The sequence below is a fragment of the Cryptomeria japonica genome, chromosome 4, assembly GCF_030272615.1.
Source record: "Cryptomeria japonica chromosome 4, Sugi_1.0, whole genome shotgun sequence".
Classification (NCBI taxonomy): domain Eukaryota; kingdom Viridiplantae; phylum Streptophyta; class Pinopsida; order Cupressales; family Cupressaceae; genus Cryptomeria; species Cryptomeria japonica.
In genome coordinates, this window is record NC_081408.1 from 758,500,580 (window position 1) to 758,572,668 (window position 72,089).

The 72,089-nt window shown below is 36.5% G+C and overlaps 1 protein-coding gene across 1 annotated transcript; it reads right to left on the reverse strand.

Moving 5' to 3' along the window:
- Positions 1 to 9,568: 9,568 nt before the first annotated feature.
- On the reverse strand, positions 9,569 to 21,269 carry LOC131037883 (U-box domain-containing protein 33-like). Its single transcript, XM_059219466.1, has 10 exons — positions 21,119 to 21,269; positions 20,921 to 21,039; positions 20,705 to 20,829; positions 16,299 to 16,423; positions 15,977 to 16,194; positions 15,603 to 15,833; positions 14,997 to 15,512; positions 14,169 to 14,912; positions 13,876 to 14,063; positions 9,569 to 9,923 (listed from the first exon to the last, which is right to left on the reverse strand). The coding sequence occupies exons 1-10, from the start codon at positions 21,267 to 21,269 to the stop codon at positions 9,569 to 9,571; spliced, it is 2,772 nt and encodes a 923-aa protein (XP_059075449.1).
- Between the last annotated feature and the right edge of the window lie 50,820 nt (positions 21,270 to 72,089).

Sequence of the window (72,089 nt, forward strand, 5' to 3'; positions counted from 1 at the left end):
TTGTCTACAGAGTCAGTCCACGCCCTGGGTTTCTCATGGCATCCTGATTTCTATAAGTAGTGGTGCAAGTCACTCAGGGAAACATCAAACTAGGTTGGCTCTCCACATTTGTTGTGCACAAAATCTCACCATCATTCCATCAAATCCTAAACTCAATATTCTCATGGAGTTCTCAATTGCCCCCATTTTCCTCCGCGGTCTCACATCTCTTATTCTTCTTTCCAAATACCTCACGACTACTTCATATATCTTCCTCATTTATCCCTTCCACCCTAATTTTTCTTCCTCAATTATTTTTTTTCCTCACATAATCAATTCTGATTCTAATCATGTCTTATACAGGATGAATCCTTCCTGAAACCAGATGTTGTGATCTGATCATGTCTTATACAGGATGAATCCTTCCTGAAACCAGACGTTGTGATCTGATCATGTCTTATACAAGATGAATCCTTCCTGAAACCAGACGAGCTGATCATGTCTTATACAGGATGAATCCTTCCAGAAACCAGACGCTCTGATCATGTCTTATACAAGATGAATCCTTCCTAAAACCAGACATTCGTTGTGATCGATCATGTCTTATACAGGATGAATCCTTCCTGAAACCAGACATTGTGATCGATCATGTCTTATATAGGATGAATCCTTCCTGAAACCAGACGCTCTTATCATGTCTTATACAGGATGAATCCTTTCTGAAACCAGACGTTGTGATCAATCATGTCTTATACAGGATGAATCCTTTCTGAAACCAGACGTTGTGATCAATCATGTCTTATACAGGATGAATCCTTCCTGAAACCAGACACTTTGATCATCTTTTTCTTATACAAGATGAATTCTTCTTGAAACCAAACTGAATCTAGATCTTATCAATCGAATCAAATCAAATCTATCAGGATATCAATTTCGCAAAACTCCAAAGATCAAATACCTCAATTGATCTCCCGAGGGGGCATCACCATACCGTAATTTATAAATCAAGAGCCGGGGCATCCTATCAAACCAATATCAACATCAAAACAAGATTATTCTTTGAATCAATGCGTCATCACACCTCGCTTCAAAGAGGGGCAAAATGTAGACACTTAAAAATAATTATTTTAATTATTTTTTAATTCCTCACATAATTAATTAATTAATTATGTTAATTAAAATTCTTCTCAATATTAATTAAATATAATTAATATTGTCACTATAGCATATGATTGATTTATTTAATAAATCAATCCCTTTCTTTATTCTTCTAAAAAATCAAATCCTCACAAATCTTCCTCTTAGCTAATTAATTTCAATTAATTAGTTAACCTACATGATTCCTACAAATCATCTTCTTAATTCATCATTAACCTAATAAATTCTTCTAGAAACTCCCTAAACTCACTTAACATTATTCTTTTAGTCAAATTCTCCTACAAATATAAATCCCACCTAACATTTCCTCTAATTCCCCTCCTAATGAGTCGTTAATGGCTAATCATCATGATTAGCCACAAAGTCAACTCTTTGTCCTTTCATCCAGCCACTAGCTTTAAATGCTCTTTTTCTAGATGAATGTAAGATTTTCGAAATCTTACATTCCTCTAGGCATTTCCCTCTCCCAAGGAGTTTTTAATTCCTTTTTATTCTTCTAATCCCCATAATATCCATTTTTGGAGAATTTTTAATTCCTCCAATGCATCTTGTAGAGTGTGGAGATACGAAATGCCTTTAAGGCATATTTCTTGGTCTCCACACCCTCTCTTGGACCTTGTGTGACCTCACAAGTAAATCTTAGCCCTTCATCTCGAATTTATCCTAGCCATCCATTTTCCTCTCCCCTTCCTATAAAATAGGGTTCCATCCCTTCATTCAAAACATCTTGAAATTTAGTAAGCTTATGCTGCCCTTTTGAGCCCAGGAAATCATCTTGGCAACTTGATCATCTCATCCTTATCATTCATCCTTATCATTTGTGCAAAATATTGGAGAGCCATCCACATCTAGCAATCAAAGGAGCACATTAAGTGGAGCATTATCAAGGGGCGCCTTCACTTCATCAAGCTCAATCCAAAGGAGAAGGTAAAATAGCCAGGTGAAATGGTATTTTTATGATATTTTAGCATTCTGCATGTTTATTTCGTTATGTTTTGATCAGTTTACCTTTTAAATCTATTTTTCCCTCTTCAAGTATTTCATTAAACCTTTTTTTACCTGCGTGCAATAGTGAGCCATGTTGCGTGCATATCTTCCCTCCTGGTTCGAAGCTTCTAATTTATCATTGGCAGGGAGGATGTTGGATAGCTATGAAAGTATCTTCAATGTATGCCACAAGACCACGTTTCTTTGAGGGATTTTGTGAAACAGTTTACACGCATTGTCTACGCATTCGCTATGTCATGAGATCATGTTTCTTTGAGGGATTATGGCAAACAGTTTTCATGTGCTATTTATACTCCCACGCTGCCTTCCAAATCTGCCAAATAATTTGGTCAAATAGTCCACATGCATTATCAATGTTCCATATTTGCAACGTTGAAGTGAATTGTTGTGCAATTAAATTCTACTTGCCTAAAGATCAATATATGGCTGGTAGTTGTGAAAATGTTTTCAAAAACTCCATTATGTGCATGAACTGCAATTTGACAGCCATAAGATGGCATCTCTATGAGGCACTATGTCAAATGGTTTGTAGCTTGTCTATGCCTTCCATATTTCACACACATATTTAGATTTCATGGCATGTGAATACTGCCTTAATCTGCAATTATGTCTTCCAGTGTAACAACAACTTTAACATCTGATGAACTCCCTCTCTTCTTCAATGTAACCTTGAATGCTCATAACCTTGTTTGCAGTCTTCCTTTACTTTTCTCTTTTTTTTTAAATTCTTTCTTTGATAAAATCTATAAGAGGTTAAGAATGCTCAAAATCTGAGCATTTCTAACCTTCTTGATAAAGTGGGGCCCATAAGGTTAAGAAATGAGGTTAGAAATACTCAAATTTTGAGCATTCCTACCCTTTTTTTCATGATAGGTTAGAAATGCTCAAAAAGTGAGCATTTCTAACCTTCTTGACAAAAGATTAAGAAATGAGGTTAAGAATGCTCACTTTTTGAGCATTTCTAACCTTCTGGTTCACCAACCTATCCTTTACACATTGGAAACCATTTTTCAGTGAGAATGAATCAAGGAAGAATGCCACCGATGACTGAAGATGATTTTCTTATCGCAAATGACCAAACATAATGAAATAATTTAAAATATTAAATTATCATTTGAGAAATAATTTAAATATTTTAAATGTAACGCTTTGGCTAGAGAAAAATGGCATAACTTTCAAATGGTAGGGAGCTAGGTCCTAAAATTTGAAACATGTGTCAATGGTAGTGAGATAGATCCACACAATTATTTATGCCTCATGAAAAATTCTTAAATGAGATATTTTAATCATTTGGGAGCAATAGACACCAAAAATTGAAAGTTTAAAATATGACAAAGTATGAACTGGGTTCAGGTGAAAGTTGGACATGTGATACAAAATGATATTTAGATCCTAACACACAACTGATTTCTCTCAATTTGTGGTAATTCTCAAAATTATTTCATTTTATGGATTTTGACTAGTAATGACCTTGGACAACGTGCTCATTACCTACACATAAACACTCATTAGACCTCCTTTCAACCTTGAGAACAATTTGAAATTCAAATAATAAGTATGCCAAATATGAGGGCAACAAGGTCAAATATAGGGGAAGAATTATTGGTTTCATTTACAATCAAATCAGGTGTAGGCTTAGCCAAATCAAACAAAGAAACATGAATTTCAACATCAAAAGACTCTGCATTAATAGAACATTAACTGTCAGGCTCATATTGGGGATCTTCACCTTTGATAAATTTTATTAATTTTTATAATTCCTTGGGATTCAATCTAAGATATACAACAGGAGAAATTTGAATTTTTGAAGATTTACAAAAATCCACAATATCAAATGAAGCTTCAGGATTTGGTCTTTTCAAAAACTGAACTTCTTGAACCTTTGAACTACTAGTTGGTGTACGAGTTTGAAGTTATTTACCTTTCGCTGATATTTCTGGAGAGGCAACATCATTTGTGGATCTGAAATTGCATTAATTTCTAGTTAGCACAACACATGAAGGATCTTCTAGAGTAACCAATATATCACCTTTTGTCTCTGAATTTGACTCATACTCAAGGAAGTGAATTTCATAGTTGTCAGGTTGCTTAGAATTTCCTCCATCATCCACTCTCTCTTCCATCGTTTCTCTCATATTAGCCATTTGCATATAATGTACCATCTCTGGACAAGAAAATCCATCATGATCATCGGTCAAATGAAAGATACACACATTGCTTTTATGAGGAGGAGCTTCAATAGCAAGCCTCTATTGCACATGTGGAAGTTGTAATGTCTTATTACCAACATTTGCTAGTTGATTATAAGTTCTCCTAGGAATATCTTGGTAAGGTTGTTGAAAAGAGGTACTAGCTTTTGGCAATTATCTCTTTAATGCAATAACATCATTGACCAACCTTTGTATCATTGGGTTAGAAGAAGTTGAAGGCTAGGCATTTTGTGTTTGAACCTCTTTCTTCCATTTACCAGCAGTGATTAAATCATCTTCTAACTCAATAGCTAGTGTTTGGGTTGCTACAAAAACAAATACTCTTTGTCTCCTAAGGTGAAAACCTATATCAAGGGGCATTGCGTTAAGAAAGAAACACTTTTGATTATCAAGAGAAGGCCTTTTATTTGCTGGAATTTTATTGAATATCTTGTTATACTTGGCTACAAATTCTGTCATAGGTTCATGGATCTCTTTTCTTAACTGAGCCACTTAAGCAAAAAGAGAATGCTCATCTTCTGCACTTTTGAACCTAGCTTCAAATATTGTTCTCATATCATCCCAAGTGGCAATTGAACAATTGGGTAAATGATAAAACCATTCTGCCACAACATTAGTTAAGGTTTGTACAAAAAGCCTCACTACCACATCCTCATGTTGAACCCCCAATACACCACATGCTACATTAAAAGAATTCAAATGCTCATCAATTGTAGTCTTCCCATATCCATTGAACTTAGGCAGATTATCTTTCATCCCTTTAGGCAGGGCATTTAAATTAGCTCCCAAGTTTAGGGAACCTATAACAGCTCCCCATGACCAAGCCATTGGAAAAGTAAAAGGTACAAGATTAATGGCAATAGGCAAGGTAGTTCTATGCAAGACTAGGGCTTGGAAAGTAGGGGATGTGAAAGGTCTTGGAGAGGGAGAAGGTGGTCAATTTCTAGCTCGTCTTATGTGAGGGGGAGTAGATGAAAAACTCAATTTTTGTAACTCTTGAAAAATTGTATCAACAACTCCTTCTCTCCTTAAGGACCTGGTATATCTTCTAGACTCTAGTGTATTATGATATTTAATTCAACTGTTATTTCCTTCTTGATTCAACATTTTATAAAAAAATCGCATAATAGGACAATTTATCACAAGAGACAATCATATTTTCTTAATATCTAGGCGATTGTTATTGACTCAATATTTCCCTAGTAGAGTCGCTAAAAATCTGTTGGTTAACAAATTTGTCCTTTTTGTGATTAAAATAACACCACTCTATTGCCCCTTAAAGAATAAAATATTAACCAAATAGTTGGGTAAATTTGTGAAAGTTTCCCTCTGAACTTTCCTGAGGTACAACTCCCTCTTTGGATTTTCAATGAATGAAAGAAAGAAAATAATTAAACATATACTTTTAACTAGAAAGTACGAAAGGCATTTTCACATCTACACATCACTATGTTGTAAATGCAAATTTGTTTATAAATCAATTTCTAAAAAGATAAAGTTCACAGACTTTGTTTTAATTTGTGCTTTTCATTCAATAAAAATTTCAGACTCAATTTCTTTTCAAGCACATGATATTCCATAAAAAATAATCGACTATCTAAGTAGAAATGAACTCCAACAAAAGTCCAAATCCCTCATCAAACACACAGATTTGAATCTCCCAAAATAATCATTTCCATTCATTCACTGATAAATGCGTATTTTTGTTTTAAGCATTACATAGTGAAAGACAAAATATATCAAGTTTGAAAGCTAGCAAAAACTTGGACCTTTACAAAGTCTTTTAAAAACATATAAATAGCCATACATCAGCTAACTAAAATTTAGGGAAACACAGAGTTTACATATCTCTACCCCTAAGTCAAGCTTTAGTTCTTAAAATGTAACTAGAAAACTAACTTTTTAAAAATAAAACTATCCTATAGTTCATCATTAAATAATTTCAATGGCCAGCATGGTCGAGATTGCAGCTACGAGGCAAGATTTTCGGGTTGGTTCTGCACTGTGTTGGAGACACGTTTCCACTCTAAATGAGCAATTGAGAAGTTTTATATAATGACAAAGTTTGGGATTTTGGTATGTGCAATCCTCTGGTGTCACATCTCCTTATCTCGCCAAACCTAAGAAATGATATCTGCATGGTTCCCCAAGTATCCTATGTTAGACAGTTCAACTAACTGAAAGGCAACTAAGAGGGCGAGGGGGGGGGTGAATCAGTTGTCACAGATTACCAGAACTATTAGCAATTTAAACTTTAATATCGGAACCCAAAATATTAATACCAAAATAGTAGATAAACCAATTAAGCATAAACAATAATCACAGAATAAATACCATCCACATAACACAAAGGTTTGTACGTGGAAAACCCGATAAAGGGAAAAACCATGGTTGGGGGGGGGGGGTGAATTAGTTGTCACAGATTACCAGAACTATTAGCAATTTAAACTTTAATATCGGAACCCAAAATATTAATACCGAAATAGCAGATAAACCAATTAAGCATAAACAACAATCACAGAATAAATACCATCCACATAACACTAAGGTTTGTACGTGGAAAACCCGATAAAGGGAAAAACCATGGTGGGAAGCCTACCCTCAGTCAGATAATACTTCTATAGTAAGTATGTGAATTACAATTGAGGGGCTTACACTTGATGGAAGGCCAATAGCCTAGAGTGCACTGCTCATCACAAAAGGATCCTCATTGACAACATAGACATCCAGACTACAATATGGAGAAGTGTTGAACTGCAAAAGATAACATCTCCTATGCTTGAGTAAAGTTCCAGTTAATCTCAATACCGAAGGACTAAATCCTCTTACATAAACCCAATTCGATCTCCAATGATCGACCAACTCCTCTACCTAAAAGATATTACATTATTCTCACATTACATTCCTTGACCATGACCCCTAACAATAACCATGATGATCTACAATGAGATCTTACATCTATTTATACAAACCCTTGACCATAAACAATCAGGTCGACCACCAGATAATAAACCAATTACAAACCATGTCGGCCTTAGACCTAAAAAATAATATCAACACATAAGACATCTCAGAAATACATCAATAGGTCCTATCCACACATTACATTAAAGTCTGTTCATAACTTAGATCAACCGAGACCTAGTATAGGTCCACATGCCATAGAAATGATGTACATCCACCAAGTCTCGAACATGATCACCATCAACAACCTAAAACTCCACCAGAAGCTGCACCAATACCATTTATGGAATTCATCAAAGATCTCCACCAAAATTTTTGTCAGTGAAATTCCTGCCGGAACTAGAAACCAATCTTCTAAGCAAGCAGATAGCATATGATCACTAGACCAAAACCAACTTACCAAGTCTGAGTATAAGTATCATGAACAAGCCAATTCCATCACCGGATTATACTGGAGCCTACTAGATCATGCCAGATCCAAGTTAATCAGAAAACATTCAACTTACTAGGATTAGAAGGGTGCCAATAAAGCATCCAAATAGTAGTATTGGCATCAATGACAAAACATCAATGTAACACATAATCAATTCTACCAAATGGCCAACATCCTATGCATGGGAAAAGGAGGGATTAAATCTTTGCCACTGTTGAGAAGTCATTTGTTGTTAGAGCCTTTGTTTCTCTAACATAGTTAATTTTTACTTCAAACAATTGAGTAATGACTTCTAAGCTTTCTATGATTTTTCCATCTTATTTTAGGAATTTAATCCCTATACACTTCAAATCATTTTTTATTGATAAAACGAATTGAGATAACTCATCTCACAACTTAGCAGATTCACCGGACCCTTGTTCCACTATAAAATTTCGCCATTCAATATTTCTCCTGCACACATAAAGAATGTTATCACCTAGGCCCTGTACTAGTTTTTTCGACATAAATTTCATGATGCCATATTTCTGTACATCAACCATTTGAGATACTACAACTCTCCATTTGGTTTCCTCTTTCTTCCAATTGGTAATTTCTATCTCAAGTTCTTTCATTACAGCTATGGCATTCTCATATACCTTGCTCATATTTTTGAAATATTTTGTGCCAGATTATGCGATCCCATCTAATCATTCTAGGAAAATCTCAGTCACCATATTACTCTTCTAGATTTATCTGAGAAGCTTTCGATTAACATGCAACTTAGGATCGAATGACATAGGCAGCTGGGAAATTGGCTGAGCATTTGGATTATGAATGACGTCTATATATTATGGCATATACCTTAGAGTTTCTTTGAGATTATTCTTATCCTTCTCATCTTTCCATGTCTTGTTAATTATTCTTTTAGTGGAGACCTCCAAATGGTGCACATCTGCCACACTTGATCCAACACCTAAATTAATTTTTTTAACATTAAAATCCTTTGCTGACGGATTCTTTACTTTATTATCTGAAATAGGACATGCTATCTCAGCAGTCCAACTTCCCATATCTTGATCAAATTCAATTTTGGAAACCCTCTTTATCCTTTTGGATTTTGGAGTTTTACCTAGGAACTTGTTAACCATGTCCTCAATTGGAACCAAGACAAGATCCACATTCCTTTTATTGTTGCTAAGAGCGGTGTCCAACCAATGGGAGTACCAAGACCTACATATTTATTTACTTGAGTTTTCTTAACATTAGCTAAAATCAATGCACCTTTAGTGCCTTCTTCTTTCTCAGGTTCTTCAACATCTCCAATCTCCAAAGTGGGTATCTTGGTGTTTAGTTCTACCATTCTATCCTCAGCTTCTGGAGACCCTTCCAGATTGACCACCATTGAACTCTTTGGCAACTTTTTATCGTTACTCTTGGTTCTTGATCTGGTAACATGAGCTGAAAGTTGGCTAACAAGGTACTTCTTTCAACCTTTGACAGTATTTTCCTCAAGCTTAATCTTGGTACCACCTGCATCACAAGTTTTAACAAACTTATTAGATGAAACCTTTTGAACAGAACAATCCTTGCTAACAAGCTTTCCCAATCTCTATTTTTTTAGTCATTGTTCAACCCTATGGATAAAAAGGAATATCCTTATCTAAATTTGGTCTTTCGCTTTCTTATCCCACTTTATCTCAGGGATTGGAGAGCCCTGTACTTTTTTTGCATATTGTGGGTCAATCAAATCTTGTCCCTCATCCATAATTCCTATTATATTCATTTTGAGCTGGAAAGAAATAATTTGTTCTACCATGAACCTAGAGAATGTTCTTCATCTAACTTCAAATTCATCTCCACAATCCTCCCAAAAATTTTCAAGCTTCGAAACATGTGTGAAATTCTCTTTAAGAGATAAATGTGCATGAGAATAACCTTTGCTGTCAAAATTTGGTCGAGCAACATAGTGTTGAAGATTCAGCTTCTTGAAATCAACTTCCAGGTTCAAGGCATCTGAGACAGAATGAGAAATATGGTAACCCAACTCAACCAGGAAAGAGATGCCTGAATCTTGTCTAGCCAAACTTTTCTTGTCAATATGAGAAAGTTGCTTGCACAATTCAATTAGCACAAAGCGATCAAGAACAAACCTCAACAATTTAAATGCTTCTCCTTCGAACCCTCTAACCCTGATATAGGTGGACCGAGGATACTAAATGAAATAGCTTCCATAGGTGCTCAATAGCTATATTGCCTCATTAGATAAGCACTTATTCACATTTCCTCATAGTTCATAAACTATCCTCCTTTCAAATACATCATGAACTCTTCTGAAATCCTTATGAGATTTCTATAACTAGAAGTGCAGGTGGTAATCATAATATTCATTCGATTAAACCATTTTGCATGATGCAATCCTAGCCAAGGTCTAACACATGACAAATAGTAAAAAATGTATGAGGACATGTAGAGATTCTTGTCTCCGAGACAATTACTTAGCCCCTTATGCAATCTCTTAGCAATTAATTCTGTCCAATCAATATATCTATTCTCATCCAATATGACTTGGATGTAAAAATACATCCAGTCTACCCAATAAAATGCCTGCTGACTTCGTTTAACTTTATGCAACAAAATGATTATATCCCTCACTTATTTAATCAAATGTTCCCTAGTCAAGGGTTTAGGCAATCTGGAACCACCCTTCTGGAATTTCAGGAGCCAGTTCCTAGCTATAACACTTCTGTATTGGGTTTTGTTTTAAGAGAAAAACCCATACGAGGTGGTTATTGTCCAATATTCGTATGGTTCTTTAACGGGAAGTTTAAAGACTATCATAATGGTTTCTCTATTTAAATTTAACAAAACACCACCATTTGCATTTTTGATGCATCTATGAACAGGGTCCTACTTGTTCATACAATCAAGTACTAATTCAGGGAACTGTATAAAAAAGGGAAGACTGAAGGATCTATTAACTCACTCTCTACAATTCTTCCTATCATAGGTGAACTAGAGGGATTTCTAGCTCTTTCTAAAAATTCATTTAAATCTACATGAGCTAGGGACATATCCCCAAATTATAGAAGAGAACAACCTAGATGAGATTTTTGCCCTAGTTTAAGTGGGACGAGTCTTATTTTCAAAACCAAAACAAGCATCAATATCACCCACTACAATTACTACAATAAAATCAACATTTCTTCCTTGTAGGATGAAAATGACAGAGATGGTGAAGATTTTCAACTCACCTTTCATATAATTGTGTGTCTACTAATTCTGAGAAAATTACCTCCAGCGTTGAACCTCCACCTTTCTTAGTTAATCTTTTCCATGAAGATACAAATCTTTTGTAAAAATTTATATAAATGGCAAAAAATCCAGTTTCATGATTACCCCAACTTATTCACTCGTGTTGAGTGATGGCAGAGATGACAGTTCTGACACCCACTTTTATTACATAACACTTTGCATGATCTTTTATCAGAAAAATGATTACCACCTTGTGAAAAATCTTTTCAATTAAATCACTGGGATTCCTAGAATATTCCTTACATGATGTCAGTCTTTTCTTTTTCTCGGCCTCTGCCTTGCAAAGCGCTCTCTTTAAATGTAGAACGGTTGAACCATTGAACCATTGAACCAATGAAATCACGAACCAAACTCCGGGTTCAAACGAAAAGGTTCATAGACACGAATACTTTAGACATAAAGATGTTTTGGCTTAGACACATCGACTATGCTAAAATTAGCACAAACACTATCAAGGCATGGATATTCCAATGCAAAATCGAACCAATGAATATAAGAATAGGGGCTAACATGTCTCAACTATCAATCAAGTTATTTTAAAAGTTAATCCGTTTATTTAGGAAATATTAAGGTCTTTGTCTTTTAGTTAGGCCATTAACTACTAGGAAAAGGGGTCAATAACCAAATGAGCCGAAAGGATTAAGTAATAACTTAAGAAACTAGTAACTAGGAGTAGAAGTTGAACATCCAATTAAAAGAAAATTACATGCACCCAATACAAGAAATAAATGCTTTAAGAATAGGACAAAATGGAAACCCTAATTAGATGAAATAATTAAGAAATTGATTCTTGGACCACTATTATTAGAACATACTAATCTATCCATATCATAATGTTTGTAATAAGATGCGCAATCTCTTAATCCCATTATTCTGTAGATATGATGCATGAACATTCTTCTATAGGGAATGAAAAGAATCATGCCAACTTTTGTAGTTTTGCATGACAAGGTTTGCAACATTTAGTAGTTTTGCACCAAGACTCTGAATGACAACCATATGCCCTTCAATTTCTCCACAACTCTCCAGCCTTGACATCAAATGGCAACAATAATTTTTAACATAAGAATGGATGCATGAAACTTGTGGGTATGGATTTGGATGTTGATTACATGACGTTGTTACAAAGTCTAAAACTCAACTAACTGTTTGAAACATAATATTTTGAAGTAAATAGTTATGGAGAAGAAACCTCATAGTTGGTATCATCTATGACACATTGGTTTCTCTATTCCTTGAAGATGTGCTCTTTAAAATTTATGAAATGAAGTTTGAGATCATCTTTTCCTCCATTCTTATATTTCTTGTGTAGTTTGAACTTCGTTCTCCAATAAAATGAAAGTGCATTAGGTGTATATAAGTACCATCCATTAACTTAACTATTTTTTTGATAGGAGAAATCATATTGTTAAAATATGGAAAATGATGCCTATAAGATCATTCGGAACTTATAGAAAGAGAGCAAGAATAAATATTTAGCATTATCAGTTTTTCTTGGATGTCCTTCTTGAACATCTTAAGGTTAATTGTAAAGAGATCTTGAAATCCAAAATCATAATGAAAATTCATGAAACATGAGCTGACTAAAAGGACTATGCCTAATGTAAACTCGTCTAAACTCAACTTTGATGGTACTTACAATGGTATTACATGTTCCATAGATGGTAGAGGTGTCATCTAGGACTACATTTAGAACTTCCTTAAGAAATACTATCAATATCCCTAGTGTTGCCTATAATATGGTAGAAATTTGGGCTCTCATTAAGAGAATAAGAATTGATATCAAACTTGATATCAAGTAATTAGAGGCCACTGGGGTCTATTTATAAATTATCATGCAATAAAGGAGTCTAGGCATATCAACCAGAATGTTTAGAACATAGTGAAGGAAATTCATACTCTAAGATGCCACTTCCAAATATTGCTTTCAATAATCACTATAAAGAAATATACCAATACATCGATCTTCTTACTAATTATGGGGCCAACTCTTTACCTAATGAGAGGAAGTTCTGATATGAGAATCCTCTTTAGTATGATTGCTTGGCTAACCTAATAACTTGTTACTTAGTTTCACACCATCAATAGTTTGTTTGGGATAATGAATTCATTTATTCTTCATTCTATTGCTTAGTATCATTATGTTTTTTTAATGATAATGGGTTTGTTCAACTCATTCATTTCAATGTGTGGTGTTCCTTTTTCACCTTTTTGGTTCTAGCAACACTATCTTCTCCTATTATCTACTAGCTATCTGACTTACATCTTCCTTTTTAGCTTTTGGTATCTTGTTTGACATTTGTATGTTGGTTTTCTATTTTTAAAAACTCTTTGCTTCATTCTTCTTATTTATCTTTTTGTAGTTGGGTGAGGTTTTTTTTTTCTTCAATTAAAATTAATGTTTAAAAAACACAGCGTTATCATAAAACACAAACTCCTTTATTTATCATGTGAAAAAAAATGCAATGATAGATTTTTTTAAATGTAAGAGTGCCCTCCATATTGATGTTCAAAATTTGTATTTTTTGATTTTATGGGTGCTGCCAGTTTGACTCCTGAGAGATGATCATGTATCCCCTACTTTTTTTTACGAATGGTATACTTTATTTTTTATTAATAAAAATGGCTGCTATTCATTTAAAAAACAAAAAAAATGTTGAAAGGATTATATTTTATATAATCAAAAAGTTAGTAATGACATGGAGAGTAAAAAATAGATGAACAACGATATGAAAATAGTGGAGGAAAGCAACGGAATTAATGAGATACGGCAATTTTAAACAAGCAATTATCAAAACAAAAGGTATGATAACTTTTTAAAAGATTTACAGGTGATTTCCTCTTTCTTGCCACTGTCGAATGGCTGATCTCAAAGAATGGTTAGCGATCAGCTCCTTTTGCTCAAGCTTTTTATTTGTCATGGGCGATGTGCTGTTTCCACGATCGAACCACTCTTTAATTGCCTCCCTTTCGTATGTGAAGCCGTCTGCGGCAACACAAGGATCTCGCATAATAGTCTGCAAATTTCAGAACAAAGGGAAATAGTGTTAGAAAAACTCTTAAAAGTTCAGCCATTTGTAGCATGAAGAAGTCAAAAGAAAAGAGTATAAAGTGATTCTTGCCATTGATATTGGACAGAAGAAGAAGCCCGGAACATGTGTTTCTTCAGCGTTGCCAGTTCTGCTGATCTCAGGGGGAACGACTGTAAAATGTCGAAGTTTATCCAGCATTTGCATCACACTTGGCTGAATGTCCGGTCTATTCTTTCTTACTGCTTCCGTGCAATGTAAAGCAAGATAAGCCAGTTGAGTAGCCAGCGGGAATGGCCATTCACCGGCTGAAGGATCCAAAACCTCATCCAATTTTGAATTTTCTAGCGCACTTTCAACCTCCTTTACCAGTCCTAACTCCGCTTTCCCCGTGAGAAGCTGAAGTAAAATCATTCCGAAGCTGTAAACCTCGGATTTGGTAGTGTACTCGCCGTTACTCTGGTATTCAGGATCCATATACAAATATGTGCCTTTTAGCTCTGATTCTTTCTGCACATCTCGTGATAGACGACGAGCTTGGCCGAAGTCGCCGATTTTGCCTACATGATTCTTGTCGAGGAGTATATTTTCGGGCTTCAGATCGTGGTGGACTATTGGACCTGGCTTTAAACTGTGTAAGTATTGTAAACCGGAGCAAATTTCCGCAGCAATGCGAATTCTGGTGTGCCAGGATAGCGGCGGAGTGGCGTCTTTACAGCTCAGACGATCAGCTAGGCTTCCGTTAGTCATATATTCATAAAGTATACAACCAAGCTCGAAACACGCTCCTACGACTGTCACCAAATTGGGATGCCGAATGTCTCTTAAAATATCGATCTGCCATGAGAAGATTATAAGGAATCTGATATTAAGAGGAGGAGAAAAACGTTGAAGCGCTTTATAAAACGTTTATGTGCATACCTCACGTTGGAACTCCTGGCGGCCCTGCAAACTGTCCTTACAGACCATTTTCACGGCAACCGTTGCTTGTCCAATTTGGCCTTTGTAAACGGTTCCGTAGCCGCCGCCTCCAAGTTTGGTATGGTTGCAGTAGTTCCCAGTAGCGGCTTTAATGTCTTCCAATGAATATTCACGGAATTCAAGGTTATTTGAGGAGGAAGAGGTGGTTTCGAGGCGAGACGTAGAATGCAACAGCTCTTGAAGCTGTTTAATTTCTTCCTCCTTTTCTTTCAAAATGTGGTAATTTTGCATCTCCACCACCATGAGCTTCTGTTCTGCGGCTTCGAGCTCCTGGACAGCTTGATCATGTTCATGTGAGAATTCCGCAACTTGTGTGGCCAGTGAAATCCCCTTGTCGATCATTGCTTGAAGTTCCTCTTCCACTTCTTTTAGCCGCCTCGTTAACTCTTGGCAATTCTCTTCTTTCATTTTTGAGACCGATTTCGCGTCCTCTAGGCCAGTTTCACTGGCTCTTAACTGATAAAGACAAGAAAATTCAAGCATATTTACCGCGGCCCCTTTAGCAATGTCGTCTTAAATAAAAGAAAAGAAAAAGTAGTGCCGTACCTTGCGAAGTGATTGCATCTCAGCGGCTTCTGGTTCCTTTCGTCTTACCGTCTCTTTTTCCACTTCTCTCTCTGCATTCTTACGTCTTACGATCTCCTTTTTGAGTTCTCTCTCTGCATTCTTACGTCTAACGGTCTCTTTTTCTACTTCTCTCTCTGAATTCTGACGCCTTACGGTCTCTCTGTGCATTTCTCTCCTTGCATTCTCCGCCACTTCCAACGCCTCCCTGAGCTGAAATTTCAGGGTTTTCGTATATGTTTACATCTTTCCAAATTCCCAGTTAACTATCGCGAGAAGGATTGGAAAACCTTTAATTAAAATTGTTTAGAAGAAAGAAGTCAAGAACTAAATAATGTTTAATAGTGAGAAAATACTTGGACATTGTTATGAGTTTCATCTCCATCAATTTGTCGATTTTCTTCCACTTGTATACTAGAAAAGAGTTCACTAATCACAGGCGTTATATCCATCGATGCTTCGAAACGAGACTGGTTCTCTTCTCCCGCAGCTGAAAGATTCCCCGGAGTTTTAACGGAGGCGGCCAAATCTGGTTGGAGCTTTGGCTGCAATGAAAACGATCGAGCAAAATCCTCTGTTCATGTTCCGAAATTCACATTAGCAAACAACGATGGTGCTTATAAAATTCAGCTGTAATAAAAGCAAACGATATTTTGCGAATTCCGATAAATCACTGACCATTATCCGTTACAGATCCTTCCCTTGCTGCTACAAGTGTTCCTTTACAAACGATCGATATTTCGCAAGAGTTGATCGCGTGACTTAGGACGTAACCTGCTTTGCCTGTTACTTGCATCTTTTTCCTGTACAAAGTTTAATTAGCAAACAATCACTGTATTGAAAAACTGAAGTTTTAATAACAAATTATAGCAACAGATAAGAAGACTCGTATAATTTTTCATGTTTATCATAGATCCTAACTCGCTGACAATATGAAAAAAATGAATAAATTATGAAGCTCCCTCATATAACTGTGCTCAAACTTTAGCAATCAGCGTAAGTCGTGTTGGGTTAACATAAACTAATTTAACAACTAATTTATTAAATGTAAATCTTAATTTCTTAATAAATCTCTTTTAAGATTTACATTAAGAAAAAAGAAAAATGAATATTTAATCATCATCAATCTAAACTTTTATGTCTAGGCAAATGAACTAATTATACAACTCTACATCAACATCAATCCAAACTTCTCTATTTAGGCAAATGTCTTGATTATCCAACTCTGCATTAGCATCAACCCAATATTCTCATGTCTCAACAAATGTTTTAGTTATCCAACTAACATTCAACAATTCATAGTCAATTTGTGCATTCAACTATCCATGGACTAACAATAACTCACCAGGTTTGTAGATTCAATTACCACAAACCAACAATAAATCACTAAGTTTGTGGATTCAACTATCCACAAACATAACAAACATTTGCATGGCCCCTCTTGCTCCTAAAAGGAATAGAGATGAAAAGATGCTTCTCAAGCAATGAATATACCTGAACAAGAGGCTAGCTTGAGATGATAGATATCTTCCAACCTCTAATATGAATTCCTTATGATCCAAAATTGTAATGAAATACCACCACATGATACTAGAAAATCCACATTGTTTTAGGATGACTCAATGAATGGTTACAAACCACTTCTAGACATCCTTAACATTTAAGAGTGCCAAGAAATTATGACTCAGAAATATGGGGACACATTTTGAGAGTAAGGAACTACACTAAGGGGTTTCAAAGAATTACTCTTTTCGTCAAAGGATTTTGATTTTCTACCATAGGCTTCTAGACAAACTTTTACGATTGAGTTGTCTTAAACAAACTTTGTCTTGTCAAATAAGGAGGATGAAATTCTATGATGTGGAGCCTTATTTAGGAGATACATGATAAAAATTGGGTATGAGGTACAAACTGCAATCAATTAAAAAATCCAAACACTAATGGATTTGTGTTGGGAGCATAATATCCCCCTAGAGTAGGTGCCAGGTGCCTTTACCTGTGATTTAGTACATCAAATATTTCTTATCAAGGATAGGCTAACATAACTTGGCTTGTTAGGGCCATTCGATTGTGCACTTTGCAAAATCAACAAAGAGACTTTCAACCACCTATCACTTTCTTTCCTGTATACAAAAAAGTGTTGGGGGTGACTACACCAAAGCTTAGGATAGGCTAATGCTCTCCCGACAATAATGAAGGATCTATTTTTTGGTTGGACAAAATTGTATAAAAGATCCTTTTGGGATAGCCTGTAGAGGGCATCCCCAATCATGACAATATGAGAGCTGTGAGAAGAGATAAATATTATAATCTTTAAAGATTTGACTTCCCTAAGGGAAATAGTAATCAGCAAGATTCAGGATGTAATAAGTAAGATTCAAAATATTAAAACGAGTACAAGGAAAGAATAGGCCCTTTCATCATGAGACAAAGAATAAGAAAATGCTAGACTCTTCTGACAATTCCCACCCACTATTTGAGCAACTTTTTGACCTCAAATCGATGAGCTAACACAAAAAGGACTTTTCCTCCTAGCCAGAGACTCAAGTTAAGCTTTGTCAAGGCACAAATGAAGGAAACAGGGAGAAGAGCAGATGCAAAAATATAAACATTTCTATTTATTTAACACAAAACATTATATCGATTGACTGAACTGCAGCTCAACATTAAACAACATTACATTCAGACTTATATCAGACTCAACTTCTAACAGAGACTCAACTGCTAACATTTAACAGCTCTATGGAGCTGGACTCTGCTCTGAGAGAGTGCATACAAAATGCAGAGCTATGAAATATATAGACCTTCTACATAGCACGGAGGAGAGAGGGCATACATAAAATAATATATTTTGAATTGCCCAAAAAGAATGTGATTTGACAAAAAGACAGGGTACATGATAATCCATCCAAATCCAAGGGAAATCTGCTTCAATCTTTGTTTGTGACAAGTCTGCAGATCTGATGTACATACAGAGGATATTAGGTGGGAGTATTGAGCTTTTCCCCTTGCCAAAGATTCAATTTAAACATTGTCAAGGTCGCGAGAGGGAATCTTGGGACTTTAGGTGCTAGATTCTTCATCCAATATGAAATCGAGGAGCTTTGCAAAGAAGGATCTATTAAATTGCTTGTGGGGACAAAAAATGATGCAAAAAATATTTCAGTCCTAGCGAGACTCAATTTTGAAAGAAATCTGGTACAGAGTAGAAACCCATAAAATGAGCTCAGAGGAATTCAGGCCCATAGCATTGAATTTATAAAGCAATGCATATTAAATGATGGTCAAAGTGTTAGCTATGATATTTAACATGGCTAATTGAGAAGATTAGGCAAGATCAACGAGGATGGCTGTACGCGGGTGGAGTCGGCTCTTTGTCAGCTGTCGAAGCTTCTGATTTCAATGCATTGGTTGACAATTATATCTACCAACAAATTTATACGACAAAGAGAAGATTAACTCGATTGATTTTAAAGGCGACACCATGATAGTCATCCCAACCATAAGTACTCGAAAGGTTATAAATTGGAAATTGATCAAGCAGATATGCCAATACCCTGAACAAATAAATGATTTCCTCCCAAGGCATGTCTATAGTGAAGTTAATAGGGCGGCAGACTTTCTGTCCAGTCATGGTGTGAAACAGAACGAAATTTTCAAGATATCCTCCAACATGCACAACTAGGATGGTTAGTAGACAATCTTGCAACAAGATAAAAATCTTATCGTAGATGTAAGCGACATGCGATATGAAGATTTCTTCCGATCAACTGACTTGCCATTCAGTCAACAAAGACCACAGACTCTACAAATATGGCAAACTATAGCACCAGAGTGCTCATGTTAAGAGCAACGATGACAGAGAGAATGGCATTTATAAGTTGCATCTGTCATTGTGCACAAGTAATCCTGGGCATTGTATATTTAAAATCAATTACAAATTGAATTTAGTACAGATATATTTTATTTATTCATTTGTAGATTTCAAATAAGACACAAAACACAAATTCAAATTAACATGTATATAAAATTTTATCTATCGAATATCTCTTATATCATGATTGGTCTCTAAATAAAAGTTACATTTTGATCTGCATAAACAATATAAGAAAGTAGTATTTTATAGAGGTTGAAGTCTCTAAAGACACAGTGGTTCACTAGATCACCAATAAGGAAACTTCTAAAACATGGTAATTGTCATCTATGAAAGATTACCAAAATCACTATAAACTGATTTAAAATCTTTATTTAGAAACTCCAATTGCATTCATAAAAATTACCAATTCCATTTCTAGTTAGACGCTTGCATCACTATCCAACAGACATACAGCTTCAAAGAGCGTCTAAATACAATATGAGGTGGTAGAGGATGCGATCTGAGCAGTCATAGCGGAAAAACGTTTGAGCCACACCCACATCCATTATGCTTCACTATTGGAATTATGCCTATACAACACAGTTTTATTTTCTTATGACTTTGGCTGGGTGCGAAGGAGACGAATAGATTTAATGTTCCTAAGTTTCAATCTGAAGGTATTATGGCCATGTCTACACTGAGCAGAGATCCAAAGAAAGGGGTGGTTGGTGATGCAATCTACATTGCTATAGCAAGAAAAAATGAAGGCATGAACCAAGCCATCACATTGATGGGAGAGGGACTGAGTAGAAACAACATGGAAACCTACGCTTTCTTCATGAGTCACCATGAAAACCTAGATCCACTCCGACACAGATTGAGAGACTACAAGAAGTAATAGAAGGCCTGTGTACCTCCTTCTACTATCAAGCCTGACAAAACGAAATATGTATGAAAATCGATATAATCTATGTTTTTGGTAGCTATCCCTTGGTAACAATTTGCAAACAAAAAAAACACAACATGCAACTAAAAGGAGTGGGTCGTGTCCTGTAAAAATAAAATAGACCATGCACGGATAAAATTAAAATTATGCCCTTCATGCAGAGAGAAAATAGAACTGTTAAATATATATTTCTAAAAAGAGCTGATAATGACCTGTAGTTCATAGCATCAGTTATCTACAAAAACCTGATGATTATGAAAACTAGAATATTGTTCCACGTACTTGGATTTTGCACTGCCTGGTAACGATGTGCCCATGATAAGCTTCCTGATGCCCAGCTCTAAAACCATTTCGACAATTCCCCTGGAAACATCAGCCCTCTCAACTATCAAAGGCCTTGCTTCCACCTGTTATATATCAAGTTATTTGAGATACTTTTTTTCAGGAAGCCCTCATTATTCAAAGTGATAAGTACCCCGTCGGGTGTCAGATAAATACCTTGGATCGGGAGCAAAATTGCTTGTAAAGTTCCATACAATCCTTTAACTTTTTCTCTTCACCCTCCTTGTGCTCGTTCACCATACTCATAGATACTTGGTTAACAGGGATATTCCCAACTGCAAAATTAAAAGACATCCAGTTTTTAAGCGAATTAAACAGACACAAACTTCAATTCAAGTTTAGTGAAACACTTACCTAGCGATGGAATGGTTGTAATCGGAAGCTGAACATGGAGTAAAATTAGAGAGTCAGCTGGTTTGTTGTGGAGAGTCCATTGGAGAGTATAGGCGCCTTCTAATATGTCTATTCCTACGGCTACATAAACTTCCTGGCACCGGCTTCCCATTATAGAATCCTCACGCTGAATACCTCTATCTGGGTACGTACCTTCATCCCTTTGCCCTCACAAATAGTGTGGACATTTAAAAGCCTTTCATACAATCTAGCCATATAGCTTTTTTTGCTTACTTGAAAACAATGGCAACGATAACACCCATGACGATCTACGTAGTTGCCAACATAGGCAACGATAACACCCATGACGATCTACGTAGTTGCAAACATAGGCAACGATAACCCCCATGAGCATATGTAGGAGCATTTTTACAGAGTCAGAATATCTATTCTCATGATCAGAAAAAAACAAATAACATACGGGTTGATCAAATAATATTCAAATTCTTGCGTGGTATATTCCTACGGTCACCAAGGTCAGCTTCGGTGCTACCTAGGCTTCTGTCTGGCTTAAATTTACGCCACTTGTTTGGAGATATGAAAAAGTGTAAGCCGTTCGATTCGTTCTGAAAATTATTGCAAATTGGATAATTTGATTTGTATGGTCGGATATGTGTGTTATTATTTTATCATTTAACTTGAATTATTTTATGGTTTATGTGACGTTATTTTATTGGAGTTTTGAATTTGTGATGTAATTATCCATTTTGTATTATCTTAATGGTGTGATCATTTTTTTTTTTGGATGTCTTGGATTTTGTTATCTTTATTCATATTTTGTAAGTATGTTTGACATGTTAAATGAGTGTGTAAATTGATTATCAACATTAGTTAATTGTTATTTTCATAACTTATTGTGTGTATGGGAATATCTATGACCAACTTATGACTAGTATATCTTTAATTAAGTTATATGATCATTCATATGATTTCATATAGGTAGTTAGGTTGACCTACATGGAATCTATGGCATAAGTGTGGTATACACTAGTGGTTAGTTTAATATCATCATCTTGATTATTTTGTTTTCATAAAAGATCATTGGAGGTAGCCCCTTTGAAACTATTTATTATTATTAGTTATTTGTACCATATTTACTATTATATACTTATCTTGTGTAATTTTTTAATTATGAGTCCTTTACACCTAAAAGACAAGAAATATAATTTTTTATAAATTAAGGAAGCTAGATTGTGAACCACATATTTCTTTCAATTTGACAAATTCATTTCTACGATTTGAATTGTTCATCAATGATATATTGAGTCACCTACAATCGAAATTTGAGATTATTTGAAGTAGTTATGGTTGAGTTAGTATGAAATTCGGATTTCCGCCAATTCACTCTTAGAAATACAAAATACAAAGTAGTAGTGGACATAGAACCAATAACCATCATCTTTTTGTCAACTTGACCCCCTGTTAGCAGACATAGTAGGAGCCAAAAAAAATTGGTAATGGAAGATCCATTAATATATGTCACATATACCAATAGTGGATAATTCTTTAGCTTTTTTACCATAATTAGCCCATTACTAGGACATTTGTGATTAACTACTAGGGCATTTGTCCATTACTACTGGCTATTTTGAGTTATCTACTATTGGCACAAAGGTGATTATGTATTGGACCACACTTTGAAATTTGTACTTTTTGACCTTTGTGCACATAACAAATTCCACAGTGTGCATCGTTACTACCCACAAACCAAAACAATAGTTTTAAGTAGTTAAGTCGCATATGGAGAAAAAAAATAAAAAAATCGTCGAAATGATATGAACTATTTAGGAACTTAAGATGTGTAAAGTTAGCTATGTCCACTACTAGCTCCTTTCCCCTAATCACTATACTTATATTAAATTGAAATAATAATCATCACAAATAATTTATTTTTTTTCCCAAAAAAGTCAGCACCTTCATGTACAAAAACTCCTACAAGAGTGAGGAACAGAACTAAAAGAGCCAGTTTACATATGTCCAAAGAGGCCGGTTCTATATAAACATTCAAAAATCAAGCCTCCCCACTAGTTGAGGGAGAAAAAATATGATCAGGACCCAAAAAGGTTCCATGCACTGACATGAGTTAAAGAAGCTCACGAGCAATAGCTTGAGCTAGGAAAATTTGACGCAGTTGCAATCTGGAGAGGGAAATTTGCATATGGACTGTGTGACTAAGGAGAAGGTGAAGAACTATAAAGTGATCGACAGCACCAAACAGGGTGCTGGAATGAACGACGAAGATCTAGAGAGAGGAGTGTCATAAAATTTGTCACAGAGAAGTCCCGCACGAATGGTTAAAAGGAGCTCCACACAATGTGCATTGGAGATTAAATCTTTCTTCCGCAAAAAACCACCAATAGGATAGGTCCCCAAGTTAAAAAAAAAACCTACTTAAGGGCAGCTTAGAAATCAATCAGGGAGAACACGAAGGGATGAACATATGTATGAGCAAGAGCTGAAACTATTGCAAAATCTAACAGAAAATCAATACAATTAGAGAAGAACCAAGGAACAACAAAATAATAAAGGGCGTGCAGATTTAAAAAGAGCCAATCTTTGCCCAACAATAGTTTTTAATGCAATCTTGACGTGCGCACAAGCGACGAGGAAGGCCTTACTCAGCTTCTCATTGTTGTAGTTTGATGGATAGTTCTGTTGGGATGTGAATCCCAATGGTCACGATCTTTCGTCTTCTCCAAACTCTTCATTCCAAATCTGAATGTGAATGTATATATAGACGTGTACAATTATGTATTGTAGAGAGTTGTATTTGTATTATTGATTAATAGAAGAACTCCCTGCGTTTCTGGTGCAAATAGCCACTTAGTGGTGAACCACGTTAAAATTGTGTTTTGCATTTGTGTTATTGGCTTTCTGCTGTTATGTATTAATTTCTTTTCTCATTTATAACTAACAATTGGTATCAGAGATACGGTGAAATGTTGAGTAGAGATGGGATCCGATTTGATAGTTGATCCCGGATCTGGGCACCCTTACTTTGTGTTTGATCCCGGAGCTGGGTGCTTTTATGTTATCGACAAAAAAGCTGAAGATTCACATCATGAAGCGGACTTAGATGATGAAGTCGAATCAGTCATCAAAAAATTTCTTGTCAGTCTAGACTCAGAAGAGAGTGATGTCCAAGTGGAGGTTGAAACCAAACGACATTGGTGAGATGGCTTGGAAAAAAAGGAGACTTCGTCTGAAGAAGAAGAGGGTTTCTTGTATTCGTTGTTTGAAGAAGAAGAGACTGGTTTGTTTGCCTTCCAAGATGAGGAAGATGCCTCCCGAGGTGAGGAGGATGCAGTCTCAAAACTGGCTAATGAAGATGACCCTGAAAAAGGTGAGGCCTATAGCTCGAAAAATTACCTATATGAACGAATTGAGAAACGGCAAGAGGAAAATTTGATTCTCGCAGAGCGAATATGCCATATGGAAGATTAAATCGCAGAATTGAAAGAGAAATTTACAAAAGAGTGGGAGTTTTCTGTAGAAAAAAGAAATAAAGAGCTGAAGAAAGAATTGGTTGAAGTCCATTCTATTTTTACGGAGTTGGGCATAGACTGTGAGGAAGAAAATAAGGAGTGCGGGACTTGAAATGAGGGGCTAAGGAATTTGTTTTGTTACTTGAGGCCCATATGTGAATCGACACGTTACCCGCCTTCGCAATCAGAGAGGTTTGGAATTGTGGAGACAGAGGACCTAGAGGGGTCTGATCATAGTAGATCATTTCGGTTCTCGCAGGTGGGAAATAATAATGTTAATGCCAATTATTTGTTTGAACAGGCCAATATCAAGGCACCGTGTTTTGATTATAATGAAGCTATAGAAGCTTCTCATGTGGAGCAAATGACTCAGGACAATCCACTGGTGTCACGGTAGTGCTGGTTGGAGCCCGTGAAGGTGACGTGGGAGGATGAGGATAGTTTAGATGAAATTGTAACTGAGTTTGGAATTCCCATGCATGGTCAAAGTGATGGACGGAGCATTAGTCTAGAAAGTGTTGGGTGCTCACCATCAGTCGAACGACAAGCAGGTCTGCGTGTGAAGCGATCGACGGGGTTGTGGCTGACCTCTACTCTAAACAGTGAGTCGCCCACTTTGTCTGACCACCTGGGCATAAAAAGGAAACTCTCGAATCAAGCCCAAGCACAATCCAAGCATCGGGTTCTTAGTGCAAAATAAGTAATTTCCAATGTTTTGCACAGCGATAGCAGTAACAGAGTAAGAAGAATCCGAGATATCAAATTGGCCGGTTTGGTTGTAGATGAATCCGAGACCAGAAATCCAGTTGATGCGATTGTTGTTTTGCAAACGTTGTATAAAGGGAAGGACCCTGTTACAATAGTAGATTGTGCTACTGAAGACACTTTGTATTTTGTTAGTTCGAAACACTTCCTGACACATGCAATATATGGGTGGGATGATCTTTTTGGAGAATCGGCTGAGGCAAGTGGTCTTGCAGTCAATGGGGACGTGACAAATTTTCTGATCCCTTTTAACATTATGAAATAGGTTACAAATGATATGCAAAAGAATCCTGTTATGGTTGAATATTATTCACTTTGGGGCAGATATTGCCAAGCTTTGGCTCCTGCATATGTTGTAGCTATGATGGCTTTGAAAGGAGAAGTTGCTCTAGCAAACGTCATTGCTGATTATATTGCAGAAGGTTGGGTTGCAGAGAAGGAGACAATAGGTGCAGTTGACCATGTTGGAGGAGTTTATTTTGACCCTATAGAACATGGTATCCCTAATTGTGGGTTAATCTACAAGTTTATGTTTGGAAAGGTAGTTGTTTTTTACAAAAGAATTATTAACCCAAATTTGAGTTGGAAAAGACTTATCCGCAGTGTCTGTGAGCAAAATCTGGTGAAATTGAAGTCTTTGATGCATCTGATTGCGAGATGAAGAATTGGAAATGCAGGGAATGTTGTGGCATGGCTGTGCCGATTGATCTTCAAGTGGGAGATTGTTAGGATGTGAAGCCCAACGGTCACAACCTTTCGTCTTCTCCAGACTCTTCATTCCAAACCTGAATGTGAGTGTATATATAGACATGTACAATCATGTATTGTAGAGAGTTGTATTTGCATTATTGATTAATAGAAGAACTCCCTACGTTTCTGGTGGATGTAGGCACTTAGTCGTGAACCACGTTAAATTTGTGTTTTGCATTTGTGTTATTGACTTTCTGCTGTTTTGTATTAATTTCTTTGCTCGTTTATAACTAACACGCTCCACTCCCAAAAGCAACGACGAAGGTGAATTCTCTAATTTCGCTCCATTAAGCCACCACAAATCCGACACAATGAACACAATTGAGGTGTAAAACAAGTTTATGGATAATATCCATTTCGACAATTTGTCTCATCGTCATCATGTAGCACATTAAAGATAAATCCCAAACGAAAACATGAACCAAGCAACCTCCACAGATCTATGAATTTGAAAAAAAAATCTATGCCAACAAAAGTAAAATCGCCAAGAGCCATTTGTTCCTACACAAGGCAAAGAATATTATATAAAATATAACTGGAAGGCATAAACCGTCCCATCAACTTCCATAATAGATTGGTCTAGCCTGTATAATAAAAAACTCACGCGGGGAGGTACTATGGTAATCAATTTCTTGTAAAAGGCCTCGCACAAAAAAAATTATGCCATCATTTGAATGTATGCCTGAAAGAAATGTGGTGAAAAGAAAATTTCCAGGAGTAGTCAGAAGATAACATGGAGGAAAAACCTTACATATGAATGTACCAGCATATGAATGTACCAGCCAAGGATGCTGACAGAGGCGAAAACAAAATGCATCAAAGATACGCTCCAAACCAAGCGCACAAATGCCTAAGGCAAGGAGAATTTTTTTGATTTTTGAGAATTTTGAACCACAGGATTCTTTATACACAATAGAATCATCGACGGCTTTGTTGGCAAAAACATCTGCAACAACATTGGCTTCCCTATAGCAATGCTAGATTTCAAAACAGGAAAATTTGCCCAAATGGATTGGAAAGATAACTTAGCATCCAATTGGAGGATAATCTAGAAAGAGCACGAATTATCACCATGGAATATCCTTTGATTTTCTTGTGACTAATATTATATCGGAAGGTTAGCTGCAAGCCCATGAGAAGAAAGTTGCATTCAGCTACAATATTCGTACCCATTAGAAGAGATTTGCAAGCAGCAGAGATGAAGTTACCTTTATGATATCTAATGATAGCCCTAGTTCTCAATTTACCAAGATTGCCCATCAAAGTTTAATTTGAACATCCCCATCTATGGGGTGCGAAATCACCTCCTTCGTATTAACCTTTATCTTCACCTAAGACCCAGGGAGGGCAAGGTTGAACAAGAGTCCAACATTTAAAAATTTAATTCCCTTAGGAAGAAAAGAATCTGACTTTACTCAAGTTTCTCAAAATATGGCTAATATATACTATCAAAATAGATTGTTCAATTTTATTACACTTCTCCAATGGTCAAAGACTATTTTTTATATGTAATTTTATTTCTTTCAAGCCAAAGATTCTAAATGATGATGGAGAGGATGAGAATCTATCTATAGGAGAAAGTAGAAGAGAGAAACAGAGAAGGTCATGACTGAGAGTGGTTAAGAAGAGAATAGTGAAGAGGACCACTCCAATCCAACCTAAACTAAAGCCAATTCCAACAAGATTGAGGAAAATCACAAGTTATTAGTATATAGTCAAAATACTCATTTGCTTGAGCACACATGACACAAGAAGACAAAGGAGTGATGCCTAATTTATCCAATCTCATACTTGTAAGAATTTTTTTCCTTCAAAGCAAGCCAAGCAGAAGCCTACACTTTTGAAAGAGAAAAAAAATGCCAAGAAAAAGTGAAATGCCAATCTGACTATTTTTTACTTCCTAGTAAGGAGAGATAGTCTTGTTTCACATTATATGATCCTAGCTTAGGTCAAGTTCAAATTATTTTTTCATACTTTTCTAAAAACAAAATCTATTGAATTTATATGAGCCTAGATTAGGCAAAGTTTAAATTTTTTTTCATATTTTGAAATGAATACTTGATATATCGAGGATGAGGTAAAAATGTCGAAGAATTTTGATTGTGTAGTACACGAGTTAGTTGATTTATCAATTATTAAATAATCTTTTACTTTAGAACCCCATAACCACTTCAAAATATCTTTAAGAGGTCTATGATTATGAATATACAATGAAGGGGTTGATGACCATTCCATGCATCTTTCTCAAAATTATCCTTTTACCCATTATGTATAACCATAGACAAGTGTGGAATGAGAACATCTCAACAATGAAGAGATGAAGTTCAACATAATGAAACCTTTGGGAAAGGATTTCAAAGTGGGAATTCTTTCATTTACTAGAGAGTCATGTTATTTGTGTTTCATTATTTCACACCATTTGACATTTTGGTCAACATATATTCTCTAGATCATTTTTGCACCGCTTTGTTCTAAGGATTGAATTTGCAATATTGGGCCCTCCTTAAGCCTTTTCTTTACAAGCATTTTCCCTAGCCATTAAAGGAATCTTCTTTTGTCTTTAAGTTATCAGCCCAAAGAAAATGTCATTAGTTGTTTTGTAAATCCAATAATTTTCCCCTTGGAATTTTAAGGATTGAAATTAAATAAATGGGAAGGGAGAAAGTAATTTATTTCAATAGAATGATTTTACATACCAAAGTTATCCATTTGGAGTTCCAACGGGGAATTCTTTTTTAAATGGCTAAGGTAGTTTTTCCCTAAGAAGAGTTTTTTTCCTTACAATAAAAGAAAGGAATACCAAGGTATTTACATGGCAAGGAACATAAAGAGAAACCCCAAAATAAAAATACTAGTTTGAAAACACAAAGGTACATTGAAGAGAAAAATATTACAATTTTTGTTATTAATATTATTTCCTAAAGCATTTCAGTATTTTGAAAGGGTAAGTTTGACAACTATTTCTTCTTCCAATGAGGTCTTCCTAAGAAGAAGGGTTTCATCTGCAAACATAACTTAATGTGTAAACAAGGGAGGATAGGAGGCAACTTAAATACCCTTTTAAAGGTTTAAATAATTAGCTTCTTGATATATCTTCTTAAACCTTCCACCGTCAAAATAAAGAGGAAAGGGGATAAGGGGGCCCCTTAACAAATATCTTGAGAAGAGGAGATGAAGCCACAATTTGACCCATCAACAATAATTAAGGATTTGACATAAAAAATAAAAGATAAGATCCATTTGTACCAACTCTTATAGAATCCAAACTTTCTAAGGACTGGTAACAAAAAATCCTAGTTTACCTTATCACAAGATTTCATCAAGTCAAGCTTAAGCACCATAGCCAAAATATTTATTTAGATATGGAGTGAAGGGCCTCATAACCTATTATTTACTTTTCATGAGTTTCTTTTCCTACAACAAAACATCCTTGCTCCTTTGAGATCACTACAAAGATCAATTTAGCCATGCTTGAGGTGATTAGTTTGATAAAAAAATCATAAATTGTGTTAGAAAGAGCAATTATTCTAAAGTTGGAAAAGGTTTGAGGTGTTTCATTATTTAGAATTAAGTACACAAAAGTTATGTTAAGCCCTTTTAGGATGTATATATTATGTCTTCCTTCCTTCAAGACTAAAAGGACATGCTTCCCCACCACATCCCAATTTTTTTTAAAAAGAGAGTATTAAAACCATCTGAACCTGGGAATTTATTTAGAGCCATGTCAAAGCCCACATCCTTGAGTTCCTCAAGAGGAAAGGCTACCATTAAAATCCCATTATGAGCATTTTCACAAGCATTAGAATGATGTTAATGGATGAAAATTCTACATTATGCTAATTTGGGACCAAAGAGGAAAGGATATTACAAACAAATGTAAAGTCTAGTTCTATTTGAACATCCTTCTGACTAGAGCAGAGACCCACCTGAATATTTAATGGAGGTAATTTATTTGTTTTGCTTATTATCTTTTTATTAGATTAAGTAGGGAAGGTCCCCAATATGTTATACATCCAAATAAAAAACCGTCATTCAAAAAACATAACAACAAATTGAAGATCAATCCCAACAACCAAATGAACAAAGGGTTTATTAAATATTAATTAAACAACTACTACTATCAAACTTCAAAAACTACAACCTAGAAACAACTAATAGAAAAAAGTAGAACATAAAAAGAGAAAAAGGGGCATTGGAAAATGTAGATCCATCAATCTAGTATCTCCTCCAATTCCACTTCCCAAGTGGATGAGGCATGTGTCTTCTTTCCTCTTACTTGAACATCCTTTGTCCTTGCATGAGTTTCCTTTTTTCTCCTTCTCTCAATCTTTGTTCTTACTATCAGAACCTCCATAACTTGTTTCTGCATTAGGCTTTTATTAATCCTTACAAAATTCTCTATACCATTCTCAAGGTGTTTAATTGATTGTGTATTTATTTTGCATGCAAGGTAGTTTTGGGGGGTCTTTAAGCTATCGACATTGATAGTGAGATCCAAAAAACTCCATGACCAACACATGCCAATATTCAGACTTAGTACCACCACTAGTATTTTGTTCCTTAGATTTATCATCACTGTAATCCTTAAGATTGCTTAACCCTTCAAGTGCATCATTTACATAGGTCTTGACTGAGGAAAAAATGAGGCAAGGAGAATTCAAGAACCAAATTAAGGGGCACATCATGAGTCTCATTAATTCTTTTGATTTCTTCAATATTAAAAATCGAATCTTTTGACCATTCAATAGTTTCATCTTTAGATGGATTTTTGTCTATACCCTTAGTGTAATGTCCCCACTTTGAAATATAATTTAATAATAAATGATAATAATAAAATTAAAATATTAATTGTTAAACGTTTGATAGAAATCCTGAGTCAAATATGAGCTCATGGAAGGCCAACAATGCGTAAACTTATGTCAGCCTATGCCGAGATATGAAGCGATGGATAAGCGAAGGGAATGAACTATTTGACAAAATGTATTGAAGCAAATTATGGTCACATGACACAATGGATGGTTCAAGGCTCACCAGGGAGGACGAGGAAAATCCACGGCAATGACATAACACAACCAAAGTAACAAAAGAAACCCGACACTAGTGACGAAGGGTAAAAAATTTTTACCGTGAGAGGAAGTTGAGCATTGAGTAACTCAGAGTGATGCAGTGAAACATGCAACTAGGGTTACTAGGACCTGGACCTGTGCGAGTTAAGTGGGTTACGTGGCAGCTACAGGATGATATATCAAAGAATAGATGCTCTTTTGATGGAGTCTAGCGGTTTCCAGGCTGGCATCAGGATAAGGGGAGAGAAAGAAGATTCCTACGACATCGGTTTGTATGCAGACTAGATCGAACACCACAGCCCTCATTTGACATTTGTGAGGGGACACCACCATTCTCACATCATTCTCTATCTGAATTGTAGGCTAATCCTGCTAATCTCCCATCATATGTGACTTGGCCAAACAATACCCAGTTGATAAACCCCAAATTCCTTTCAACCCCAAACAATCTCGCAATAAACAACTTGCATCAAGGAGCACCCTTCAAACCAAAACAGATTACACAGAGCTGGAGAAAGAAAACCCCTTCCACATTACTTCCCAATCCACAAGAACTTAGCTTAGATGTAGAAGGTAATGGGAAAAGTCTAAATGAAATAGCTAAAGAGGGTAGTTGGGCTCCAGTCTTACCAAAGAACAAGATTGCTGCTAACATTGGAAAATTAGGCAAATCTGAAGGTGTGTATAAGATCGTTTTGCCAAACCACCTTATTCAGCCTCAAATAGATTTGCTACGTGCCATAGTCCTCATTGGTAAACTTCATTCTACTATTTCCTTTATGCAACTTTCATTTTGGGCTAAACAAAATTGGTTGGGCTTGAAGGATATTTTTTTGATGGATAAGCAGTCTCTCTTTTTTATTGCCATTTTTTATTCTAAAGAATATAGAAATTGTGTTCATAGATTCAAGGGATGGTTCTGTAAGGGTATTGGTATTATCACTTTGGCATGGGTTCCAAATTCTAGCATGGAGTCAGTTCCCCCTCTTTTCATGCCTTTCTGGATTACTCTCCTGGGGCTCCCTCTTGAATATCGTGATCCAAATATTGTGGAAATTTTGGCTAACCAAATTGGTATTTTTATCAAGCACAATCTTATCCTATATGAACTGGCCCATTTAACTGTCAGAGTATGCTTACTGCTAAATCTCACAAAGCCACTTCTCAAGTCCATTATAATGAATTTCTCCATAGGGAAATGGAGTCAAGAGATTTGCATATAGGGTACTAGAGATATTGATGACCGTATGTTGGGCCCATATACAATTTTCATTCCATATGCATCCTTGTATGAAGTTATGTTTGTTTAGTTCATTGTTTGGTTCATCAGTCAAGATCTTGCTTAAATTTTTGCTCTTGTCATTCGGTCCTTGTTAGGTTTCACTGCATTGAACTTGAACCTTGAACTTGAACTTAAACCTTTTTGGTTCAAGGTTCAAAGTTCAACGAGCATTTTTTTCAAGCGTCTCTTCCCCCACGCAATTTTAAGCTTTGCTAGTTCTTGTCGGCATTTTGCATTCTTTGAACCTTGAACTTGAACCTTTTTGGTTCAAGGTTCAAGTTCAACATCCATCATGTTAGTATCTTTTTGTGATGATTGTGCAAGGCTCTAAGTTTTATGTATAGGTTCTTTGGGAGGCATGTGACTTTTGACATGGTGACGGCACGGACTTTCAGAACACGATAAACGGCTGTCGAGAGAAGAAATATTGCTTTTTCTAATAATTTGAAATCTGCCATTTATGGCAAGTATGTGTGAAGATCTGTTGTGTCAGAAGAGAAGTGACTTAACGGTTAAGGCATACCTTAGCATAATCATTTCAAGGTAACTTCACACGAACAAGGAGTAATGAAGGCAGCTTTAGTAATGATGGGTAAGATTTTCTCCGCTTTAAAATTGAGTAGCTGTCTCATTGGAATTATTATTTTCGTGGGAAGATTTTGAGAAGGAGTTTTCAGAGCAGGAAAATTAGGCAGTGATAGAGGTTTACAAAGAGTAGAGGAAGGTATGTTCAACAATTTTCTAAATTGCTGCAGTTTGTTTTAAAAGATCTGGGTGTTCTTTAGCTACTTGTATTTGTTTTCAATTTCCTTCTTCTCTTGGGAATTATTTGGGGAAAACCACAAACCAAAATATGAGGCCTGTTTTACCCAAATTGATGAGCTCGTCTTCCCTTGTAAGCTCTTTACCAGAGTTGGGTGACACAACCCTAGTGCAACTAGATTTAAAGGTCTTTCTGGAGAGAGTAAAGAATTCAATCGCAGACCCCATGATGAGAGATGTGGCTCAGAGTAGATTATTAGAAGCCGCTGTCTTCCCCACAGCTGCTCCCTGCCTAGAGTTAGTATTAGAATGCATGAATCATTACGACAAGGGCAATAGGTGCATAAGGAGAAATGATGGTGAAGTCTTATTTTCTATTGACAGACATACCATAATGGCAGTCATGGGTATTCCACACTGAGAACCCTATGAAGAATGGACCATTAGTAAATCTTACGGATCTTCTCTGAGAAGAAGCAATATTATAAAACAATGATTGCCCGGAATTGGCTCGTAAAATTCCAAAAAGGGGGCTCGAGGCTGCTGAGACCTTTAACTTGTGAACATTTAATTCTAGCAATCCGAGATTTGGTCATACTATTGAGTAGGGTGAAGGGTAATTCTCACTCTTTTTACTGGGAAGACTGGATGTATTTCTTCATCCAAGTCACTCTGGATAGAAATGGGTTCACTGATTGGGGAACTGTTATTGCGGAAAGATTACATGAGGGTCTGAGTAATTATCTTGGAATGCCTAATTTTTAATATGTCATCTTATCTGCTATACATGCTTTCCTGTGTGAGAGAGTGGTTAGGGTTGTCACATGTAAAATGGGTTCAAGGCATGAGGATTTATGAGTATCATCCTAGTTTAACTTTGAAAGGGCATGTTGATGATTATCTCCACTGGAATGATGTTTTTGCTGGCAGGCTGACCTTTGAGTTATAGGGAAATTTGCATAGAATAATGTCTACAGAAGTAGTTGAGCTCGTCAACATATATGGCAGTTTCTTCATACAGTTCAGCATTTCACTTATTTAAGAGTTGGAGGATTTAAGGGTGAACCCTTTAGACTTCCTAGGTATGTCTCAGACTCCTACATATTGATCAAAGTATCTAGACTCCAACACAAGTAGAATTTTTCCCATTGATTTAGGATATTATAGCTGTAGATCAGTTTATGATGCATTGAACCTTGAACTTGAATTTAAAAGGTTCCATTTGAAGTCCTTTGTAAAGAGGGATAACTTTGACAATAGGGGTTTCATTGCTCAGTATGTAAAGAAAGCGGTACCTGATCAACATGTTCCTCAGTTGGAAGATTATTGGGAGGGTTGTCAGGATGAATTTGAAGTACGGAGAAGGAGTTGGTCTCGACTAACTTGGAAGAAAATTCATGATATGAAGTTACCCATGGATACCTCAAGTGTCACCAATGATGATGAAGACACACTTGACTCCGAGTTTATGAAATGGGTTCATGATTACCCCCTTCCAGAAATAAGATTGGAACAAGAAGATGGGCGACAGTTTTCAAACACTCACTTTCGGTGTAATCTGAAGGACAAAAACTTGGCTCAAGGGTCGCCATTTTCACCCAGCACGAGCCACCAGTTCAAGAAGCAAAAGTGGGAAGAGGAGTACTACAAGTAAAATTTTTGTTGTGACTAACATTCCCATTTTTTATGCAGGAAAAGCACAGGAAAGGATTAAAGAAGAGAAACTTAACATTGGGGTTGAGCTTTTTGTTGTTGGTTGGGTTACTAGATCAAGATCTAAGAAGGGTTTCAAATTGCTGGTTTCTCACCTCATTCTAGATTTGGACCCAGAAGAAACACCGAGCAAGATGGCATCCCCTATTTCTGAAGTGGACAATAGACACTATTTTTTAGGACTCAGGAACACTCAAAATCCAGTCTCATATAGACCATACCACGCCGCCATCGTCAGCAGGGTTTCCATCCATGTCTTCGAAAGAACTATCCCTAGCACCAAAATGGCTAAGTGATTTCATCACCAAGAAAAGGAATGTAGTTTTGATTTCAATATCAATGGAGGACGCTGTAAGTAAATGTCTGGGAAGGTCTACAAAGCCCAAAAAGTTAAAAAAAGAGGCAATGATTGACTTTGATGAAAATACAAAGCATTGGATTGCAAACATTGCTAGACCCGAGCCTAACAAAGATGCTGCTACGGTTTTAGAAGTAGATTATGTTGTTGAATAAATAGATTTGGGAATTGGAACCAAAGCCATGGATGTTAAGCACTTGGAGTCTTCCACCAAATGAATCATCTCCCATACTTCGAAGGATGAGAGGGACAAGGCTGAGTTGAAACAAAGTTTAACACAAATGGCTCAGTATATCCATGCTTTGCAGAATAGCCCGTTTCCATTATCCCAACATTCAGGTCCTTTTAGTCAAAAGTCACCTAGCAATAAAAAATTCTTGGATGAAGTTCAATGGAACAGGATGATTACTGAGGTTTTCTTAGAATGGCTCACCACAATTATGTGTCAGGCAACCAATTACATAACCGACTTGGTCCAGATTTTTAAGGATGCCAATGAGGTCACCAAAGCCTTAGACTCTGACTTGGTCTCATGGAAGAAGGAGAAGTCTAAATGGGCTGTGATTTTGAAGCAGATGCGGGATATTCAATGTTATGGGCTAATGAACTTTCTTGCTAAAAACCAAGTGTTAGGACTAAATGAAGATGTTATGTTCATTTGCAAGGAGAGTATTAAGTGGCACAATCAGATTATTGAGTAGGGTTATAGCGAGTCAGCCAGTCTGCATGGAGAATTAATAGCTTTGAGGGCAGCCATGCAGAAGGACTTACACTATGTGGATGTTCAATTACTTAAGGAAGACAGTGAAACTCTAGAGGACACCACGGAGATGATTAACTAGTTCGGCAGCCACATCAGACAGATCAAGATGGAGAAATCCTTTTTTGTGGAAGATTTCACAAGGATCTCTAAGGTGGAATTGATGCTCACCGTTTGCCTCGATCATTAGGATTCTCACAGAGATAAAGTGCAAATTGTGAAGAGGAAGAAGGATCTCTAGAAGTAGAGGGTTATTCATATCAGTTTGCCACACATAACGGTAATCCAAGAGTTTTCAAAAGTGCATCGAGAGTGGAGCGCAGCCAAGGTGGTGATGGTGTCTGTTCAAGACACTAACTCGAGCGATCACACCGAAATGGAGCAAACTACATGACTAGTGCTGCTGACAGTTATTTGCTAGCAAGCCTAGTTATTTTCTTTAAATTTTGGTTGTTGCAATTAGGGTTGATTTCCATTAACTCTTATGAGTTAATTTTACTTTGGTTAAAAAGGACTATTGGGTTTGATGACGTATAAATATCTTATGTAATAACTTTGAAAGGGTTCGCTAAGTTTTTGGAAAAGACTATCTTTAAGATTAGCTAAGAACATTTTGTGTATGAAGAAAGTAGATGACCATTAGTGAATGTGAAATCTTATTAACAACTATTTTCAGTTTCAAATCTGTGTGTTTGATTTTTGAAGTCTAATTTCTGTCTAAATCTATTTCGAAGAAGAGGCTATTATACTTTCTATATGTGCAGAAAACTATTGGCTAAGTTCATCTTTATAATCTTTTTCATTTTATTTTAGTGTTCATATGAAGTCTATCGGTTTTATAAAAATTTATATATGGATCAGTGCTTGCATTCATTTTGTATTGACTGGTGTATGCAATTGCCTTTAAGTTCTTTTTGCTGAAAAGCATTCTATTAACTATACGTAATTTGGAGCCGAATGAATATTTACTAGAGGGAGCTCTACCTAAATTCAGAGGTTAATCAATTAGATGATTTTCCAACTGTTTGGTGAAAAGTTTGTCTACTTTTCTATGATTCACAGTGCTTTAAATTAAATAGATAAGAAAAGACAAATCTGTTTACCAACAGATTTTCGGTGACTCTGCTGGGGAAACGAAGAGAATAACTGATTGTAAAACCAGGTCATCATTATAGTGTACTCTATTTTCTATAAATGGTATTGCCTCTTGAAGGGTTTTTGCCTTTGTTACAACCAAATCTAAATTGGGTACAAGAGGAACAAAGTAACATTACCTTAGAGCTAGATACTCTAGATTGGAGGCACAGAAGAAGTCGAGCAGAATATGATAGAATCAGTGCCCTTCTTACCGAAATAGAATGACAATCAGATCAGTCTGTGTTAGTTATTGAAAGAATAGTAGTTCCTAGGTTTTTCTTTATCCACATCCTTGATAATCAATTTTAGATTCCTAGACATTTGTTGCCCTGATTGTTCCACACTAGACTCTAGACCATTTACTAGATCCCAAAGGAGGGGGGGTTTCTGATCCTATTTTTGAAGAATTGCAGAATCTGCGTTCCCAACACACCTACTCAGCCCAATGGAAGGCAAGAAGTAGACCTCTATCTCCTTTGCCATCATCACCTGCGTCTCTAGTTTGTCAAGCATTGGTCCTACATGGTGTTGCCATACCCATTTCATTCAACCCTACTCCCCTTAATATTATACTTCCAATGGTGGCCAATAACCCTTGGGGGGCAACTGTAGGCCCGTTGAACCTAGGCTTGAACCTTAACCCCTTGCCAAAGGATGCTAGAGATCATTTACCTAAATTTAGCAGGGATGGGATGGTCACTGTAGATGAGCATTTGAATGCTTTCAGTGTAGCCTATGGAGTGATAGAGGTTCAACATGAAGATGTGGCTATCAGGCTGTTTATCCAAACATTGACAGGAGTGGCGGTGGATTGATTTTATCATTTTCCAAATAGTGTGATAGTGACCTGGTAGAATTTGAAGACAAGATTCGAAGCTAGATTGAAGGTAGCTGAAGATGAGCACTCCCTCCTAGCTCAGTTATCCTAGTTGAAAAAGGAACTTACTGAATCTATGAGAGACTTCATAGCCAGATTTGATAAGATTCTCCACAAGATTCTGGTCTACCAAAAACCTTCAGATGATAATCTCAAATGTTTTTTTATTAACTCAATGCCCTCTGAAATAAGTTTCTTGATTTGTAGGCAAAGGGTTGCAGATTTGAATGCTGCCAAAACCCTTGCAGTTGAACTAGAAGATGATTGGATGACTGCGGGCAAATGGAAACATGAAGTGCAAACATCCAATGCACAACCCGCTACTTCCTTAGATCCTATCATTCAATGGTTAATGAATGATGTAATTTCCCTAAAGAGATAGACTCCTAAAGCAAATACTTCCTATTCTCAGCCATATCAAGATGTTCCTAGGAGATATTCTAATCAACAGGCAGGAGGTGGAGGGAGAGAATTACAACTACCCCCTATCCAACAAAGACTTGCTATTGAGGTGCTAGCACTCAAGACAAATTCTTGTGTTTCATTTTACTGATGAACATGATGGATCTTCGTGCCCGGAGATGGTTCATTTTTCTCAAATGATCAGTAAAGGGGAAACAATCTTAGAAGTGGATGAAGTAGGTTCCCAAGGTATGCCTGACGACTCTCAAATTCATTATATGGAATATGTCTCCAACTCAAAGAGGGGAGGAAACATGTTGGTATCTTTGGAAGACTCTTCATATGCAATTCTTACAAGAACTCAACAGAATTTGAGATCCCAAGATGCTACAACACCCGTACACAGTTTTGAGAAGGGAAAAGAAATCTTGACCCGTGGTGGAGGTATGTCAAAAGTGGTTCCAGGAATTGCTCCTTCAAGTTTTGATTCTTCTACTAACTCTTTTGATATCATTGAGTTTTGCAAAACATCTTGTGTTCAGATCTCTCCGATTAAGTATTTGAAGTTGAACCCAAGAGAACTAGATAGATTGGTTGAATTTGTCAAAGGGGATGATGCCCATGCCTTAGCAAGTGAAACCTAGACACCCATGAGTATTGATCCACTGGCACATGCTAATGTCAATCCTACTCAGGTAACCCCTGAGAGCTCATCAAGGTCTACTCCTTTGCAAGTTGATCTCCTTGAACCCAACCTTGAAAATAAACTAGAACCTTTCTATGTGTCTTTATATATTAATGGGCACAAGTTGAGTAATTGCATAATTGACTCAGGGGCATCCAATAATGTCATGCCTTCGGCTGTAGGAAAGGCTTTAGGTTTAACCCTAATAAAGACCTTTGGCAAATGCTACTCCATGGACTCCAAGCAGGTTCCTTTATTAGGGCAAATTAAAGATGCATAGGTAAGTTAAATGAACTCTGGTTCATGGAATTTCATGGGAGTTGTTCATCTTAAGGATCAGGTGTTGGGGTCATTTTGATATCCCCCCGTGGAGAGAGCATTCCTTATTCTTTTAAGTTGGAATTCTGAAACACAAATAATATGGCCAAGTATGAGGCCTTGCTATTAGGTCTGGCTGAAGCAAAGAGGTTGCAAATCAAAATGTTGAAAGTGAAGGGTGATGTAGAACTTATTGTTAAGCAGGTGAGGGGCTTATTTGTGGTAAAAATGAGAGATTGAGACACTATAGAAATAGTGTTTGGGATGAGATTAAAGCCTTCGATGCTTTTTCAATCGAAGCCATCCCTAGGGAATTTAATTCGAAGGCAGATTCTTTGGCGGTATCTGCAGCCTTGCTGGTTCCACACTAGGATTTCACGACCAACACTTACAAGGTTGAACTAGTTTATAGACCTAGTGTGCCAGATAATTCTGAATCCTGGCAGGTGTTTGAAAATGATAAACAAGTTCAGAACTTTTTGAAATGTGCTGATATTTTTACATCCTTGTTTTATGAATGGTCAGAGGTAAGTTGAAAAGAGTTTTCTCCTGACACGCAAGAGGAAGTACATGATGGGATGTTGCGGTTAAAAGGAAATAAAATCCCAAAGGGTTTAGTTTCTCTTGAACGTCTTTTTGACAGGAAAGATGGATATGTTAAGTGAAGAGATAAGGAAGCTCCTATGATTTAGAGTTCAGGGGAGTATGAGCAAATTAATATTGGTACCAATGATGATCCTAAATTCGTTAATTTGGGAAAATGCTATTCTAAAGTGGAAAGAAAGAGGTTCATTGATTTGCTGGTTGATTTTAAGGATGTTTTTGCATGGAGTTATGATGATTTGAAGAACTTTAGGGATGCAAAGTTTCAACACCAAATTCCTTTGAAACCAGGTGTTAATCCATTCCGATAGAAGTTAAGAAACTTTAATCCCAAGGTAGTAGAAGCGATTTTTCATGAGGTTGACAAAATGTGGAAGGCCTGAATTATTTATCGTATACACCATTCTACCTAGATTGCAAATATAGTTCCTTTTCGGAAGAAGAATGACGAGATACAGATCTGTGTTGATTTTAGAAACTTAAATCAAGCAAGTTTGAAAGATAATTATCCCCTGCCTATGATGGATCATATTTTACAAACTATTTCCAACTTAGAGATGATGTCTATATTGGATGGTTTCTCTGTGTATAATCAGATAAGTGTCACAGAGCATGATCAACACAAGACAACCTTTATAACTCCCTGGGGAACTTTCTCTTATAACAGGATGCCTTTTGGGTTGATAAACGCAGGAGCAAATTTTCAAAGAGCAATGGATCTTTCTTTTGGACATTTGAGGGATAAGATTATTGTGGTGTATTTAGATGATTTAACTGTATTCTCTAGAAAAAGGAAGCATCATGTGCAGGACTTGAGAAAAGTTCTAATGAGATGTAGAGAGCATGGGGTATCCCTAAATCCCAAAAAGTTTGTCTTCGGCATCACAGAAGGGAAACTTTTGGGTGACATTGTCTCACAAGAAGGAGTAAAAGTTGATCCATGGAGAGTAAAGGCGATACAATAGCTTAGTCTCCCCTCAAATAGAAATGGAGTGAGGTCTTTCTTTGGACAAGTGAACTTCTTAAGATGTTTTATTTATGATTTTGTTGAAACAACCAAGTACATTGTGAATATGATGAGTGAGAAGGTAGCTTTTAAGTGGAATAAAACTAGCAGAAAAGCTTTCGAAGAGATTAAGAAGGCAAATGCACATGTGCCTACTCTAGTAAATCCAGACTTTAATAAGGACTTTATTATTTATTGCTATGTATCAGACCATACTATGTCCAGGATTTTGGTACAAAAGGGTGAAGATAATGAGGAAGTTCTAATTTCATTTATTAGTGTTCCCCTAAAGAAGAATGAGTTGAAGTATTCATAGATAGAGAAGCAGGCTTATGCGGTGGTTAAAGCCATGAAGCAGTTCAGGTATTATATACTTTGCTCGCATGTGATTGTTTTTGTTCCTAATTCTACAGTAAAGGATGTTTTAACTCAACAAGATGTTGGCATCAACAATAGAGCATCTTGGGTTTCCAAGATACAGGAATTCAATTTAGATATCAAGCCCACTAAGCTGGTCAAAGGACAAGGCCTCTATAGAATGATGGCGGAAAGTGAGTCCAAAGAGGACAACAATTTACCTTTAACCCTATTCATTGATCATCAAGATTCTTGGTTCACTAACGTGTCGTATTATCTTACGTATGGGGACTGTCCATACCGTCATTCTCCTAGAGAAAAAAGGAATTTGAGGTTGAAAGATGCAAAGTACATGTTATCTCAAATAACATATTGTATAAAAAGGGTTTAGATGGCACTTTCCTCCGATGTGTGGATAAACCGCACCAAGAAGCTCTATTGAAAACTTTCCATAATGAAGCCTGTGGGGGTCACTTTTCCTCTATGGTTACTGCATACAAAATCCTGAGAAATTGTTACTATTGGCCAAGGATGTTCCAGGATGCATATGCTTGGGTGGCAAGGTGTGAGAAATGCAAGCTATTTACTAGTAAGCCCCAGTTATCTGCCTTGCCTTTGAGGCCTGTGGTAATTGACGAACCATTTAAGCAGTGGGGACTAGATTTTATTGGTCCTTTGAATCCTAGTTCTAGTGCGGGGCACACTCACATATTAATAGTGATGGATTATTTCACTAAATGGGTGGAAGCTATCCCTATAAGGAAAACTACCTCAGAAATTGTGTGTACATTCCTTAAGGAGAATATTCTTGTTAGGTTTGGAGTCCCTCATAAAATAGTTATAGATAATGCATCAAATTTTTCTTCATCAGAATTGAGCTTCTTTTGCTATGATCACGGAATTGCTCTGGCACATGCTTCTGATTATTATCTTTAGGGTAACAGTAAGGCAGAATCAAGTAACAAGAACTTAATCAATATCATGAGAAAGCTAGTCAGTGAAAATTTCAGAGATTGGCATAAGAAGCTACATGAAGCACTATGCGCAGATCGAACTTCACCAAAATGGGCAATAGGAATGTCACCTTTTGAACTGGTTTATGGTATCAATGCACAAATCTCTCTTCCTTTAGAATTAGCGGCTTCTAAATTGCAGACGGTGATAGAAGGCACATTCTTCTAGAGCTCTATTGAAAAATAGATCATGTATTTAACCAAAATTGAAGAAGAATGAGAAAATCTAGTTGACAGGATCACAGAACATTAGATGAGGGTTAAAAATATTTTTGATCAGAAGGCAAGGCCTAGGAAGTTCATGAAAGGAGATCTAGTGCTATTATGGGATAAAAGAAGAGAACTGAAAGGTGCTCATGGAAAATTTGAGTCACTGTGGAAGGGACCTTATGTGATCTAAGAGATAAAGGGACCTAATTGTTTTAAACTTTCTTATTAGGATGGTTTTGAGCTTCCCCTATCTTATAATGGGTAGGATTTAAAATTGTATCAATTGTAAACAGGCATCCCCTGTTAGTTTGTACATATTTGTTTTTGTCTTGCTAGTTTAGGTGTGTCCATTTTTGTTGTAGGTCAATCCTTAGTCAGTTATGTTGCGAAACCAGAGATTCTATGATTCATTGCTTGGTATCTTATGACACCCAGTCCCCATGTAGAGCCACTATTGGGCCCATATACAATTTTCATTCCATACGCGTCCATGTATGAAGTTATGTTTGTCTATTTCATTGTCTGGTTCATCGGTCAAGATCTTGCTTAAATTTTTTCTCTTGTCATTCGGTCCTTGTTAGGTTTCACTGCGTTGAACTTGAACAAGATGTTTCATAGGTGGTGGTAGAGATGCTAGAAGGATTGAAGGATCAAGAAGGAAGTAAAGGATCCCAAGAAGCTAAGAACGAGAAGGGGAAGGTTAAGATAGAATGGGGAGATGAGATAGATGAAGAAGTGGAAGATAAGGAGGACCAAACAATAGTAGCAATGCCCCAAGACCAAGAATTGTTATTGGATGCAGTCAAATCCATCTCCAAGGATAACATGGATGGATTACCCACCTATGGAGGAAATCTCAATGGAGAGGAGCTATTATATTGGATATAAGCATTAAATAATTATTTTGATTATATGGAGGTAGCAAAGGAGAAAAGAGTAAATGTGGCCAAGTCAAGATTGAGGGGATCAACATTGGTTTGGTGCAACATGATGCAAGAAGAAAGGGTGTAAGTAGGAAGAAAAAGATAACTTTATGGGAATGTATGAAGATAGGGCTTAAGGCTCAATTCCTACCAGGGGATTAGGAAGTTCAAATCTATAAGAGACTACAAAATTTGAAACAAAGGGAACTAGATGTCAATGCATACATTGAGGAATTCCACAAACTAAGTTTGAGGGCTAGGAAGCATGAGAATAAAATGGAGAAATTGACAAGATACATGAATGGACTTAGGAAAAACATACAAGATGAAGTAAGCATCCTCACACCAGACATTGTTCATAAATGTTTTCAGTTGGCATTAAGTGTAGAGGAAAATATCAAAAGGAGAAGTGAGAAAAATCAGAAGCATAGAGGTGGTAAAAATTTCAGAGATAGAGGAACCTTTGGTAGAGGGAAAAATTCTACAAGAAATGAAGAGCATCAAAACCAAGAAAGAAGTGGGGACTCTAAAAGAGGAACATATAGGAAATCCTTTAGAGGGAGAAGCAATTTTAGGGCAAGGTTTGGAAACTCAGGAAGTGGAAATACAGTCTTCATTGGTAGGTGTTATCACTACAATCAACTTGGACATACCATGAGTTATTGTGCGGGAAAAGCCTCAAGTTCAACCAGATCATACATGGGTGAAAGGACTCAGATAGTGGTGCAAGAGGAGGATACTCAAAGTGAGACCTCTCAAATCAGCAAGGCAGAGCCAGTGACAGATGGAGAAAATTTAATGATGAGAAGAACAATGCTCAAGATACCCCAAGCTCAACAGCCACCATAGAGGAAAAGTTTATTTAGGACCACTTGTAAGTCACATGTGAAAATTTATAAGGTGATTGTGGATTCAGGTTCCACGGAGAATCTTATCTTTGTTGAAATGGTGCATAAGCTCAAACTAAAAAGATTACCTCATCTCACTCCCTATAAGGTGTCATGGCTCAATAGGGTCAACATGTCTTAGTTGATGAACAAGCATGGGTGGACATTGAAATTGGTGAGTACAAAGACAAAGTACTATGTGACATATTGCCTATGGATGCTTGTCATCTTCTTTTGGGTTGTCCATGGTAATATGATGTGAAAGCTAGTCATGATGGAGAAAACAACAGTTATCTCATCACCAAGACTAGAAATAAGTATCAAATGGATCCATTACCTGATCGAAAAGAGGAGAAACAAGTAGGGTTAAGTGTTATGTGGTTGAGTGGTAAATAGTTCCTTAAAGTATTAAAACAAGAAGGTAATCAGGGCAATGTTATAGTGCTAAAGCCTAAAGATGAAGCTAAGGTAGATCTAATGAGTGAAGTGCCACAAGAAGTGCAAGCTCTACTAAAGCAATGTGCCAGAGTTATAGGAGAAGATATACCTAATTATTTACCTCCAATGAGGGATGTAAATCATCAAATAGATTTGACACCAGGGGCAAATCTGCCTAACAAAGCTACTTATAAAATGACACCTAGTCAAAATGAAGAGATCGCCAAACAAGTGCAAGAAGCCTTAGACAAAGGGTTTATCAAAAAGAGCTTGAGTTCTTGTGTTGTTCCCATAGTTCTAGCACCTAAAAAGGAGGAAAATAGAGAATGTGCACTGACTCAAGGGAAATTAATAAGATCACTATACGATACCGGTTTCTCATGCCAATGATAGAGGACCTATTGGACAATCTAGGTGGAGCATGATACTTCACAGAGGTGGACTTGAAGTCTGGTTATCATCAGATAAGAATCAGACCTAGTGATGAATGGAAGACATCCTTTAGAACCAATGGAGGCCTATATGAATGGTTGGTGATGCCTTTTGGCCTCACGAATGCACTTAGCACCTTTGAAAGGCTCATGAATGAAGTTTTAGTTGAGTTTATTGGTAAATCTATTATAGTGTATCTTGATCACATTTTAGTCTTCAGTAGGTCCAAGGAGGAACACCTTAAGCATGTGGAGATGGTCTTGAAGAAGTTGAAGGAGGCTCAACTCAAAATCAACCTTGAAAAATGTGAGTTTTTGAGAACAAAGTTAGTTTACCTTGGTTTTGTCATTTCACAAGGCTGTTTAAAAATGGATCCAAGTAAAGTAGAAGCAATACTTAATTGGCCTATACCTACGGGCATAAGTGATTTTAGGATTTTTCATGGAATAACATCTTTTTATAGGATGTTTGTGAGAAACTTTAGACATGTTTGTGGTCCTATACTCAACACCATTAAAGGAGGGATTAAATGTAAATTTAAGTGGATAGAAGAAGCCATCAAGGGGATTGAATTGTTGAAAGCTAAGATAGAAGAGTTGCCAACACTTAGATTGCCTGATTTCAATCAATTGTTTACACTAGAGTGTGATGCAATCCAGAGGGAAATAGGGGTTGTTTTCAGCCAAGAAGGTCACTCTACAACATTCTTCTTAGAGAAATTGAATGAAGCCAAGCAAATATGCTCCACATATACTTTGGACTTGTATGCCATGGTGAAAGCATTGAAGAAGTGGCATCATTGCATTCTGCCCAAGGAATTTTTAGTTTACACACACAACCATGCCCTTAGTTTCCTTAATGGGCAAGAGAAGTTGAATCAAATACACCTAAACTGGATTAAATACCTACAATCCTACACCTTCACTTTCAAGGACAAAAAGGGCACTACAAACAAGGTAGTTGATGCATTAAGTAGGAGAGTCATGACTATGCAGGAGATACAATTGCAAAGTGTGGGATTGAATGAGTTAAAAGACCTCTACAAGGATGATAAAGATTTTGCCGACATTTATACTGTTTGTTTTGATTTTTCTAACACCTCACATGTCTCTTATTCAGAATATATGATACAAGAAGGTCTTCTATTGAAAGGACACCTTCTTTGCATTCCTCAATTGTCTATGAGAGAAAACATTATCCAATAGGGTCAACATTATCCTATAAGGTGTCATGGCTCAATAGTGTCAACATGTCTTAGTTGATGAACAAGCATGGGTGGACATTGAAATTGGTGAGTACAAAGACAAACTACTATGTGACATAGTGCCTATGGATGCTTGTCATCTTCTTTTGTGTCGGCCATGGTAATATGATGTGAAAGCTAGTTATGATGGAGAAAAGAACAATTATCTCATCACCAAGACTAGAAAAATGTATCAAATGGATCCAGTACCTAATCAAAAAGAGGAGAAACAAGTAGGGTTGAGTTTTATGTGGTTGAGTGGTAAAGAGTTCCTTAAAGTATTAAAACAAGAAGGTAATTAGGCCAACGCTATAGTGCTAAGGCCTAAACATGAAGCTAAGGCAGATCCAATGAGTGAAGTGCCACAAGAAGTGCAAGGTCTACTAAAGCAATATTCCAGAGTTATAGGAGAATATATACCTAATTATTTATTTCCAATGAGTAATGTAAATCATCAAATAGATTTGACACCAAGCGCAAATCTACCTAACAAACCTACTTATAAAATGACACCTAGTCAAAATGAAGAGATCACCAAACAAGTGCAAGAAGTCCTAAACAAAGGGTTTATCAAAAAGATCTTGAGTTCTTGTGTTGTTCCCATAGTTGTAGTGCCTAAAAAATAAGGAAAATAGAGAATGTGACCTAATTCAAGGGCAATTAATAAGATCACTATAAGATACCGGTTTCACATGCCAATGATAGAGGACCTATTTGACAATATAAGCGGAGAATGATACTTCATAGAGGTGGACTTGAAGTTTGGTTATCATCAGATAAGAATCAGACATAGTGATGAATGGAAGACATCCTTTAGAACCAATGGAGGCCTATATGAATGGTTGGTGATGCCTTTTGGCCTCACCAATGAACCTAGCACCTTTGAAAGGCTCATGAATGAAGTTTTAGTTGAGTTTATTGGTAAATGTGTTATAGTGTATCTTGATCACATTTTAGTCTTCAGTGGGTCCAAGGAGGAACACCTTAAGCATGTGGAGATAGTCTTGAAGAATTTGAAGGAGGCTCAACTCAAAATCAATCTTGAAAAATGTGAGTTTTTGAGAATAGAGTTAGTTTACCCTGGTTTTGTCATTTCACAAGGTTGTTTAAATATGGATCCAAGTAAAGTAGAAGCAATACTTAATTGGCCTATACCTAGGGGAATAAGTGATTTTAGGAGTTTTCATGCAATGACATCTTTTTATAGGGAGTTTGTGACAAACTTTAGCCATGTTCGTGGTCCTATACTCAACACCATTAAATGAGGGATTAAATGTGAATTTAAGTGGAGAGAGGAAGCCAACAAGGGGTTTGAATTGTTGAAAGCTAAGATAGCAGAGTTGCCAACCCTTAGATTGCCTGATTTCAATTAGTTGTTTATAGTGGAGTGTGATACAATCCAGAGGGAAATAGGGGCTGTTTTGAGCCAAGAAGGTCATCCTATAGCATTCTTCTCAGAGAAATTGAATGAAGCCAAGAAAATATACTCCACATATGATTTGGAATTGTATGCCATGGTGAAAGCATTGAAGAAGTGGTGTCATTGCATTCTGCCCAAGGAGTTTATAGTTTACACACACAACCATGCCCTTAGTATCCTTAATGGGCAAGAGAAGTTGAATCAAAGACACCTAAAGTGGATTAAATACCTATAATCCTACACCTTCACTATCAAGCACAAAAAGGGCACTACAAGCAAGATAGTTGATGCATTAAGTAGGAGAGTCATGGCTATGTAGGAGATACAATTGCAAAGTGTGGGATTGAATGAGTTAAAAGACCTCTACGAGGATGATAAAGATTTTGCTGAGATTTCTACTGTTTGTTTTGATTTTTCTAACACCTCACATGTCTCTTATTCAGAATATATGATACAAGAAGGTCTTCTATTGAAAGGACACCTTCTTTGCATTCCTCAATTGTCTATGAGAGAAAACATTATCCAATAGGGTCAACATTATCCTATAAGGTGTCATGGTTCAACAGGGTCAACATGTCTTACTTGATGAACAAGCATGGGTGGAAATTGAAATTGGTGAGTACAAAGACCAACTACTATGTGACATATTGCCTATGGATGCTTGTCATCTCCTTTTGGGTCAGCCATGGTAATATGATGTGAAAGCTAGTCATGATGGAGAAAAGAACAGTTATCTCATCAGCAAGACTAGAAATAAGTATCAAATGGAACCATTACCTGATCGAAAAGAGTAGAAACAAGTAGGTTCAAGTGTTATGTGGTTGAGTGGTAAAGAGATCCTTAAAGAATTAAAACAAGAAGGTAATCAAGGCAATGCTATAGTGTTAAAGCTTAAAGATGAAGCTAAGGCAGATCCAATGAGTGAAGTGCCACAAGAAGTGCAAGATCTACTAAAGCAATATGCCAGAGTTATAGGAGAAGTAATACCTAATTATTTACCTCCAATGAGGGATGTAAATCATCAAATAGATTTGACACCAAGGGCAAATCTTCCTAACAAACCTACTTATAAAATGACACCTAGTCAAAATAAAGAGATTGCCAAAAAAGTGAAAGAAGTCTTAGACAAAGGGTTTATCAAAAAGAGCTTGAGTTCTTGTGTTGTTCCCATAGTTGTAGTGCATAAAAAAGGAGGAAAATAGAGAATGTAACCTGATTCAAGGGCAATTAATAAGATCACTATAAGATACCGGTTTCTCATGCCAATGATAGAGGACCTATTGGACAATCTAGGTGGAGCATGATATTTCACAGAGGTGGACTTGAAGTCTATTTATCATCAGATAAGAATCAGACCTAGTGATGAATGGAAGACATCCTTTAGAACCAATGGAGGCCTATATGAATGGTCGGTGATGCCTGTTGGCCTCACCAATGCACCTAGCACCTTTGAAAGGCTCATGAATGAATTTTTAGTTGAGTTTATTGGTAAATTTGTTATAGTGTATCTTGATCACATTTTAGTCTTCAGCACGTCCAAGGAGGAACACCTTAAGCATGTGGAGATGGTCTTGAAGAAGTTGAAGGAGGCTCAACTCAAAATCAACCTTGGAAAATGTGAGTTTTTGCAAACAAATTTAGGTAACCTTGGTTTTGTCATTTCACAAGGTTGTTTAAAAATAGATCCAAGTAAAGAAGAAGCAATACTTAATTGCCATATACCTAGGGGCATAAGTGATTTTAGGAGTGTTCATGGAATGAAATCTTTTTATAGGAAGTTTGTGAGAAACTCTAGCCATGTTTGTGGTCCTATACTCAACACCATTAAAGGAGGGATTAAATGTGAATTTAAGTGGAGAGAGGAAGCCAACAAGGGGTTTGAATTGTTGAAAGCTAAGATAGTAGAGTTTCCCACCCTTAGATTGTCTGAATTCAATTAGTTGTTTACACTAGAGTGTGATGCAATCCTGAGGGAAATAGGGGTTGTTTTGAGCCAAGAAGGTCATCCTATAGTATTCTTCTCAGAGAAATTTAATGAAGGCAAGCAAATATACTCCACATATGATTTGGAATTGTATGCCATGATGAAAACATTCAAGAAGTGGCATCATTATTTTTTCCCCAAGGAGTTTGTAGTTTACACACAAAACCATGCCCTTAGTTTCCTTAATGGGCTAGAGAAGTTGAATCAAAGACATCTAAAGTGGATTAAATACCTACAATCCTACACCTTCACTATCAAGCACAAAAAAGGCACTACAAACAAGGTAGTTGATGCATTAAGTAGGAGAGTCATGACTATGTAAGAGATACAATTGAAAAGTGTGGGATTGAATGAGTTAAAAGACCTCTATAAGGATGATAAAGATTTTGCAGAGAATTATATTTTTTGTTCTGATTTTTCTAACACCTCACATGTCTCTTATTTAGAATATATGATACAAGAGGGTTTTCTATTGAAAGGACACCTTCTTTGCATTACTCAATGTTCTATGAGAGAAACCATTCCAACAAGGTCACCATTATCCTATAAGGTGTCATGGCTCAACGGGGCCAACATGTCTTAGTTGATGAACAAGCATGGGTGGACATTGAAATTGGTAAGTACAAAGACAAACTACTATGTGACATATTGCCTATAGATGCTTGTCATCTTCTTTTGGGTCGTCCATGGTAATATGATGAGAAAGCTAGTCATGATGGAGAAAACAACAATTATCTCATCACCAAGACTAGAAATAAGTATCAAATGGATCCATTACCTGATCGAAAAGAGGAGAAAAAAGTAGGGTCAAGTGTTATGTGGTTGAGTGGTAAAGAGTTCCTTGAATTATTAAAACAAGAAGGTAATCAGGGCAATGCTATAGTGCTAAAGCCTAAAGATGAAGCTAACGCAGATCCAATGAGTGAAGTGCCACAAGAAGTGCAAGGTCTACTAAAGAAATATGCCAGAGTCATAGGAGAAGATATACCTTATTATTTACCTCCAATGAGGGATGTAAATCATAAAATAGATTTGACACCAGGTGTAAATCTGCCTAACAAAGCTGCTTATAAAATGACACCTAGTCAAAATGAAGAGATCACCAAACAAGTGCAAGAATTATTAGACAAAGGGTTTATCAAAAAGAGCTCGAGTTCTTGTGTTGTTCCCATAGTTGTAGTGCATAAAAAAGGAGGAAAATAGAGAATGTGCATTAACTCAAGGGCAATTAATAAGATCACTATAAGATACCATTTTCTCATGCCAATGATAGAGGACCTATTGGACAATCTACGTGGAGCATGATACTTCACAGAGGTGGACTTGAAGTCTGGTTATCATCAGATAAGAATCAGACCTAGTGATGAATGGAAGACATCCTTTCAAACCAATGGAGGCCTATATGAATGGTTGGTGATGCCTTTTGGCCCCACCAATGCACTTAGCACCTTTGAAAGGCTCATGAATGAAGTTTTAGTTGAGTTTATTGGTAAATTTGTTATAGTGTATCTTGATAAAATTTTAGTCTTCAGCAAGTCCAAGGAGGAACACCTTAAGCATGTGGAGATGGTCTTGAAGAAGTTGAACGAGGCTCAACTCAAAATCAACCTTGAAAAATGTGATTTTTTGAGAACAGAGTTAGTTTACCTTGGTTTTGTCATTTCACAAGGTTGTTTAAAAATGGATTGAAGTAAAGTAGAAGCAATACTTAATTGGCATAGACCTAGGGGCATAAGTGATTTTAGGTGTTTTCATGGAATGGCATCTTTTTATAGGAAGTTTGTGAGAAAGTTTAGCCATGTTTGTGCTCGTATATTCAACACCATTAAAGGAGGGATTAAATGTAAATTTAAGTGGAGAGAGGAAGGAAACAAGTGGTTTGAATTATTGAAAGCTAAGATAGCAGAGTTGCCAACCCTTAGATTGCCTAATTTCAATCAGTTGTTTACAATAGAGTGTGATGCAATCCAGAGGGAAATAGGGGCTGTTTTGAGCCAAGAAGGTCATCCTATAGTATTCTTCTTAGAGAAATTGAATGAAGCCGAGAAAATATACTCCACATATGATTTGGAATTGTATGCCATGGTGAAAGCATTGAAGAAGTGGCATCATTACGTTCTGCCCAAGGAGTTTGTAGTTTACACACACAATCATGCCGTTAGTTTCCTTAATGGGCAAGAGAAGTTGAATCAAAGACACATAAAGTGGATTAAATAACTACAATCCTACACCTTCACTATCAAGCACAAAAAGGGCACTACAAACAAGATAGTTGATGCATTAAGTAGGAGAGTCATGTCTATGTAGGAGATACAATTGCAAAGTTTGGAATTGAATGAGTTAAAAGACCTCTACAAGGATGATAAAGATTTTGCAGAGATTTATATTGTTTTTTCTGATTTTTCTAACACCTCACATGTCTCTTATTCAAAATATATGATACAAGAGGGTTTTCTATTGAAAGGACACCTTCTTTGCATTCCTCAATGTTCTATGAGAGAAAACATTATCCAACAGGGTCAACATTAAAATATAAGGTGCCGTGGCTCAACAGGGTCAACATGTCTTAGTGATGAACAAGAATGGGTGTACATTGAAATTGGTGAGTACAAAGACTAACTACTATGTGACATATTCCCTATAGATTCTTTTCATCTTCTTTTGGGTCGTCCATGGTAATATGATGTGAAAGCTAGTCATGATGGAGAAAAGAGCAGTTATCTCATCACCAAGACTAGAAATAAGTATCAAATGGATCCATTACCTGATCGAAAAGAGGAGAAACAAGTAGGGTCAAGTTTTATGTGGTTGAGTGGTAAAGAGTTCCTTAAAGTATTAAAACAAGAAGGTAATCAGGGCAATGCTATAGTGCTAAAGCCTAAAGATGAAGCTAAGGCAGATCCAATGAGTGAAGTGCCACAAGAAGTGCAAGATCTACTAAGGAAATATGCCAGAGTTATAGGAGAAGATATAATTAATTATTTAACTCCAATGAGGGATGTAAATAATCAAATAGATTTGACACCAGGGGAAAATCTGCCTAACAAAGCTGCTTATAAAATGACACCTAGTCAAAATGAAGCGATAGCCAAATGAGTGCAAGAAGCCCTTGACAAAGGGTTTATCAAAAAGAGCTTGAGTTCTTGTGTTCTTCCCATAGTTGCAGTGCCTAAAAAAGGAGGAAAATAAAGAATGTACACTGACTAAAGGGCAATTAATAAGATCACTATAAGATACCGGTGTCTCAAGCCAATGATAGATGACCTATTGGACAATCTAGGTGGAGCATGATACTTCACAGAGGTGGACTTGAAGTCTGGTTATCATCAGATAAGAATTAGACCTAGTGATGAATGGAAGACATCCTTTAGAACCAATGGAGGCCTATATGAATGGTTGGTGATGCCTTTTGGCCTCACCAATGCACCTAGAACCTTTGAAAGGCTCATGAATGAAGTTTTAGTTGAGTTTATTTGTAAATTTGTTATATTGTATCTTGATCACATTTAAGTCTTCAGAAAGTCCAAGGAGAAACACCTTAAGCATGTGGAGATGGTCTTGAAGAAGTTGAAGGAGGCTCAACTCAAAATCAACCTTGAAAAATGTGAATTAGTTTACCTTGGTTTTGTCATTTCACAAGGTTGCTTAAAAATGGATCCAAGTAAAGTAGAAGCAATACTTAATTGGCCTATACCTAGGGGCATAAGTTATTTTAGGAGTTTCCATGGAATGACATCTTTTTATAGGAAGTTTGTGAGAAACTTTAGCCATGTTTGTGGTCCTATACTCAACACCATTAAAGGAGGGATTAAATATGAATTTAAGTGGACAGAGGAAGCCAACAAGGGGTTTGAATTGTTGAAAGCTAAGATAGTAGAGTTGCCAACCCTTAGATGGCCTGATTTCAATCAGTTGTTTACACTAGAGTGTGATGCAATCCAGAGGGAAATAGGGGCTGTTTTGAGCCAGGAAGGTCATCCTATAGCATTCTTCTTAGAGAAATTGAATGAAGCCAAGAAAATATACTCCACATATGATTTGGAATTTTATGCCATGGTGAATGCATTGAAGAAGTGGCATCTTTACATTCTACCCAAGGAGTTTGTAGTTTCCACACACAACCATGCCTTTAGTTTCCTTAATGGGAAAGAGAAGTTGAATCAAAGAAACCTAAAGTGGATTAAATACTTACAATCATACACCTTCACTATCAAGCACAAAAAGGGCACTACCAACAAGGTAGTTGATGCATTAAGTATGAGAGTCATGACTATGTAGGAGATACAATTGCAAAGTGTGGGATTGAATGAGTTAAAAGACCTCTACAAGGATGATAAAGATTTTGTAGAGATTTATATTGTTTGTTTTGATTTTTCTAACACCTCACATGTCTCTTATTCAGAATATATGATATAAGAGGGTTTTCTATTGAAAGGACACCTTCTTTGCATTCCTCAATGTTCTATGAGAGAAAACATTATCCAACAGGGTCAACATTTCTTAGTTGATGAACAAGCATGGGTTGACATTGAAATTGGTGAGTACAAAGACCAACTACTATGTGACATATTGCTTATGGATGCTTGTCATCTTATTTTGGGTTGTCCATGGTAATATGATGTGAAAGCTAGTCATGATGGAGAAAAGAATAGTTATCTCATCACGAAGACTAGAAATAAGTATCAAATGGATCCATTACCTGATCAAAAAGAGAAGAAACAAGTAGGGTCAAGTGTTATGTGGTTGAGTGGTAAAGAGTTCCTTAAAATATTAAAACAAGAAGGTAATCAGGGCAATGCTATAGTGCTAAAGCCTAAAGATGAAGCTAAGGTAGATCCAATGAGTGAAGTGCCACAAGAAGTGCAAGGTCTACTAAAGCAATATGCCAGTGTTATTGGAGAAGATATACCTAATTATTTACCTCCAATGAGGGATGTAAATAATCAAATAGATTTGACACAATGGGCAAATCTGCCTAACAAAGCTACGTATAAAATGACACCTAGTCAAAATGAAGAGATCACCAAACAAGTGTAAGTATTACACAAAGTGTTTATCAAAAGGAGCTTGAGCTCTTGTGTTGTTCCCATAGTTGTAGTGCCTAAAAAAGGAGGAAAATAGAGAATGTGCACTGACTCAAGGGCAATTAATAATATCACTATAAGATATCGGTTTCTCATGCCAATGATAGAGGACCTATTAGACAATCTAGGTGGAGCATGGTACTTCACCAATGCACCTAGTACCTTTGAAAGGCTCATGAATGATGGTTTAGTTCATTTTATTGGTAAATTTGTTATAGTGTATCTTGATCACATTTTAGTCTTCAGCAGGTTCAAGGAGGAACACCTTAAGCATGTGGAGATGGTCTTGAAGAAGTTTAAGGAGGCTCAACTCAAAATCAACCTTGAAAAATGTGAGTTTTTGAGAACAGAGTTAGTTTACCTTGGTTTTGTCATTTCACAAGGTTGTTTAAAAATGGATCCAAGTAAAGTAGAAGCAATACTTAATTGGGCTATACCTAGGGGCATAAGTGATTTTAGGAGTTTTCATGGAATGACATCTTTTTATAGGAAATTTGTGAGAAACTTTAGCCATGTTTGTGGTCCTATAGTCAACACCATTAAAGGAGGGATTAAATGTGAATTTAAGTAGACAGAGGAAGCCAATAAGGGGTTTGAATTGTTGAAAGCTAAGATAGTAGAGTTTCCAACCCTTAGATTGCCTAATTTGAATCAGTTGTTTACAGTAGAGTGTGATGCAATCTAGAGGGAAATAGGGCCTGTTTTGAGCCAAGAATGTCATCCTACAACATTCTTCTCAGAGAAATTGAATGAAGCCAAGAAAATATACTCCACATATAATTTGGAATTGTATGCCATGGTGAAAGCATTGAAGAAGTTGCATCATTACATTCTGCCCAAGGAGTTTGTAGTTTACACACACAACCATGCCCTTAGTTTCCTTAATGGGCAAGAGAAGTTGAATCAAAGACACCTAAAGTGGATTAAATACCTACAATCCTACACCTTCACTATCAAGCAAAAAAAGGGCACTACAAATGAGGTAGTTGATGCATTAAGTAGGAGAGTCATGACTATGCAGGAGGTACAATTGCAAAGTGTGGGATTGAATGAGTTAAAAGACCTCTGCAAGGATGATAAAGATTTTGTAGGGATTTACACTATTTGTTTTGATTTTTCTAACAACTCACATGTCTCTTATTCAGAATATATGATACAAGAGGGTTTTCTATTGAAAGGACACCTTCTTTGCATTCCTCAATGTTCTATGAGAGAAAACATTATCCATGAAAACCATCAAGGAGGTCTAGGAGGTCATTTTGGCATAGATAAAACATTGGACAGGTTAGTAGGTTTTACCATTGGCCCAAGTTGCAATCAAAAGCGAGAAGGTTTGTAGAACAATGTGCAATTTGTCAAAGCGAAAAGGGTTCAGTGAGTAATGCAGGTCTATACCAACCTTTGGTCATACCTTAGAGGCCTTGGGAATGTTTGAGCATTGATTTTGTGTTAGGCTTACCAAGAACTCCAAGGGGATTTGATAGTGTGTATGTAGTAGCTGATAGGTTCAACAAAATTGGATATTTTATACCTTGCAAGAGAACCAATGATGCCACCTATATTGCAGGACTCTTCTTCAAGGAGATAGTCAGAATTCATGGCCTTCCAATTAGCATAGTCAATGATAGGGATGTGAAGTTCTTAAGCCACTTTTGGAGGACACTTTGGAGAAAGTTGGGCACCAAATTATCCTTTTCATCTGCCTATCATCCTCAATTAGATGGTTAGACAGAGGTAGTCAACAAATCATTGGGTAATCTTCTAAGATTCCTTACAAAACAACATGGGGAGACTTGGGATTTGGTACTTGGCCAGACAAAATATGCATACAATGACTCAGTTAACCGAAGCATGGTTAAAAGTCCCTTTATGATAGTGTATGGATTTCATCCTAGGGGCATACTAGAGCTCAGAGATCTCAGTTCTATGGCACCTAAGAGTGTACAAGGTGATAATTTTGTAGAAGGTATCAAAGAAGTGCATGATAAGGTAAGGCAAACCTTAAAACAAAAGCCTGAGCAGTATAAGATGAATGCTAATAAAACAAGAAGGAATGTGCAATTCAAGATTGGAAATTTGGTCCTAGCATACCTAAGAAAGGAGAGACTTCTAAAAGGGAAACCTACTAAGCTATTGATGAAAAATATTGTGCCTCTCAAGGTCATTCACAAATATGAACAAAATGCATATGAAGTTGAACTCCCTCCCACCTTGGGTATTTATCCTATCTTTAATGTATGTGATCTCTATCCATACAAGGGAGAATCACAAACACATCAGTTGGACAATTCATCATAGGCTAATTAAGATTGGGTGAGAGATTTCCCACCATGCTAGTCGATCAAGTTGGAAAGTATCTTGGACACCAAGATAGTAAAGAAGACAAGGAAAGGAGTATACAAGCATTATCTTGTCAAGTGGGCAGGGTTACTTGAATTAGATGCTATGTGGATACCAGAATTGGATATACTTTAGCATGGAGTGGAAATTGCACACCTCTTAACTCAAGGGACTTGAGTTGTTTATCCCAGGGGAGTATGGTGCAGGGCACACATCACTCCAAGCAAGCAATTTTGGTTTGTTCTAATTTTTTGTCTTGTCTTTCAAGTTGTTATAATGAACCTACCATTCGGGACTCCAAGAAGTCATGGTTGAGTTGTCCAAGATTTTGTCAAGCTTTTGTTGTGTTTAGGATGTTGATATCCTAGAAGATGTAATGTTGATGATGGTAATAGGTGCATGTAAAGACGTCAATCTAGGATCTAACCCTAAACTACTCTTTAACCATAAATAAACTTAAATTTCAATCTCTAAGCATATTTTATTCAAGATATAAGAAAACATCGAATATGGATATAAATTACACTCATAGATATAAAATTATAATGCACATGAATAATACAATATCCAATACTAAGAAGTTCTTAGGCTTCCAAATTGCCTTAAGAATATACAAGAAGATGCATTCGTTGATCTTTAGTCTGAGTTACTTCCTTCTGTCTTTTGAACGCAGACAAGAACAAGAATCAGACGCTTTTTCTACCCAACCTTGAAGCTTACGCTTCCCCATAATTCTTGGTCAATCAAGAATACCCGACCCTGCATGAATTGGTTTAACCAAATAATTTGAAAGAAAGAGGGAATCTGGTGCATGCCTAGATAATATATGCGTTTTCATTTTTCCTAATTCATTCTAAGAAACAAGCATTCACTATCATACTAGGATGTGGTAGAGAGCATAAATAAGGAATTTCCATCATTTTCTACGGATAATTCAAACAATAACTCGGCCAAGTATATGCCATGCATAGCAAAATAATGGTTGGAGAAAACAACTATTCTCCCTAAAACATCCACATTCAGCACCCATCCCGAAAGGTAAATTTTCTAACTCAAGCTTAACCCTAGCTTGATTCCCTCAAACACAAATTCCATTGAGAATACAATCTTTCTTTTAAAACAAAAATAGAGATATCTTTTTTCCTTACTAATCATTACTTGACTAATATATCTATCAAAGACAATCTTCCATATTTTGGAAAATGATAAACTTTTATAAGCAATAATCTTAAAATCAATCTTTCGACTAAATAAGGTACATACAAAAGAAGGTGTTATACATGTATGAAATTAATGTCATATATATCCAAAAGTACGCAAACACGTTCTTAAAATAGAATTAGAACTAATTATTTTTGTGCAAAATACGATATTAACAACATCTTTTCTCTAAATTCTTTTCTTCTATTCCACAATGGTTTACAAAGCATTTCAAATAAGATAATAATAATTGCTACCCATTTGGACGTACATACCTATTATCTAAACTTCCATATCTACACATTTCATACCAAACATAACAAATAAAATAAAACATAAACAAAGGATTCTAACCTCTTGGAAACTTAGAGTGGTTTGTAAGATTTTGACCTTGTCATTCTTTCATCAAATGATTCCATGCCTTCATCGCAAGTTTCTACCTCTCCAACTATCCTTACCTCTATATCCAACTATCTCTCTATCCAACTATTCTTACCTCTATATCCAACTATCTTTATCACTCAATCTCTACGATATTATCCAAAAATCTTCTCCTCTCTTCAAATATTCTAACCTTCCCTTCAAGAAATTATCGCTCTTCTCTCCCTATGAGAAAGAATGAATCCAAATGTGTGTGTTAATACGTCTGTTTATTCTAATCTTGAGCTACGTTTTTTGCTATCCTTTGGGCCTTATTTACTGTTACCATTATTTTTGTTGTCACATTTATTAGTTTGTTGTAACTATAATCTCCACACATGTCTTTAAATTAAATACAACCCTCATTTTGTGGCAAACTCGAGTCCTTTTATTGTTTAAAACTTGCAATGGTTTTAGTTGGAACTTTGACTGCTGTCTAAGTCGAACATGGATCATGGAGGCGTTTACACTAACTATCGACTTCTCAGCTTATACACCGAAGAGTCACATTGCATGCCAAGTCACCCACCAAGGGTCATGGGAGTGTTAAGTCTCCCATCGTGCCTTGGCCTATGTAAATGTTTTGACCACGGCTACCATGGGTGGAGGGAGTCGACTAACAAACCAACCAAAGCGGCTCTTCCTTTGGCTTCAAACAGTCGTTTACCCTTAACCCGCCACCTTTTACTATTAACATGTTTAATAAAACAATAATATATTTGTAATATGGTTTTTTTTATAATTTATTTATATTTTATATATATATTTAATGACTTTTTATTAATATTAAACATTAAAATTTGTTTAATAAATTCTTTGATAAACCTTTTCTTTGATTAAATATATATATCGGATTTTCATTACATAATTTAATTTCATAAATACATATACAATAATTACATACATATTTACAAGTACATGATCAAATTATTATTAAAATTCATACACACACACACACACATATATAATGCATATATATTTTTAATCTCAAATGATTACGTATATGTATAAACAAAATTCTTGACGAAGTCAAATTTCATGATAATTGGATATTGATATATGTAAATGACTGAATAAATTTCTCATATATATATTATACTATTATTCAATTTTCAAAAGTAAACTCATAAGTACAATTTTCATACATTTATACATATCTAAAAAGAACATTAAACCTAGGGTCAATATTCATTTTTGAATCATTTATACCTTCTATCTCTTTTAACAATAAAGCATAATATTTCACAATCACTCACACAACTTAGATTTAATTTAAACACTACTCACATCATGCAATTAATGCACATGTATAAACATTTAAATCAATCTACTTCTCATTCTAAATTCATCATTTCTATTTGAACAAACACTCAAATAAGGTCATTTAAATCATCCATATTTTCAAGATGCAAATTATAAATCCTAATGTGGTGTGTGAGAGATTCCCTTTTCCATCAAAGTCGTTTAGTTAAAAGCAATTCTACTTGATTCATGTTCTCTCCTTCAACCTCCTTCACCTCATCCTGCATTACTTGCACTCAAAAATTTATCAGTATTGACAAACCCAAAAGAATATTAAATGTCGAATTTCATATCAATTGCAGGAGTAAAAAGCATACTATATTTCCTTATACTAGATTATGAATGATCTAATCTATTTTAAAATTCAAAATCACATTACATGTTTAAATTGCACATTATTAAATAAAATGGTTCATGACATCCTTTCCCTCTTGGAAGAGACATCGTCTCAATGTCTTGCCACTCATCAATAATCACAAAACCATAATATCTCACAAAATGTCAATCTTACCTCAAATTCAAATAATAATACCAAGAGCACACAGGCTATCCAAGTTTACATCATAACTAATTATAATAATTGTTTCAAAATATCCAAAATTAAATAGTAGTTATTTCCTAAGAAAGCAAATGAGGAAAATGACGGTCAATCATCTCAGCATCCTCCCATGTAGCACTATCCTCAGAATATTGGTCCCACTAAACCTTATACTAAGTGAAATCTCTGCTACGTAGCTTCACACTATGTTGATCTAGGATTCAGATGGGCTCCACTAGCACCACCCCTAGGTCCTGAACCTGTAAGGATTGCCAATCAAGAATATGAGATGCATCAGCATTGTAAGGTTTCAATAAAGACACATGAAACACATTATGGATTCGAGCTAGAGTAGGGGGTAAAGCTAATTTATAAGCAACTGGATTGATAACCTCCAGTACATCAAAGGGTCCCACATATCTTGGAGCCAATTTTGATGATTTTCCAAACGAGATAGAGCTCTTATGAGGTTTGACTCTCAAAAAGACTTTATCTCCTACAGCGAATTGTCTAAAAGTTCTATTTCGGTCTGCATAACTCTTCTATCGGTCAGCTACTTCCTTCAATCTACTCTTAATCAACACCATCTATTCATCCATTTCCTTGAGTAAATCTAGACCGATAATGATCCTATCCTCTAGTCTATCCTAGCTGATAGGTGTGTGACATTTTCGCCCATAGAGTGCTTCAAAAGGTGCCATACCTAATGATGCATGAAAGGAGTTGTTATAAGAAAATTCAACTAAGGGAAAGTACTCCTCCCATTTGTACTACTAATCCATGCAATACATTCTCAAAAGATCCTCCACTACCTGATTAACCCTTTCTGTTTGGCCATCAGTTTGAGGATGATATGCTGAGCTAAAATTTACCCTTGTTCCCAATGCTGCATTCAATGTTGTCCAAAATTTGGAAGTCATCCTGGTATCCCTATCAGATATTATAGTTTCTGGAACTCCATGTAACCAAAAAATTTCCTACACGAATTTATTAGCAAGAACAAATTATCCATCTTTTAGATTACCAGGTATGAAATGTGAAACTTTAGTCAACTTGTCCACGACTACTAAGATAGTGTCATGCTTATTCTTACTCATTGGTAATTCTTGGATCAAATTCATACTGATTACCTGCCACTTGTATTCTGGTATAACATGTTGAAAAAGAAGTCCTGCTAGATGAACATGTTCAACTTTTACTCTTTGACATTCCAAACATTGTGCATACTCAACCACTTCTTTCTTGAGTTTAGGCCAGAAATACAATGTTTTCAAATCAGCTACCATCTTTGTTATTCCAGGGTGTCCTGAATAAGGTGTATTGTGCATCTCATGTAAGATCAACTTCCTCAACTCTCGCCCTTCTGGTATGTACATCCTTCCTTGGTATCTCAAAATACCCTCTTGTTCTATCTCATATCCATCATAGCGATGGTCTAAAGAGTCTCTTTCCAAGGCTCGTTTAACTCTTATATAATGTTCATCTTCGAAAAGATTCTGCAACACTTGTTGCTTCAAATTTGTCCTTGTTGTAACCATTGCAGATAGGTGTCTTCTTCTGCTGAGAGAATCCACTAATTTATTTTCCTTCCCTTGGATATATTCAATACAAAAGTCATACTCACTTAGAAATTCAAGCCACCTTCTTTGTCTTGCATTTAGCTTAGGTTGTTTAAAAATATACTTCAATCCTAAAAGATCCATTTTAAGCTCAAAACGCTTCCCTAAAAGGTAATGCCTCCACATTTGTAATGCATGCACAATAGCTAGTAGCTCTAAATCATGTGGAGCATAATTCATCTCATATTGCTTTAGCTTTCATGATTCATATGCAACCACCTTTCCTTCTTGCATCAATACTGCTCCCACACCTTCACCCGAGGCATCTGTAATTACTACAAAATGTCCATTGGGATCTGGTATTGTTAATACTGGTGCTGTTGTCAATTTCTACTTTAGGAGTTGAAATGATTCCTCACATTTCTCAGTCCATTCAAACCTTTTTTCTTTTTTCTGAAGTGAGGTAATTAGTGCCGCTATCCTGGAAAATCCTTCCACATATTTTCTATAATATCCAGCAGGTCCCATAAAACTTTGAACTTCTGAAACATTCTGGGGCATTGGCCAATCTACTATTGCTTCTATCTTTGCAGGATCAACTGAAATTCCTTCGGCGGATATGACATGTCCTAATTATTGCACCATTTCCTAAAAGAAGGCACACTTAGAGAATTTCCCATAAAGTTTATGATCTCTCAATCATTGCAAAACTATCCTCAGGTGCTTCTTATGTTCTTCTTCATTCTTAGAATAGATCAATATGTCATCTATGAAGATTAGAACAAAGTCATCCAAGTATTCTCTGAAAATACTATTCATGAGGTTCATGAATGCTGTTGGGGCATTAGTTAAACCAAATGGTACAACTATGAATTCATAGTGCCCATACCTTGTTCAAAATGCAGTTTTAGGAATATCTTCATTCTTAATCCTTAACTGATGATATCTAGATCGAAGATCGATCTTGGAGAATACAGATGCACCTTTCATTTGATCAAATAATTCATCTATCCTTGGTAGAGGATATCTATTTTTGATGGTTACTTTATTCAACATCCTATAATCAATGTATAACCTCAAAGTACCATCTTTCTTCTTTACAAAGATCACTGGTGCACCCCACGGCGATATGCTTGGTCTAATAAAACCTTGCCTAAGCAATTCTTGCAATTAAGCCTTAAGCTCATACAGTTCAATCGTTGTCATTCTATATGGAGCCTTAGATTGTGGCTCCATTCCAGGTAAGAGTTCTATAGAAAAATAAAACTCTCTCTTAGGTGGTAACTTGGTAAGATCTTCTGGAAAGACATCTAGAAACTCTGCCAGGACAGGATAATCTGTAGGACTTTTCTCTACATTATTCAAATCATTAACCATGATGGCAATGATGGAACATCCTTTTCTTTGGGCCTTCTTGAGTTGCACTGCCGAAATGTATCTCAATTCAAGAGGACTTTGAGACCCGAAAATTTCAACGGAATTCCCAAAATCATCCATGCAACTAATGACCTTATCTTCATAGTTCACTATGGCTTTATGTTCAGTCAACCAATTAATACCTAAGATCACATCATATGATCCTAGTGGTGCAACATAAAGGTGAACTTGGGTTTGGAAACTAGGAAGTTCTAATTCACTGCAAAAAAGACAAGTATCTACCCTTTTTTCTACTCGATTTCCATACTGAACCATCCATGAATTTGAAATATAACCAGATTTAACAGATATTCTAGAAACTACTTGTGGATCAATAAAACATTCAGTACCTCCCATATCTATTAAAATAGAAACTGTTTGTCCAAAGAGCTTACCCATAATTTGGATAGGTGCGGCTTGGAAATCAGCTTGACGATTGTTGACAGTAGCGTGAATCTGATGTTGAGGGGCTCCTTGCTGATATGATCCTATTTGTGCTAGGGTATGTTGTGGATAATTGGAGGCGTAATGACTCCCTCCACAATTATAACACCCATCCCTAGGACCAAGATGGCCACCTGACCTTCCTCTGTCCATATTTTGTCAAGCATTGGTGTTATAGTTTGCTATCTTATTTCCATCCTGATTTGCTCTTCCTTTTTCCTGGGTGTTGGGTCCCCTCTTAAGATTTCTTATCTGCCGATTGTTGCTATTGTGATTCCTTTGGAAATTTCTATTCCCAAAATTCAGTCGGTTGTTCTCAATCTTTCGGAGGGTCCCCAACTGCTGTAACTTCTGCTCTTGCTTAGTTGCCTTTTCAAATACCTCCACCATAGTTAATGGATTATGGATATCCACCTCCACTTGTATATGGGTTCTTAAACCCAAAATGAACTTCCGAATGTGGAACCTTTCATCCATCTGGTATTGCAGAACATACTTAAGGAGATTAGTAAATTTCTCCCAGTACTGTGTTACCGACATACTACCTTGAGTAAGGTTTTGAAATTCTGTCATCTTCTTGTCAAAGAATAACTATGGAAGCCACCTTTTCCTGAAGGATTGTAAAAACAAATCCCAAGTGATCTCTCTTGGTTGTAGTTTCCTTTCTGACTTTTCATTGTCCCACCAAGTAGCAGCTTCACCAAACAACTGATAAGCAACCCAAACTGCCTTGGTTTCATTTGACATGTTGTGGAGACCAAAATATTTCTCCATTTCAATTACCCATGCTTCTGCACCATCGCCAATTTTTTTTCCATCAAACTTTGGTGGGGCTATCCTTTTCAAATCCTTTGCCAGCTCTTCTTCTATTCTAGCTTGGTTGTCAAGTTGCTCCTCAACCCTTGGGGCTTCCTATCGAACTTCTCTGACCCTTCGAACCTCTTGTTCGAGATCATTCATCCTTGCACTCTGCTGATTGAGCAGATCAAGAATCTAATCTAACCTTTCATTACCATTACCTGACCCCGCCCTTGTGGTTCTTGAGGCCATTTCTATTTATTAATTCTGCAAGAGAGATATATTGATAATTCTTAGTGATAAGAGACATATTTGCTATGTTACATCTTTTGTAACTTTTATAATATTCCCTAACTTATAGCCTTATAAAGCCACTAGAGAGTTTAATACTCCTATTGAATATTTAAGGAAAACAATATAAATTTAAAATATAACTGTGAGATTTTGCCAAGATCAAGAGCTCAATGAAATGTAAAAAATAGAGACATAATATGGGACAAGAATAAACTATATTCTCATCAATAGAAAATGATCAATAATCAAAATTAAATACAATGTAGATGAGCTTGCTTATATAGGCAAGGCTAGGGATATGTGAGCACACAAGCATGACATGTGGCTCAATAAGGAACAAGGGTAGGTAGGAAATAGGTGTGGGTAGGTAGAAGAAATAATATAATAGTCCACATGAGGGGGATCACCCACCGAATGTGGAGTGTAACAACAAGATCAACACCATAAAAGGTGGAATTTCTCCTACACACACTATCCCAATGTGGCACAAACACCCAAGTGTCTCATACCCAAACTACTATGAAATGCATTTCCTAAGTAAACTTAAGTAAGTGTAATAATATCCAAGATGAATAATTATTTACACCAACACCCCCCGTTAAGTGCAACTTAGGGGAATACACTTAAGTCTACAATGCAACTAAGCAATGCAATATGGGTCTCGGCTACGAGGCTATGTTAGGTACCCATGTACAAATGCAAATGCATGCAAACCAATGCAATGAAAACTCTCACAAAGTGGGGAAAGAGAGAAAAACCCAATGGGAAAAAAACCCTCCCCCAAAAGAGAGATGAAAAACATACAAGAGAACTCTCATAGAAGAATGTGAAGAACAAAACCCCATGTGAGGAAAAAGTCCCCCCCATATGAGAGAAGAAGAGAAGCTAGGAATCCCCCCCTCAATGTGGAATCTGCACCAATGATAGAAGCTCGATGTATGAAGAAACTGCTTCATGAACATCGAACAACATTCCTCCCCTTAGGAAGAAACAAAACCAAAGGTGTATCCATGAAGTCTCCCCAATCATGAAGGGAAGATGTATGAAGAAAACTCATAATGAAAGGAATCTCTGAAAAACTGCTCAAGTGTCCCCATGTCGATGCAGAAAGATACCCCCTCCAAAGGTGCTAAACTGTGCCACACTACTGAAAAAGGCACTCCAAGATCTAGTGGAGATGGATGTAGAACATGTCCCAAAGACTCACATGTCTCCTCAAAACATAAAGAGACCTCCTCCAATTGCTGTACATAAGTATTCACAATCATGTCATCCTCGAAAGAATGATCATGTAGAGAATGAACAAGAGGGTCAGAGTGTTCCCTCGCAACAATCGAAGAAGGATCACCTTCATCAAAGAGAAGATGAATGTCATCAATGATGTCTCCCAAATCTGCAATGTAGGATTCCATAAACAAACCTATAATATTTGTCAAGTAATCATCCCATGAATCTAAAGCTGGAAGACAATGAATATCCTGCTGCATTGAATCACATGAAGGCAAAACTGCCACACTATCCACATCATCAGGCATAATAGGTGATGTGATATCAATATGAGGAGATGAAATAAAAGACTCAAGAACGGGTTCACATGTGAGAATCCCCATTTTCAAGTGTCCAAAGTTCTCCTCAAAATCTGAACCATCACAAGAAGTGTGATCATAATGTGTAGAATCATCAAATGTGAAATCATCATCATCAACAAAATCTGAGAAGGAGTATAACCGAGATGCATGATAGCTCTAGTCTCCAAGTCTCTAATGAAAACTGAGTCAGGTGTGAACTCCACAACTCTCTTAGTTGCACCATGTGTGATTTGATAGATAGAAAGGAGATTGTTTGTCAAGTGGGGTACACACAACACATCATTGAAGGAGTTATCCCCAATGTCAATAGATCCTTTCCCAATCACATCCATGTATGTATGATTGCCCATCAAAATCTATGGCATGGTGCAAGGCTCAAATGTAGAGAACATAGACTACGAAGATGCCATATGATGAGAAGCCTCTGAATCTAGAAGCCATCTCTCTGAATCATGACTGATAGTAGCACATAGAGCTTTTCCTTTTCTTGTTCCAAAAGAGTGAGTCTTCCCACTTGTAGAAGCCATGAGTGCTTTCCCTTTTCCTTTTGAATGTGAGGAAGTGGAAGTTGATGAATCATCCTTCTTGTAGACTTTAGGCAAATTAATGTTATGCTTTTTGATGATATGTGTGAGCTCATCAATCTTCTTAGACTGGCAACGATGTTCCTCATGACCAATCTTTTTACAATAAGCACAAGTAGGTCTCTTCCTCTTTGGTGAATTATCTCTCTTGGAAGAGGATGAATCTCCTTGTTGTGGAGAAGATGGTGCTTTTTCTTTAGGATTTGATTGCCATTTCTCTTTGTTTGAGTTGTCCTTTCCTTGATTTCCTTTGTTCCCTTGACTTGCCACTAATGCTTGAGACTTAGAAGCCTTAAGAATGCCCATGCTTATCAACTTAGCTTGTTCCATCATCAACATTTCATTGAAAGCATCAAATGTAGGCATTTTGTAGCTTGAACCCATTGTCATCCTATGGGTTTGGAAACTAGAAACAAATGCTGCATATTCTTGTGGAAGCTTGCCTATCAAGTTGAATATCAATTGAGTATCTTTCTTATCAATTCCGCAATCTTTGAGTTGTGCCCTCAACTCATTTGCCTTAGTGACATAATCTTGTATAGTATCAATGTTCTTAGGATCTAACATGGTGAGATCACTATCAATTTGATATCCCCTAATGTCATCAACTTGACCATACAAGTCTTGAAACTTTTGCCAAGCATCCTTGATTAGAGTACATTTCTCAATATGAAAAATGAGATCCTTTGATACATACTTTCTTAAGGTACCAATTGCCATGATATTTTTAGTGAGCCAATCCTAGTGACCAACTGGATCAGCCTTAGGATCAGCTGGAGCAACAATAGTTCCATCAATGTAATGAGTGAGTCCTTTTTCCATAAGTTTACTCCATGCATCAATTTTCCAAGTAGCATAATTATGAGGAGTTAAGAGAGGAAACTTAGAAGAACCCATAGCAGCAAAAAAGGAAGGAACACAAGAGCACAAAAGCACAAGAGACACCCCCCCAAATTCACTTAAGCAAAGTACCCCCCCCCACCAAAGTGATGATTTTGGCACTTTATACTTAGTGCAATTACAATGAGCCACTTGCAAAACAAGGCAAAGTGGACTTATGATGCAAATTTTACAACTTCTCAAATGAGATACTAGAGACTTCAATCAATAGTGCAATGAATCTAACTGAGATTCAAGCAAATATACAAGTACCAAGAGAGCCAAAAATGGCCAAAATCTAAAAGTACAATTTCTACTTACAATGGCATCAACCTTATAGCATCATGTGAAAGTAGATGAAAAAATACGCACTTTAAAAAAAAAAAGCACTTGAAAAGGAGGTCGTATGACCCTAAACGAAGCCTCTGAAGTTGCAAAAACTGGGATTACTTAGGTATAGTCACCAAAAACTGCATTTTATGAAAAATAAATGCATCAAAATCAAAAAAATTCTTCACCACTGCGGAAAGCATGAAATTCTAGCCCATTTCAAAAAAAATTGCACCCAAAAAGGAGCAAAAATGAGCAAGTTATGACCATTTGAAGTTGAATTGCAAAATAAAAAATGCAAATGAGAGGGGCCTGCAAAATTTTTGAAAAATGATGACGTGGTGCTGACATCATCAATTCACTATGTTAAATTTTACGACTGTATGACCATCACAAAAACTTCACCTCTTTACTGACTGGGAGTCTGTACTGTACTGACAACTGGTGTGGCAGATGACTCTGCAAACCGTACCGTACGGATTTGCTGACTAGGCACTGTACAGTGGTGTATGAAAACCTGACTGTGTGAGCCACATGGTGTCTACGTGGTAGATGATTTGGTTGATGACTTGGCATATGGGTTGTACCCGCCGGCCAGTGGCCGCCAGCCACGTGGCGGACGTGGGTTCGCCTGTCAGGTTGACCACCGGCGGAGGGAGCGGTCGGAGCCGAGAGGGCGGCAGTGGTGGCTGAGGGGGCCACCGGTGGCGGGCGAGCAAAGGTTGTGGTGGGCATTGTCAGGAGGAGGCGGCACCGGTGGTGGTGCTAGGAGGAGAGGCAGAGACCTGGGCGCTCGATTACAACACGGACGACAGCGGAAGATGCAGAGCATGTAGCGTGGAAGATGCCAGCGGCGGTGGTGGCAGCAGAGTCCGGCGGCATTGGGGTGAGGGTGATCTGTGGGTATGGCTGATGCTGGGTACGGGCTCTGCAGACCTGTAGGGTACGACAGACCTGCAACCTGCGATATGGGGTCATGGGGGGGGTGTCTGCGGACCCCCCAAAAAAGCACTTTTTTTTTTTTTTTTTTTAATTTTATTTTATTTTTATTTTTTCAATTTTTTTTTATTTTTTTATTTTTCGAAAAGATTTTTTAGAAAATGAAATTTTTTCTTTTTCGAAATATTAATAAAAAATTTTGAAATTCATACAATAATAGCAAAATTGGCGAAAAAAAAATTTCTCACCAAAATAGGCCGACTTTATAACCAAAATTCATGGAAACAGCCTTCTGGATGCAATTGCGGGGTCGGATTTGGTCTAGGATGCCTCCCAAAAGATGTTGCTCCTCAGATCTGCCTCTTGATGTCGCAATAATACCTCTTCAAGATGAATCAATGAAGCCCCAATGGCTCTGATACCATGTGAGATTTTGCCAAGATCAAGAGCTCAATGAAATGTACAAAATAGAGACATAATATGGGACAAGAATAAACTGTATTCTCATCAATAGAAAATGATCAATAATAAAAATTACATACAATGTAGATGAGCTTGCTTATATAGGCAAGGCTAGGGATATGTGAGCACACAAGCATGACATGTGGCTCAATAAGAAACAAGGGTAGGTAGGAGAAATAATATAATAGTCCACATGAGGTGGATCACCCACTAAATGTGGAGTGTAACAACAAGAGTGGAGTGTAACAAGAAGATCAACACCATAAAAGGTGGAATTTCTCCTACACACACTATCCCAATGTGGCACAAACACCCAAGTGTCTCATATGCAAACTACTATGAAATGCATTTCCTAAGTAAACATAAGTAAGTGTAATAATATCCAAGATGAATAATTATTTACACCAACAATAATGATATCAAATAATTTCATTCTACTTCTTTCCATTTACTATATAAGTTAGGTTCAAAGTATATATATAGATATCATTAAGGAATACACAATTTTTAACTCAAAATACAATAGAAGACATCTTTATTTGATAATAGAAGAGAATACATGTTTATTTTATAGTAGAAGAGAATACATGTTTATTTTATAGTAGAAGGGAATACATCTTTATTTTATAGTAGAAGGGACTACATCCTTATTCGGTAATAGAAGGAAAGACATTTTATTGAAGTGTTGTAACATGTTACATCACTCATCAGAAAGAGTCAGGTGAGTCGATTCTTCTGACTCATTAGGACTTAATGGGGTATATCCTTCCAATTTAGTCTTACTTAGAGGGGTATAGCCCTCAGATTCCTCAGAACTGATCACTATTGGCCTGATAGGTGAATATTCCAACTTAGGCTCTTTTTCTTTTTCAGGGATATTCTTCTCAGAAGGTATTACAACACTTTCTTCTAGGACTTGTTTCACTTCAAAAGGGGCATCATCCAAAACCAGCTTGACAGGTGATTGAGGATCCTTTTTAACCCTCAGGTAATGGGCATACCTTGCTACTAACTTTCGGGCTGTTTGCTTGGTAAAACCATTTCTGTAATGTTTAAACAAAAAGCTATTAATTTCCAAATTTATCTTAGCGAAGTGACTCATATAGGTCCTAGTGTTATAAACCTAGCTTTGATACCAAAAATGTAAAGATGTCAATTTAGGATCTAACCCTAAACTACTCTTTAACCATAAATAAACTTAAATTTCAATCTCTAAGCATATTTTATTTAAGATATAAGCAAACATCGAATATGGATATAAATTACACTCATAGATATATCATTATAATGCACATGAATGATACAATATCCACTACTAAGAAGTTCTTAGGCTTCCAAATTGCCTTAAGAATATACAAGAAGATGCATCTATCAATCTTTAGTCTGAGTTGCTTCCTTTTGTCTTTTGAACGCAGATGAGAATAAGAATCAAGCGCTTTTTCTGCCCAACCTTGAAGCTTACGCTTCCCCAGAATTCTTGGTCAATCAAGAATACCCAACCCTACACGAATTGGTTTAACCAAAGAATTCTAAAGCAAGAGGGAATCTGGTGCATGCCTAGATAATATATGCATTTTCATTTTTCCTACTTCATTCTAAGAACCAAGCATTCGCTATCATACTAGGATGTGGTAGAGAGCATAAATAAGGAATTTCCATCATTTTCTACGAATAATTCAAACAATAACTTGGCCGAGTATATGCCATACACAACAAAATAATAGTTGGAAAAAACAACTATTCTCCCTAAAACATCCACATTCGACACCCATCCCAAAAGGTAAATTTTCTAACTCAAGCTTAACCCTAGCTTGATTCCCTCAAACACAAATTCCATTGAGAATACAATCTTTCTTTTAAAACAAAAATAGAGATATC

What these genes read in the sequence shown, in the direction of transcription:
- LOC131037883 (XM_059219466.1), bottom strand. Translation starts at nt 21,269, where the DNA reads ATGGGAAGCCGGTGCCAGGAAGTTTATGTAGCCGTAGGAATAGACATA. An exon ending in AATTTTGCTCCCGATCCAAG is followed by an intron (nt 20,830 to 20,920) that starts GTATTTATCTGA and finishes GATATATAACAG; the next exon opens with GTGGAAGCAAGGCCTTTGAT. An exon ending in AAACTCATAACAATGTCCAA is followed by an intron (nt 15,834 to 15,976) that starts GTATTTTCTCAC and finishes CTGAAATTTCAG; the next exon opens with CTCAGGGAGGCGTTGGAAGT.